Source organism: Myotis yumanensis, unplaced genomic scaffold (genome assembly GCF_028538775.1).
Source record: "Myotis yumanensis isolate MYYU_CA2020_CCGP unplaced genomic scaffold, mMyoYum1.0.hap1 SCAF_4, whole genome shotgun sequence".
NCBI lineage: Eukaryota > Metazoa > Chordata > Mammalia > Chiroptera > Vespertilionidae > Myotis > Myotis yumanensis.
Window position 1 is genome coordinate 105,343,498 of NW_027223755.1, and position 65,251 is coordinate 105,408,748.

At 50.5% G+C, this 65,251-nt stretch overlaps 4 protein-coding genes and 1 pseudogene across 5 annotated transcripts; 1 reads left to right on the forward strand and 4 right to left on the reverse strand.

Annotated features, from left to right (window-relative positions):
* Positions 1-11,713: 11,713 nt before the first annotated feature.
* LOC139009536 (T-complex protein 1 subunit zeta-like) lies at positions 11,714-13,815 on the reverse strand (annotated as a pseudogene).
* Positions 13,816-14,049: 234 nt separating this feature from the next.
* On the reverse strand, positions 14,050-25,578 carry CLN3 (CLN3 lysosomal/endosomal transmembrane protein, battenin). Of its 2 annotated transcripts, XM_070413474.1 has the most exons (16): positions 25,410-25,578; positions 25,117-25,244; positions 24,878-24,965; positions 23,187-23,283; positions 21,475-21,546; positions 21,036-21,115; positions 20,835-20,920; positions 20,044-20,116; positions 19,813-19,956; positions 18,937-19,058; positions 18,216-18,262; positions 18,058-18,126; positions 17,910-17,965; positions 17,698-17,791; positions 14,520-14,660; positions 14,050-14,412 (listed from the first exon to the last, which is right to left on the reverse strand). In XM_070413474.1, exons 2-16 carry the CDS (start codon positions 25,160-25,162, stop codon positions 14,293-14,295), a joined length of 1,335 nt encoding a protein of 444 aa, XP_070269575.1. In that variant the 5' UTR covers positions 25,163-25,244; positions 25,410-25,578; the 3' UTR covers positions 14,050-14,292. The 2 variants fall into 2 exon arrangements, with proteins under 2 accessions (XP_070269575.1, XP_070269576.1); XM_070413475.1 differs by lacking the exon at positions 25,410-25,578 and having other exon boundaries at positions 25,117-25,391.
* A 1,774-nt stretch (positions 25,579-27,352) lies between these two features.
* Positions 27,353-31,800, forward strand: APOBR (apolipoprotein B receptor). Its single transcript, XM_070413450.1, has 4 exons — positions 27,353-27,451; positions 27,784-30,450; positions 30,534-30,799; positions 30,897-31,800. Exons 1-4 carry the CDS (start codon positions 27,395-27,397, stop codon positions 30,964-30,966), a joined length of 3,060 nt encoding a protein of 1,019 aa, XP_070269551.1. The 5' UTR covers positions 27,353-27,394; the 3' UTR covers positions 30,967-31,800.
* IL27 (interleukin 27) lies at positions 31,649-36,412 on the reverse strand. The gene is made up of 5 exons (XM_070413477.1): positions 36,382-36,412; positions 34,342-34,505; positions 34,159-34,257; positions 33,175-33,333; positions 31,649-32,210 (listed from the first exon to the last, which is right to left on the reverse strand). Exons 1-5 carry the CDS (start codon positions 36,410-36,412, stop codon positions 31,956-31,958), a joined length of 708 nt encoding a protein of 235 aa, XP_070269578.1. The 3' UTR covers positions 31,649-31,955.
* Positions 36,413-55,185: 18,773 nt separating this feature from the next.
* On the reverse strand, positions 55,186-56,592 carry NUPR1 (nuclear protein 1, transcriptional regulator). The gene is made up of 3 exons (XM_070413478.1): positions 56,366-56,592; positions 55,793-55,940; positions 55,186-55,472 (listed from the first exon to the last, which is right to left on the reverse strand). Exons 1-2 carry the CDS (start codon positions 56,478-56,480, stop codon positions 55,804-55,806), a joined length of 252 nt encoding a protein of 83 aa, XP_070269579.1. The 5' UTR covers positions 56,481-56,592; the 3' UTR covers positions 55,186-55,472; positions 55,793-55,803.
* Positions 56,593-65,251: the final 8,659 nt, after the last annotated feature.

Consider the following 65,251-nt stretch of genomic DNA (forward strand, 5'->3'; position numbering starts at 1 on the left):
TCAGGTTGAAACGGCCCCCGTGAGGTAGGGACGACCCCGGTGAGGTTGAAACAGCCCCCGTGAGGTAGGGACGACCCCAGTCAGGTCGAAACGGCCCCGGCGTGGTAGGGACAACCCCGGTCAGGTCGAAACGGCCCCCGTGAGGTAGGGACGACCCCGGTGAGGTCGAAACGGCCCCGGCGTGGTAGGGACAACCCCGGTGAGGTTGAAACGGCCCCCGTGAGGTAGGGACGACCCCAGTCAGGTCGAAAAGGCCCCGGTGTGGTAGGGACAACTCCGGTCAGGTTGAAACAGCCCCGGTGTGGTAGGGACAACCCCGGTGAGGTTGAATCGGCCCCCGTGAGGTAGGGACGACCCCAGTCAGGTCGAAACGGCCCCGGCGTGGTAGGGACAACCCCGGTCAGGTTGAAACGGCCCCCGTGAGGTAGGGACGACCCCGGTGAGGTTGAAACAGCCCCCGTGAGGTAGGGACGACCCCAGTCAGGTCGAAACGGCCCCGGCGTGGTAGGGACAACCCCGGTCAGGTTGAAACAGCCCCGGTGTGGTAGAGACAACCCCAGTCAGGTTGAAACGGCCCTGGTGTGGTAGGGACGACCCCGGTGAGGTTGAAACGGCCCCCGAGAGGTAGGGACGACCCCGGTGAGGTTGAAATGGCCCTGGTGAGGCTCAGACGGCCCTGGTGAGGTTGAGACTACTCCAGTGAGGTTGGGACAAATAAAGGGGACCAGTATGGACTGATGAACAGGTGTAGATACAGAAGCAGAGCAACATTGAACAGAATGTTAAACTACAATGGGGAGCCTGGGGAGGGTTGGGGGGGGGGGGATTAAGAGACCAACTGAAGGACTTATATGCATGCATATAAGATTAACCAATGGACACAAGACACGGGGCGGGGGGGGGGGGCGGGGGGTAGGGGCCGGGGGAATGTCATGGGGGGGAAAAAGGAGACATATGTAATACTCTTTGTAATACTTTAAGAAATAAAAATTATTTAAAAAAAAAAAATATATAAAACAACTCTTCTAATAAAATTTTTTCCAATATTTAAAAACAAACAAAAAAAAAAACAAAAAAAAAAAAAAAAAAAAAAAAAAAAAAGAAAAACCCTAACTTAACTGTGGTGCCGTGTCACATATAGAAATTTTTTGATATTTTCTACCATAGTAAAACAAAGATTTATATTTATTTATAATTTAAATGCCATTTAACAAAGAAAAATCAACCAAAAAAATGAGTTTGCGTGTCACCTCTGACACGCGTGTCATAGGTTCGCCATCACTGACATAGACTATGACCAAGTGGGGTTTATTAGGAATGCAAAGCAGGTTTAAATATGAAAATGAATTAATGTAATACATCGTTTCAATAGAATAAAGAACAAAAACCACATGATCATCTCAATAACTGCAAAAAACAAAACAAAACACAAACCAAAACAAAAACAAACAAAAACCCCCAACAAAACTGACAGCATCCAAAACCCCTTCATGATAAAAACATGTAACAAACCTGGATTCAAAGGGAACTTCCTCAATAGGATAAAGGGCATCTACAAAAACCCCACAGCTAACATCATACTTAATGATGAAAGACTGAAAGCTTTTCGCCTAAGATGAGTAACAAGACATGAATGTCCACTCTTGCCACTTCTATTCAATGTTGTGTTGGAAGTTCTAGCCAGGGCAATTAGGCAATAAAGAGAAATAAAAGGCATCCAGATTAGAGAGGTTTTCAGAGGACATAATCTTGTATGTAGAAAATCCTAAGGATTCTATAAAAACCTATTTGAACTAATAACAAGTTCAGCAAAATCAGAGGGTAAAATATCAGCAGATAAAAATCAACTGTATTTTTAAAAAATATATTTTGTTGATTCCTTACAGAGAGGAAGGGAGAGGGATAGAGAGTCAGAAACATTAATGAGAGAGAAACATCGATCAGCTGCCTCCTGCACACCTCCCACTGGGGATGTGCCCGCAACCAAGGTACATGCCCTTGACCGGAATCGAACCTGGGACCTTTCAGTCCGCAGGCCGATGCTCTATCCACTGAGCCAAACTGGTTAGGGCTCAACTGTATTTTTATACACTTGTAATGAACAATCCAAAAATGAAATTTAAAAAACAATTGCCAGGCCAGAAGGGATTGGCATGAAATATTCAAAGTGATGTAAAGCAAGGATCTATAACCAAGATTACTCTATCCAGCAAAGCTATCATTTATAATCGGAGGACAGATAAAGAGCTTCCCAGACAAGCAAAAACTAAAGAAGTTCATCACCACCAAACCAGTATTACAAAAAATGTTAAAGAGTTTTCTTTAGGAAGAAGAAGAAAAAACTACAAATAGAAAAATGTCAATAACTACAATCTATCAACAATTACATTGAATACACTAAATACTCCTATTAAAAGACATAGGTTAGCTGAATGGATAAGAAAACAAGATCCTTACATATGCTGCCTACAAGATACTCACTTCCGATGGAAAGACACACAAACTGCCTGGCCAGTGTGGTTCAGTGGTTGAGCATCGATCTATGAACCAGGAGGTCAGGGTTTGATTCCTGGTCAGGGCATATGCCTGGGTTGCGGGCTCAGTCCCCAGTGTGGGGTGTGCAGGAGCAGCAGCCGATCAATGATTCTCTCTCATCATTGATGTTTCTATCTCTCTCCCTTTTTCTTCCTCTCTGAAATCAATAAAAATATATTAAAAAAAGAAAGACACACAAACGGAAAGTAAAGGGATGGAAAAAGATATTTCATGAAATTGGAAACAAACAAACAAAAAAGCTGGGGTAGCTATACTTATACCAGACAAAATAGACTTTAAAGAAACCAAGAAGGACCCAGCAACTCCACTTCTGGATATTTATCCGAAGAAACCCAAAACACTAATTTGAAAAGACATGTGCATCCTTATGTTCATTGCAACATTATTTACAACTAGAGGCCCGGTGCATGAATTCGTGCATTGGTGGGGTCCCTCGGCATGGCCTGCTGGGATCAGGCTGTGGCAGGCGGCCGAGGAGGAGCCCGAGCCCGAGCCTGGTGCCACACTGCTCCCACTCATCCTGGCCCCACTGTGCCTGCCTGCAGCCACTGCTGCTCGGTAGGCTCGCCAGACATGAGCCTGGTGTCTGGCTCCCCCTGTGGGAGTGCACTGACCACCAGAGGGCAGCTCCTGCGTTGAGCATCTGCCCCCTGGTGGTCAGTGTGCATCATAGGCTTTTATATATATAGATAGCTAATATATGGAAGCAAATCAAGTGTCCATCAATAGGTGAAGGGATAAAGAAGTAGAATATATATATACAATGGAATATTACTCAGCCATAAAAGGGAACTGCAACAACATGAGTAAAATAAGTCGGACAGAGAAAAACAAATACCATATGATTTCAATTTTATATGGAATCTAAAAACAAAATAACGGAACAAACAAAATAAACAAACTCATAGATGCAGAGAAAAAAAATATATATTTGTTGATTGATTTTGGAGAGGAAGGGAGAGGGAGAGAGAGATTGAAACAACAATGATAAGAGAGAATCATTGATTGCCTGTCTCTTGCATGCCCCCTCCTGGGGAGTGAGCCCATAACTCGAGCATGTACCCTGGACTGGAATCAAAGCTGGGACCATTCAGTCCACAGGCTGAGGCTCTATCCACTGAACCAAAACGGCTAGGGCTGCAGAGAGCATTTTGATGGTTGCCAGATGGGAGGAGGCTCGGGGGGCTAGGTGAAATGGGGGAATGGATTAAGAAGTACAAATTGGTAGTTACAAAATAGTCATGGGGATGTAAGGTATAGCATAGTTCAATAATATTGTAATAACTATATGGTGTCAGATGGGTACTAGATTTATCAGGTGATCAGTGATTAAGTTTTATAAATGTCTAATCACTATGTTGTACACCTGAAACTAATATAATATTGTATGTCAACTGTAACTGAAAAATAAAAAAAATTATTAAAAAAGAAAACAAGTCCATTTATAAAAGCACCAAAAAAGAATAAAATACTTAGAAATAAATTTAACAAATAAGGGTAAAATGTATATTCTGAAAACTACAAAGCATTGTTGAAAGAAAATAAAGGAGACCTAGCCCAGCCGGCGTGGCTCAGTGGTTGAGAGTCCACCCATGCACCAAGAGATCACTGGTTTGATTTGCAGTCAGGACACATGCCTGGGTTTGGGGCTCAATCCCTCAGAAGGGGACATGCAAGAGGCAGCCGATTGATGTTTCTCTCATCATCATTGGTTTTTCTTTTCTTTTTTTAATCCTCACCTGAGAATATTTTTTCCCATTGATTATCAGGCAGAATGGAAGGGAGAAGGGGGGGGGGGAGAGAGAGAGAGAGAGAGAGAGAGAGAGAGAGAAACATTGATGTGAGAGACACATTGATTAGTTGCCTCCCGCACATTTGCCTCCCGCACATGCCAGACTGAAGCCGGGGATTGAACCTGCAACTGAAGTATGTGCTCTTTTTTTTTTTTTTAAATATATTTTATTGATTTTTTACAGAGAGGAAGGGAGAAGGATAGAGAGTTAGAAACATCGATGAGAGAGAAACATCGATCAGCTGCCTCCTGCACACTCCCCAATGGGGATGCGCCTGCAACCAAGGTACATGCCCTTGACCGGAATCGAACCTGGGACCCTTGAGTCCGCAGGCCGACGCTCCACCCACTGAGCCAAACCAGTTAGGGTGAAGTATGTGCTCTTGATGGTGATTCGAACCCAAGCCCCTTCGGCCCATAGGCTGATGCTCTAACGACTGAGCAACCAGTCAGCTCATCATTGATGTTTCTATCTCTCTCTCCCTCCCCCTCTCTCTAAAAATCAATAAAAACATTTGAAAAAGTACACCTTAATTCAGAGTAGCCACATTTCATGTGTTTAATAGCCACATGTGTCTAGTGCAGCCCTGGGCAAACTACGGCCCACGGGCCGGATCTGGCCCGTTTGAAATGAATAAAACTAAAAAAAAAAAAAAAAAAGACCGTACCCTTTTATGTAATGATGTTTACTTTGAATTTATATTAGTTCACACAAACACTCCACCCATGCTTTTGTTCCGGCCCTCCGGTCCAGTTTAAGAACCCATTGTGGCCCTCGAGTCAATAAGTTTGCCCACCCCTGGGTGGCTACCATTGAACACACACACACAGCAAAGACCTAAATAAGTGGAAAGACATTCCATATTCATGAATCAGAGGAGTTAATATTGTTAAGATGGCAATACTCTGTAAACTAATCTACAGATTCAGTGCAATCCCTATCAAAATCACAGCTGACTTCTTTACGGCAATTGACAAGCTCATCTTAAAATTCATAAAACAATATTGAAAAAGGAGAACAAAGGATTCACTTCCCAATTTCAAGAACTCACTACAAAACTACAGTAATCAAGACAGTGTTTTACTGGCATAGAGTCAAACTGAGAGTCTAGAAATGAGCCCCTCCGTTTACCGTCAATTGATTTTTTCAACAAGGTACCAAAACAAAGTAGTAGGGGAAATCTTTTCAATAAATGGTGCTGGGACAACTTGATATCCACTTGGAAAAGAATGAAGTTGGACCCTGTGATGGGGGGCCCCAAGGCCACACCCAATTTCGATGATTTGCAGGAAGACTCACATAATTCAGCATAGTCATACTTGTGGCTATGATTTATTAGAGTGAAAGAAAGCAAAGCAAAATAAGCAAAGGGCAAAAGAAGGCTCATGGTGTGAACGAAGTCCATGGGAAACCAAATGTGAGCTTCCAAGGGGCCTCTCCCATTGAGGTCACATGGTATATGCTTAATTCCCCCAGCAAGGAGTTGGAACAACGTGTGTGAAATGTTGCCAACTAGGGAAGCTCATTAGAGATTCAGTGTCAGGATTCTTATTGGGGCTGGTCACATGAGCACTCTGCCTAGCAAGTACCAAAATTCCAGACCTTCAGAAGGAAAGCAGGTGTTCAGCATAAACCACATTGTTTGTATAAACAATTTAGGCACAGCAAGCCCCTCTTATCAGTTAAGGGTGGGAAACAGCCTGAAATCTGTTTCCAAACTCCAGCCAAAGGCCATTTTTGGTAAGCAGGCTTTTACAAGGTTAGCTGTTTGAGCCTGTTATGTTAACTCTTTCTGTACAGACCCCTACCTCACACCACATAAAAACAAAACAAAACAAAACAAAACTCAAAATGGACCAAAGGTCTAACTGTAGGAGCTAACACTATGCAACTCTTGGAAGAAAACATAGAGGTAATTCTTCATGACCTTGGACTTGGCAACTGTTTCTTAGATGACTTCAAAAGCACAAGCAACCAAAGAAAAAATACATAAATTGGACTTCGTCAAAATTAAAAATACTTGTGCATCAAATGACATCATCAAGAAAGTAAAGTAGGAGAAAATACTTGAAAATTACACATCTGATAAGAAACTTTATCTAAAGATATAAGAAACTCTTACAACTTGAAAGTAAAAAGGTAGCCCGGCTGGTGTGGCTCAGTAGTTGAGCATCAACCCATGAACCAAGAGGTCACCAGTTCAATTCCTGGTCAGGCACATGCCCAGGTTTTGGGCCTGATCCCTAGTGGGGGCGTGCAGGAGGCAGACAATCCGATGTTTCTATCTCTCTACCCCTCTCCCTCCCTTCCTCTCTAAAATAAAATAATTTTATTTATTTATTTATTTTTTAAATTATTTTTTTTTTATTGCTTAAAGTATTACAAAGGGTATTACATATGTCTCCTTTTTTCCCCCCGCCCTTGACAATCCCCTGGCCTCCCCTACCCCCCAGTGTCTTATGTCCATTGGTTATGCTTATATGCATGCATACAAGTCCTTCGGTTGATCTCTTACCCCCTCCTTCTGCCCCCCTCCCCTCCCCGGCCTTCCCGCTGCAGTTTGACAGTCTGTTTGAGGCAGCTCTGCCTCTGTATAAAATAAAATATTTTATTTTTTAAAAAAATATATTTTATTGATTTATTACAGAGAGGAAGGGAGAGGGATAGAGAGTTAGAAACATCGATGAGAGAGAAACATCGACCAGCTGCCTCCTGCACATCTCCTACTGGGGATGTGCCCGCAACCCAGGTACATGCCCTTGACCGGAATCGAACCTGGGACCTTTGAGTCCACAGGCCGACGCTCTATCCACTGAGCCAAACCGGTCAGGGCTAAAATAAAATATTTTAAAAAAGAAAATAAAAAGGCAAAGAATCCAATTTAAACAGGGGCAAAGGATTTGAATAGACATGTTTTCTCCGAAGAAGATGTAGGAATGGCCAACAAGCACATGAAAAGATGTTCAAAATCATTAGTCCTCAGGGAACTGCGAATCAAAACCACAATGAGACACTACTGCATACCCAGTAGAGGGCTATAATCATAATCTACACTAATAAAAGAGAAACATGGTAATTAGCGTACAACCGCTACCCTTTTCATTGGCTAATCAGTGAGTATATGCAAATTAACTAACAACCAAGATGGCGGCTAATTTGCATATGTCGGCTCCAAGCCACAGACTGAGGTTTTAGGCCTGGGCCGGGGAGGAGCCAGCCAGCGATCTTCTGCAGTGGCGACGGCGGCGGGGAGCTGGGGGTGCCCTGGCCCAGGCCTAAAGCCTCGAGCAGAGGCTTTAGGCTTGGGCCGGGGAGGAGCCAGCCAGTGATCTTTGATGGTGGTGGCAGCCCGAACTGGGGCGCAGCCAGCCAGCGATCCTTGATGGCCACAGTGGCTTGGAGCTGAGGGTGCCTTGGCCCAGGGCTAATGACTCGCCAGAGGCGTTAGGCCTGGGCAGGGGCCAAACCAGCAATTGGTGTGAACTACAGAGGAAACACCTTTTCTGACTGCTGATTGGTTAAGCTCCCTGTATGCCACTGGTAATATTCTTACTGACTTGGGTAATAAGCATCCAAAAAGTGATCTAGGGTTTTTTTTACCACACTCCTGGAGAAAAAAAGGAAGGTCTGCTGCTGGAGGGTTAAGAAATGTCATATCCTGTCCTAGCCAGTTTGGCTCAGTGGATAATGCCTCGGCCTGCCCAACGCAGATTCTGGGTTCAATTCTGACCAAGGGCATGTACCTAGGTTGCAGGTTCCTCCCTGGCTCCGGCCCAGGTCAGGGCTCATGCAGGAGGCAACCAATCAAAGTGTTCCTCTCACTTTGATGTTTCTCTCTGTCTTTCCCTTTCTCTTCCACATTCTCTAAAAATCAATGGAAACATATCCCCAGGTGAGGATAAAGAAAGAAAGAAATGTCATATCCTATGAAAGACACTTCTTGAAAATGCCTAAAGAAAGTTGTCATTTTTTCATGGTAAAGGGATTGGAGTCCGTGTTGATGAAAACACCTTGGTGGCTGCGGTGACTGGCAGTGGCTGCAACAGTGCGGTGATGGGGCTGGTGCCTTCCCCTGATCAGCCCGGTCGACTCCCACAAAGGGAGGCCAGACTGTGGCTTAGGCCCACTCCCCAAGGGGAGCAGGGAGCAGGTAGTAGGACATCCCCTAGGGCTCCCAGTATGTGATAGGGGGCAAGCTGGGCTGAGAGAACCCCCTCCCCAGTGCACAAATTTTTGTGCACCGGGCCCCTAGTTAAAACAAAAAGGGAAATAGCAAGTACTGCTGAGGATGTGGAGTATTAGAGCCCTCATATGTGCTGGTGGAATGCAGAATGGCATAGCCACGTTGGAAAACAGTCTAGAGTTTCCTCAAAGTATCAAACAGAATTACCAAGTGCCAGCAAATCTACCCCTAGGTATTACCCAAGAAAAATGAAAACATAGGTCCACACAAAAACTTGACAAATGTTTATAGCAGCTTGTTCATTACAGCCAATAAATGGAAACAACCCAAGTGCCTGCCAACTGCTGAATGGATAAACAAAATGTTGTATATCCACTCAGTGCAATAAAATTCAACCATAAGAATGAATAAGGTGATTTCCAACATGGATGAATCTTGAAAATATTATGCTAAGTGAAAGATGCCAGTCACAAAAGACCACACATTATGATTCCATTTATAGGAAATGCCCAGAATAGGAAAATCTATAGACAGAAAGTAGACTGGTGGTTTCTTAGGGCTGTGGGGGGATGGTAAGGAAGGGGTGGTAGGTAAAGGTTATAGGATTTTTTTTTAGGGGATAAAGGTGTTCTAATTTTGACTGGTGATGGTCATACATATCTTGAATTATACTGAAAACCAGTTGTATTGTAGGTGAAGTATCTATAATAATAAAAGCATAGTATGCTAATTAGACCAGACAGCCAATAGACCTTCTGGACGATCTTCTGAGTGATTATTTTTAAAATAATCAAGTTTAAGTATGTTTTTACTCACTTAGCAAAGATTTCAAAATGATTGTCCCCAAGTGCAAAGAGGGTGTGTGACAAGCAACTGGTGCATATAAATTGGTATAGCAAACAAAAAACCTTTCAAAAACATTGTAGAAAACCTAAAACAACATCAACAACCTAAAAAAAATGCTCATCCCTACAAATTTCAGTTTTGAGAATCTATCCTAAACACTCATATGTAGAAAGCACAAAGGTTTATTTTTTATTATTTTAAAAAATTTATCTTTATTGTTGAAAGTATTACAGATGTCCCCTTCCCCCCCCCCATTGACCCTCTCCACCTTGCTCCTGCCCCCTCCCCAGGCCTTCACCATACTATTGTCTGTGACAAAGGTTTATTTATTTTTAAAAATATATTTTTATTGATTTCAGAGAGAAAGGGAGAGGGAGAGAGAGATAGACACATCAATGATAAGAGAGAATCATTGATCAGCTACCTCCTGCACACCTCACAGTGGGCATGTGCCCTGACTGGGAATCCAACCTTGACCTTCTGGTTCATAGGTTGACACTCAACCACTCAGCCACATTGGCCAGGCTCATCATTGATGTTTCTATCTCTCTCTCCCTCTCCCTTCCTCTCTCTAAAAATCAGTAATTTTTTAAAAAAATCAATAAAAACATATATTTTTAAAAATTTAGCAAATAAGGATAAAATGTATACTCTGAAAACTACAAAGCATTATTGAAAGAAAACAAAGGAGACCTAGCCTGGCCGGTGTGGCTCAGTTGGTTGAGCATCGTCCTGTGCACCAAGAGGTCACTAGTTGGATTCCTGGTCAGGGCACATGTCTGGGTTTAAGGCTCAATCCCCTGCAGGGGGTGTGCAGGAAGCAGCCGATTGATCTCTCTCCCCCCACTTTTCCTCTCTGTCTCTCAAATTAATAAAAAAATATATATTTAAAAAGTTAGTCACTTTATAAAAAATATTAAGTATAAGTACTCGTATACATAGATATAGCAAATATGGTAGAGATAGTAACAGTGAAATATGGGAAACATTGCTAAGCCCACATCAGTTACTTAAAATATAACAATCTGTGCATTTTACTGTATATAAATTGTACCTAAAAAAGGACTGTACCACCTGACCAGTGAGCCTCAGTAGTTGAGCATTGACCTATGAACCAGGAGGTTATGGTTCAATTCCTGGTCAGGGCACATGCTTGGGCTGCAGGCTTGATTCCCGGTGGGGAGTGTGCAGGAGGCAGCCGATCAATTATTTTCTCTCATCATTGATGTTTCTCTCTCCCTCTCCCTTCCTCTCTGAAATAAATAAAAACATATTTTTAAGAAAGGACTGTATAAAAATATTGGATTCTAGTTAATAATGTGCACACAGAAGCATGCAGAGAGAAGTGTATTCAAGTCGGCCTCCTACTTTTTTTCAAGTTAAACACATTTATTGCGAATTCACTGTAGGCAACTTCCAAGTCCTCAAAATACAAAGCTTGTGTTACCTTTGAGGATTACCTTTGAGGTAATGTTACCTTTGAGGACTGCAGAGGTATACCAACTGTATAAAAACGACTTGGTGGAAACACGTAGGAGAGGATAATTTGAGCGAGAAAAAGATGACCCTGGAGGTCTGGGAGTGGATGTTTCAGTATAAACAGGGTTCAGAGGTGTGAACATGTGGTCTACCTGAAGATTTCTTCTCATCTGTCCCTTAGTTTCCATGCCTTCAGCCATTTTCTACCTCTGCCTTCTCTGTATTTATTTTTGCCATTTTTATACTTGCAGCTCTTTCAACTCCCTCGCCTCCAGTTCATCCATCTTTCTACTCACTGCCACGTAACTCTCGTGGGGAGCACTTTCGCAAAGCTACTTCAAAAGCATGAAAAGCCCAATGGAAAGATCCAATAGTTTCACACACAGCAATTCATACTAAGGAAACGGAGATGCTTTCAAAGCCTAAATTGCTTAAGTGTTATTTATAGCAGCACAAATACGTAAACTGAAATGCTTAATAGGGAACTATTGGATAAATTAAAATCATCTTTAGGAGACATTAAACCATTAAACTTTTTTTTCCAAGGAATATTTAATAAGGCAGACACCATGCTTCTCTAACACGTATTTTTACGTCACAGAAGCGAAAGCAAAGCATCCTGTTTTGGGTGAAAATGGTCTGCTGTATGTGTATACCCTGAAAGCAATTTAAAATGAACTGTAATTATAATTTCAGACTTTGGAATTTGAATGGAGGCCAGTGTTTTCTCTTTCTTCATATGGGAAAAGGAAATTGCTTTGCAAATCATTTGAAGCCGTGGGCAAAAATTTCTCAGCTCTATTTTAGGCTCACTCGGTCGCCTTCACAATTCAGATGATGCAAGGAAAGCTTCAACTCAACCTTTTAGAGAAAATGCTCCAGCTCGCATGATCTCATCGACGTGGAGAATGTTGGTGGCAATCACAGGGCAGGCGTGACGAAGCTGCGTCCTTTACACAGTGGTTATCCCAGCGCCTACTCTGCTGCTACCGCTGGCTCGCCTGTGTTCAAGTCCACACCCACAAGTGGACCTGATTCCCGACGTTCTGCTTGAACTCTAACTCGTGTTTCCTGAAGATCAAAACCAGAATTCTTTAAAAAAAAAAAATTTTATTGATTTTTTACAGAGAGGAAGGGAGAGATAGAGAGTTAGAAACATCGATCAGCTGCACATCTCCCACTGGGGATGTGCCCGCAACCCAGGTACATGCCCTTGACCGGAATCAAACCTGGGACCTTTCAGTCGGCAGGCCGACGCTCTATCCACTGAGCCAAACCGGTTTCGGCGAAAACCAGAATTCTGAGCAAGAACCTTGGGAATAATGAGCAAATGAGCAGCAGCAAATGCTTGAACTCCAAGCTGGGCCCTGCCCTTTACCCCGGGCTCATGTTTGATCAGGGCTTTTGCCATTGCCACTTCCACTGCACCAGCACCTGGAGCGACACAGCCATCAATAGCATTTCAACGGCCCTCAAGACATCTCTTATCGCATCTTTGATCTGAGTGACTGTGTGCTTACTTGGTCACATTTCTCAGTAAAGGTGAACTTCTCTTCTCCCAAGGGATACTCATAGACAGGTCCTACCTGTCCCCATCGAGTTAGGCCACCAAAAGAATTTAGAGCTGCCCCACCACAAGCAAGAATCAGCCTTTCCATATTGCTCCTCTTAGCTCTGTGCAGCTGCTATGCCCTCTTTTACGAGCGCATCTAAAGAAAATAGGTCAATTCCCATTTGATTAATAACAGCAAATCCTTTATCTGAGTTACCACAGGGTTTCCTTTTCAGTTCTACTATTTTTTAACTCTATCTTCAATGAGTCTTCCTTCAGTTTTTACTGGTTTCTCTCTTCTGCACTCTTGTAAAAAAAAGCCAGAATTCCCTCCCCCCCACCCCATATTCTAATGACACATTGCATTTGAGGATGTATGCATCTTCCACTCTCTTTTTCATGTCAGGATGTCATGCCCCACTATCCAAAACAAGACGTGTGATGAAGCTTTTACCAGTTTCAAATTTATGTTTCTGCTCCATGATCTCAACCATTAAGAGGTCAATAGGTTCCTCTTTTTTTTTAATGGTCAAAATGGAGTCAACTACAGCCCCTGCTAAGACATCAGCACGTTCAGCATGAACTTTAGTACATGAGTGTTTCTCTGTCCATCTCTTTGCTTACTTACTTTTTTTTGGTCACAGAGGTAGACAAAATGAGCTGTGAAAGAAGTGAGCCAGCTGTGTGGATGCAGGAATCAAGTTACAGAGGCAAAAGGGCCTTTGGAGCTTAGGAGAAAGAAAGCAAAGGTCCGCGCCTTGAGGGAAGGAAAGAGGGTGTGTGTGTGTGTGTGTGTGTGTGTGTGTGTGTGTGTGTGAGAGAGAGAGAGAGAGAGAGAGAGAGAGAGAGAGAGAATGAGAAAAAGAACGAGAATCTCTTTGCTTACTTTCTTGTTCTAAAAACGGAAGTACCTCTTCCTTTGCAGCTTCAAATCCTTGTTACGATTCTGGGATGAGACCTTCAGACACGTAGCGATCCATGTGTGTTAGCAGTTCTCCAGCGATTAGGACACTGGAAGTTGTACCATCATCTGGGCTGTCTCTACTCTGGCTACCAAGGAGGCTGTTGGGCACTGAATTTGCATTTCAGGAAGCAGCACTTGCCATCTTTAATAAGCTTGATGTCTCCAGCACCAGAAACAAGCATCTTCATGGTGCCTTTAGGCCCCAACTTGGTCCTCAGAATCTCCTACAACCCCCAGGCTGTGTTGATGTTAACCGCCAACACTGTCTGGGCTTGGGCCACCTCAGTCTTGGGTGTAGGGTCTTCACAGCTGACCAAGCAGAAGAGTAAGAGACCCGGCGGGAAGAAGGCCCAAAGCCAGCTCCCAGCCTCCTACTTTGAAGTGCATTACAAGAATAAGACAGACTGATGGAGAGCTGATGCAGCTACAGCAAAGTGGTCATAGCAGAAGCCAGGCAGTACCTATGTGAGTACTCACTGCACAGATTCTTTCAACTTACATGCTGGAGAAAAATGTGTATAGACTGCCTCATAGTGAGTGAGCGAATTAATAAGCCTGAAGGACTAGGCAGAAATCTGCTGATATGTTGTCTTTACACTCTCCTGTATATACTCCAAAGTGGGCTGGCATTACTTTTATAATAAACTTTTTTTCAAGAAGGAAAATGGCACCAGAATCAATCGATAAATATAGGCATTTATTCCAAGGGCATAATGCCCAGAAGAAAGTCCCAGAGATCAGCGTGGAGTGGGAGAAAGCTGCTGCCCCTTGACCAAGGCAGACGGAACCTGGTGCTTCTCTACAGCCCAGCTGTGCAGGGAAGTCCAGGGGCAGAGCTCATGGCTGGGCCCTGGGCTGTGGGCCCGGGGTCTGGCCTGCCCATCTGCCAGTGCGTCCTGTGTCCCAAAGAAGCCCAGTGTCAGGAGAGGCGGCAGAGGAAGTCGTGCAGGGGCAGGGCCAGGAGCCCTGACAGGGAGATCCCCAAGGTGTCGGACACACAGGCGGTTGCCATGGCAAATTCCCGGTGCTCGTCACTGGTCTGGGAGAGGGGAGACGGGGAGCAGGGGTGAGGCTTCTGTTCTCCACACCCCTGCCCTGGCTTTCCCCAGAAAGGCCACCCACAGCCCTCGCCGGACCGGTGCTGACCTCCAGGGCGATGTTGTGGAAGGTGTTCACGTAGGCAGCACCCCCCAGGAGCCCCTCATACAGAACGATCAGGAAGACGAGGTAGATGCTCGGCAGGAAGCTCAGCCATACGTCCACCAGCAGGAAGACCAGGTTGAAGCACTGTGGGTGCAGGTGGAGGGCAGGGCTGAGCCTGGACTCGTGGCAGGAGAAGGGGAGGCTGCCATCCCTCCAGTGGCCCCAGTTCTTGGAGACACTGATGAGGGAGAGGGCTGGCAGGCTGGGATTGAATCCCTACATCCAGCTGGCCTACCAGACCCTGGGATCTGGGTCACGCCTTCTCTCTACCCTATCCCACACCCCAGACCTCATGGGTCCCCTCTCTGGCCCCTTTGCTCATGTCACTCCTACTCCCTGGAATGCCATTCCACCTCCCCTCACGTGGGATCTCTCACGTGGGATCCCTTTGCCACTGTCCAAAGCTCAGCGTGGACCAGGGTCACTTACTCCTGTGACCTCATTCCTCCTCCCAAGGGCTCCCTGAATAGTTTCCCCCATTGAGGCTACATTTAGGCCAGTGGTTCTCAACGGGCTTGGTTTTGCTGCCCACAGGATGTTTGGCAATGTCTGGAGATCTTGGTTGTCACAACTGGGAATGGAGGCTGCTATTGGCATCTAACGGGTGGAGGCCAGAGGGGCCGGACAGCCCACCACAAAGAATGATGTGGCCCAAGAGAAACCAAGATGGTGGCATAGGTAAACACCGGAAATTGCTGCCTCCCACAACAACTTCAAAAATACAACTAAAAGACAAAACGGACATCATCCAGAACTACAGGAAGGCTGGCTGAGTGGAAATTCTACAACTAGAAGGAAAGAGAAAAGCACACTGAGACTCAGAGGAGGTGCGGAAGTGCAGAGGTACGGAGGCTCACGGGGCAAGGGCTGGCTACTGAGGATGCGGTTGTCTTTTTGAATTAGGAGGGAGTCACAAGCCACCGACTGCTCTGAACTCCAGTTCTGGGAAGTCTCTGGGGACCCAGACTCATACGGGGAGAAACTGGACTGTCTGGCAGCGGGCAGAACTCAGAACTCGAGGGCGGCTTTCTCTCAAAGGTGCTTGCAGCAATTACCGGGACACTGAGACCCGGGGGGGCCCCTTAGGGCAGGGCTGAGGATCAGCCATAGCTGTTTGCTCTGCCCTGTTGATTCCCTGAGACCCCACCCCACCCAGGCTGTGGCAGAGGCTTTTGCATATGAATGCCCTGGCCCTTTGCAATCTGAAAATTACCTAACAAACTGCAGCTAGGCCAGACAGACCCAGAACTTCCAAGAGAAGGCCCAAGGCCCCACAGCAGCTTGCATTGCTTCAAGAATGATGTGGCCCAGCGCTGAGGTGGAGACACACCAGCTTAGCTGTTCCCACCTCATTTAGGAAGCCTCTCTGACCCCACCCAAGGTTGTAGGTCCCTCCTCAGTGCCCCAGCCCCTCAAGGGATCCCAGTGTCCCATCCGGAGTTCAGGGTTGTCACCAGGGCGGTTCACGGCTTGATGCACATGAGGGTCACCCACAGGCCTCACCCTCAGAGGTCCTAATTCATTCCGTCTGAGCGAGGCTCAGGAATTTGCATTTAAAAGGACACACTCTGGTGATACTAACGTGACCTGTGAAACACTGCAAACACTGTCATCTGCAGCGTCAGGCTATACGCTTTCTGTAATGGAATTAAATGATTATACGCCCCTATTTCTACAAAGCAGCCTTGGTTGAAATTATAACTAAAGTCACAAACTACACATCAGCAGCATCTGATGAAGAACCCTGAGTTAAGATTTATTAACACAACAATTTGGGCCTTTGGTTCTACAGAGCCCTGGGCTGGCGGTACTGCTTCAATAAATAAAGGAGAAAGTTAGAGGATATTGGCATGCTGTTGCCATAACGTTAAAGTGCAATCTATACTTATTCTAGATCTTGTTATGGATTTAAGTACATTAAAAAGGGCAAAGGACATTCCTATAGTAATTGAAAGTTTATTTTAATAGTTACCTACGGGGCTATAGAAACAATACATGCTGATTATGTAAAAGCACTTTTCTTAGCCCAGCTGGAGCGGCTCAGTTGGTTGGAGTGACGTTCTGTGCACCAAAAGGTTACAGGGGCAGGTTCGACCCCAGTCAGAGCACATACAGAAAACAACCAATCAGTGTTTCTCTCTCACACTGATGTTTGTTTCTCTCTCCCTTCCTCTCTCTAAGCATGTCCTTGGGTGAGGATTTTTAAAAAAGTACTTTCGTTAGACTGTTGTAGGGAAAGGTGTTTGTTTTCTTAAAGATGTAGAGTACTTTTGTCATGGGTAGTTGAATTTGCTCACCAGCCTTGAGACATACAATCTGTTGAGTACAATGTCACTGATCCTATATAATAAAAAGCTAATATGCAAATTGACCAAATGGCAGAACGACTGGTCGCTATTATGCGCACTGACCACCAGGGGGCAGGCGCTCAATGCAGGAGCTGCCCCCTGATGGTCAGTGCGCTCCCACAGGGGGAGCGCTGCTCAGCCAGAAGCCAGGTTCATGCTGGCGTGCGCAGAGATGGTGGCAGGAGCCTCTCCTGCCTCCATGGAAGCGCTAAGGATGTCTAACTGCCGGCTTAGGCCTGCTCCCTGCCTAAGCTGTCAGCGGACATCCCCCAAGGGCTCCTGGACTGCGAGAGGGCGCAGGCTGGGCTGAGGGACCCCCTGAGTGCATGAATTTTGTGCACCAGGCCTCTAGTTCTATTATAATTAACCATGCAGAGTAAAAGAACTGTGCATTTTCTTATTGTTAGAAATGTTATTTGAAGGCCTGTGTCTCTGCATGAGGCTTGTGCAAATAATCATGATGTAAGTGATTCTAACTGATTTGAGACACAGTATAAAGTCCTGTTCTTTCATTCCTCTTCTCATCTCTATTTCTTACAACTACCCTGAGAAGTAGATGGTGGCCATGCCTGATTTCTAGATCAGGAAACCAGAAATTGGTTTGGAGACCTGCCCTATGTCACACAGCTACTGAGTACAGGAGCTGGGATTTACATCAGCTTTGCCTGGCTCCCAGGACACACTGGACACGCAGCCCTGCTGGCCTTCTGTTCTTGTGCTTGGGGAAGCTGGGAGTGAAGGTGGGAATGGAGTGGGGGCCAGGGGCCTTGTACCTGCAGCAGGGCCAGGGCCCATGTGAACTGGATGCGAAAGCAGCGAAGAGAGGAGCGGGAGGCAAAGACGCCGGCCTGGTACAGCATCTGGTACCTGAGATAGGGGCAGGGAGGAGGAGGAAGCCCTCCGGTGCCTACTCACATGGCAGCCCCTCCTACCCCAGGCCCACCCGGCAGACTGCCCGTCCTGCCACCCTCCTCACTGCTCTCACCAGCGGTACTGCTGAGCGTGACTCAGGGACGTGTTCCGGAAGAAGAGGAGCTCAAACTGCAGCAAAGACCAGACAGGGAGATGAATAGGGACACGTGGGTCCCCGCCTCGATCTCTATTCCCACACCCCACCTGGTGCCCTCACTCACAAGCCCCTGATTGATGAAGTACTCAGCAAAGTAGACCAGGACCAACGGGAGGATGTAACATTGCAGGCCCTGGAAGAGCCAGAAGACATAACGTACGTGGTTGGCTGGGAGACGGGCACTGGCCGCAGCGGGGGACGGGCCCCAGCCACCGTCCATACCTTGAACACAGTCCACTTCTCCTGAAGGGAGAGGCTTGGGCTGGAGTCTGCAGAGGGGCAGGGAGAGAAGAGCAGGTGAGGTTGGCATACGGGGTCCGCCAAGGGGTGCTGCTGGGAAAGAATCAACCCGCCAACGCGGAATTGTACACTTAAAATGGTTAAACTGGTCAACTTCATGTTATATGCATTTCACCATGGTTAAAAAAAAAGACAAGACCTCTTCCCAGCTCTTGTACAGTTGATGGCTGTCCATCTCCACCCCAGCCACACTGGCCCCTTCTTTCTGTTTCTTGAACATCCAGGCTCGTTCCCACAGCACTTACCGCTTCCTCTGCCTGAAACCTGCTCTCCCGGATGTCCACGGGGCTGAGGCCTTGTCTATCAAATTTTAGCCCAATGACACCTCCTCAAAGAGTCCTTCACTGACCACCTTCTCTAAGCAGAACTCTCCATTTCCCCCCGTCGTCATTTTCTAGCACATCACTGCCTTCTGTCCTTCCAGCACTTACCAATATGTTTCTGATTCAGTTGTTTACGAGTCGGCCTCATATCCTCATCTTACTCACCACGCACCCCCATGACTGGAGGGACTGGCACACAGTAAGTACCCAATGAGTATTTCCTGACTAGCTGACTGTGGTCGGCTCTCACGCATCCCCTTCCCCTTCCCACGGTGCACTGTGGGGAAGAAGGCTAAATGAGGACCTCCTGTGTCTCTGACCTGGCTTCCACTCGGGGGCCTCGGGGGCCTCGCTGCTCATCAGGGGTTGCCGAGCTGCCCTCTCTGCCTCTTCTTCCCCTCCAGGGTCCTGGGGCCCAGGCGATGTGAGCAAAAAGAAATAGCTAGGAGTAGGTGGAAGGAGAGAAGGGCCAAGAGCCTCTGTCAGGGGGGAGAGGCACCCCACCCCCACCCTGTGCCAGAGCCCCAACTGTAGAAAAACGCTTTCTTCCCTGGAGCTGAAACTTGTCTCCTTGTTGCTTCGACCGGGGCCTTCGCCTGACTCCTGGCTCACACTACGCCAGCCAGCTGTTTGCTTGACATATTACTCTAATGGCTGCTCTAGCTACCGCTTATTGTGTGTTCATTCTGTGGTAGGCCAGAACCTCCCAAACTTCACTCATGTTTTGTCTTCATGCTGTGTGCCATATCCACGTTCCTCCTGTGTATAATATGTTTTACTTAATGCTTCCCTTCAATTGATTCCCTTTTTCTACATGGCCTTGTCCTAAGCAATAATCTGTGAAATCACAGGTTTGATTGGTTAAATTTTTTTTCCAAATACACATCAAATTAATCAAGTCCACCCTCAAGTCACCTTGGGAACCACACTGTACTGGATGCTTCTCACACATCGCCTTGCAGAGAAGCAAGGAGAACGGCCACCGTTTGAGATTTGGGAACACCGAGGGTCAGAGAGGTAAAGCAGCTTGTCCCATCCCACACGGCTAACATGTGGCGGCTCCAGGCTCAAATCCAGGCCTGTCAGAGTCTAGAACCTGCATCCCTCATAACAAGGCTGAAGGGATCTGAGGATTCGGACCCTGATCTAGTTTTGTCTCCTCAAACCCCTCTTCCTCCCAGCCCCGCACAGCTTACCTGGCCAGCAGCAAGGCGGGGATGCCCAGCATGGACAGCAGGGTGTGCTGGGGGGAGAGGCCCACCTGGGTGAGGCCCAGGTAGGACAATGCCCCCAGCAGCCCTGCTCCTCCAGTACCTGAGGACCACCAGGAGATCACAGTCCTGAGAAGGAGGACACTGGAGCACTAAGAAGGACCAACGCCAGCGGTGGGAACTCCTCTCCCCACTCCCTGCTCCCTGCCTGCTTACCTGGGGTAGAAGGCGGTGAGTGAGAGGAAGGTGACCTCCCCCAGGCCTGATGAGATGCTAGCCAAGACCACACCTGGGGGGAGGACAAGCACGACAGTGGCCATACTTAGCCTTTCCCCATACCCCAATCCCTGGCGGTGTCTGGCCATGGCCTCCTCTGCATCAGCTCAGAGGGGCTAAAAACAGATCCCTGGATGGGCGGGGCTCCGGATCTGAAGTAGAACCAAACCCTCCTCTGAATGCCCTCTCACAGGGAATGAATGGCACTAACACCCACTGTCATCAAACCAGGAGCAAAAACTCATCCTGGATGCCTCCTCCACCCGCGATGGAGTCTTGGTTCTTCTGCCCAGCTCCATCTCCATCTAATCCAGCGGTTCTCAACCTGTGGGTCGCGACCCCTTTGGTGGTCAAACGACCCTTTCACAGGGGTCGACTAAGACCATCCTGCATATCAGATATTTACATTACGATTCCTAATAGTAGCAACATTACAGTTATGAAGTAGCAACGAAAATAATTTTATGGTTGGGTCACAACATGAGAAACTGTATTTAAAGGGCCAGAAGGTTGAGAACCACTGATCTAATCCAGCCATTTCCTCTCATGTCCCCCCGTCACCTAACCCTCCAAATTAACCTCATCTCCCATCTTCTCCTTGAGCAATCCTAGCAGCTTCTGAGGGTTACAAAAATGATCTCTTCCCTTTGCGGAGTTGGGGTGACTACTCCCACAAATGCTCTGCTGCATTTCCTCTGGGCCCCCCACCTGATACAAAATCTCATGCTCACCACACAGGCTGATCACCACCGAGTGGGAAAATGCAACCAGGATGAAGCTTCCAGCTGCACAAACCCCACTGAAGAGAACCCGGGGGCTGAGGGGAGGGGAGGGAAGGGCAAGGTCAGCTTCGCTCTCACCTCCTTTGCCCTCCCAGCCTCCTCACAGATCCCAGCCGCCCCTCCTCCTGCCCCCTGCCCCCTGCCCCCCACCTGTAGGGCAGCAGATGAAGGCCAAGGGGAGCCAGCAATTTGATGACGAGCGTGGGGAGGATGTCTGCCAGGAGCACCGCCTGGGACAGGAGGACAGAGTGAGACCCCAGACCTTTCCTGGAACAAACCTCTGAACCAAGTGGCCAAGGAGACCTGTGACAGGCTCTGAATTCAGATCTGGGTTTAAGTCCCAGCTCTGCTGCTCCTTAGCTGTGTGTCAAGGCATTCACATTCTCTGACTCCAGTTTCCTCGTCTGGAAAAGGGGATGGTTACAGTGCCTAGCTCACAGTACTGCTATGTGGATGCAATGAGCCAATATTAGCTACACACAGAAAGGGCCCAGGGAATGGCAGTCTTAATGATTATAATTAGGACAGTCCCAGCTGGATGCTGAGGGGGTGGGGTTGGGGGTCAGGGGAGGACCAGATGGGTACTCACAGCTGTGGAGACAGAGTTGCAGTCAAAGCGAGATGAGTTATTGTGGGGGGTGGGGACTGGGTCTCGGTCTACCTGATGGGAAAGAAGGAAGTGTTTCACCCAGGGAGGCAAGAGGGTAAACCAGTGGTCGGCAAACTCATTAGTCAACAGAGCCAAATATCAACAGTACAACGACTGAAATTTCTTTTGAGAGCCACATTTTTTAAACTTAAACTATATAGGTAGGTACATTGTTATTAACTTAATTAGGGTACTCCTAAGCTGGCCTTTGCTTAAAACGTCCTCAATCTGATTGAGGTACGTTCGCTGAGGTCGACCCCTTCCAACTCTTCCATCCACACTCGTCTTGTATACTTGTTTCGTCTATCTCCTTTCCGAAAACCGACTTCTATGCATGGGCCATGAAGTTTCAATCGCACTGTACGTGCACGCCTGCACATGGTATTTTGTGGAAGAGCCACACTCAAGGGGCCAAAGGGCCGCATGTGGCTCGAGAGCCATGGTTTGCCGATCACTGGGGTAGACAAACAGAGCCTGGCTCTAGTCTCAGCTCTGCTCTGACTTGAAGGATGGTCTTGCGTCAGCACTGGCCTCCTGGACCTCAGTTTCTCTGTGTGCACAATGGGAAGGAGGAGGTTTCCATAGAATGGCCACTGGCCAAAGATGGCCCTGGAAATAGACTTTATTTGGGTAACACATTCAGGAACTTTTTTTTTTTTTTTTTAATATATTTTATTGATTTTTCACAGAGAGGAAGGGAGAGAGCTAGAGAGCTAGAAGCATCGATGAGAGAGAAACATCGACCAGCTGCCTCCTGCACATCTCCTACTGGGGATGTGCCTGCAACCCAGGTACATGCCCTTGGCCGGAATCGAACCTGGGACCTTTCAGTCCACAAGCCGACGCTCTATCCACTGAGCCAAACCGGTTTTGGCACATTCAGGAACTTTTATTAAAAAATGTGGGTTTCGCCCTAACTGGTTTGGCTGAGTGGATAGAGCATCGGCCTGCGGACTGAAGGGTCTCGGGTTCGATTCCGGTCAAGGGCATGTATCTTGGTTGCGGGCACATCCCCAGTAGGAGGTGTGCAGGAGGCAGCTGATCGATGTTTCTCTCTCACCGATGTTTCTAACTCTCTCTCCCTCTCCCTTCCTCTTTGTAAAAAATGAATAAAATATATTTTTTAAAAAATGTGGGTTTCCAGAAAATCTGATCTTGAACTAAATTCCTTGTTGGACCTGCAAGGTGGCACCTGCTCCCCTTGGGCATGTGACCTCGAGATCCTCACAGACAAGAGGTTCTTAACCAGAGGTGATTAGCTCCCACAGGAACATCTGGCAATATTCCTGATTGTCACAACTGGAGGGCAGAGGGTGCTATTGGCATCTGGCAAACAGGCCAGGGATGCTGCTAAAGACCCAACAATGCACAGGACAGGCCCACGACAAAGAATTATCCAGCCCAAATGTTAACAGTGTGAGGGTTAAGTATCTACCATAGACCCTGGTCCTACCCCGCCAACACCTGAGTGTGTACACCTGGCACCAACTGACTCTTAAAGACCCATCCTGCTCTGAGATCAGGGAGACTGGGAACCTTAGCCCCTTGTCCCACCCCTTGGTTACCCTTCTATGAGTGTTTCAAGGGCGCTTCTGCCCCAGGTGAGTCCCTCGTCTCTTCCCACAGTGGTGAAGGTGGAGAGGGTCACTTACATGGCTTTGGTTTCCAGGTGCCCTCTTGTGGCTGAGGATGTCATGAGCAGCACTGAGCATCACCACGTAAGAAAAGTTGTTGCAAAGGCCCAAGAGCCTGGAGTGAGCAGGACAGATTACCCCCGTTTTACTGAGATATAATGGACATATTAGAACAGATCTTAACCTCCTTTCAGGCCTACAATCTAACCTCAATCCTAGCACCAATCCTCCCCTTTCCTTCAATCAAGCCCCCACTTTTTTCTCTATCACCAGACCTCATCTCCATTCAGTGTTAGGGTTGGAAATATGGGCTTTGGGATCACAGACTTGGGTTCACATCTAATCTCCCAGACTTCTCCCAGGAAGAGGAGAGAGTCATCCTTGATGACTGTTCCTCTGAGCTACCCCCCAGTTCCTGGGGCATTTCTCATCCACTGAGCCTCTGTCTCGGATGCGCTGTGGGTCAGTAGGAAGCTCCTGGGGCTTGAAACCAAGGACTATGTTCAGGCCCCAAGTCTGCTGCTTCCTTTTGAGCGGTCTCGGTCTACTCATGTGTCAAGCGGCGATACAAATTTCTCTTCCACCTGGAGCAGTTCCGGAAGGGTCAAAGCAAGATAATACCAAAGTCCTTTATGATCCATGAAGGATTTCTGGTCAGGGCTTGTTTACGTTCATCCCCCAGAGCAGCACTCAGTGATGGGAATGGAACTGGGCCCGGCGCCAGAGAGTTCATGCGTCCTTTTCACAAGCCCATGAAGGGGGACTATTGCTCTTCCCATTTCACTGCTGAGAAACAGACTCAGAGAGGCTATGTGACTAGAGTTATATGGGAAGTCACTTCCAACCCAATCTGCCACCCAAGTCCTCGATGTTTAGGTGGTGCTAGGAGGATTTTTCAGCACTTAAATTAATTTTAGGAGGTAGACGGATACTCCTATAAAAAGTGCCCAGCCCTTGTGGCTCAGTGGTTGAGCGTTGACCCATGAAACAAGAGGTCACAGGTTTGATTCCTGGTCAGGGCTCATGCCCGGGTTTCGGGTTTCGGGCTCAATTCCCAGTAGGGGGCATGCAGGAGGCAGCCGATCAATGATGTTTCTCTCTCTCTCTCCCCTTTTCCCTTCCTCTCTCTCAAAAAATCAATAAAAAATATATTTAAAAAGTAGCGATGCACTTATTTAAGTGTGCATTAGGAAAATGTTGGCTTTCCATAGAGTAGTGATTTAAAGTTTTCTTTAAAAAAATACATATATTGCCCTGGCCGGGTGCTCAGTGGTTAGATGTCGGCCCACAGAGGGAAGGGTGGGTGAGTGCGGGGAGGCAACCAATCCATGTGTCTCTCTCACCCCGATGCTTTCCTCTCTCTCTCTCCTTTCTCCCTCCCTTCCACTCTAGGAATCAATGGGAAAAATATCCCCAGATAAGGATAAAAAGAAAAACCCCAAAACGAATATTTATGAATTTAGAGGCTTAATTGGTTGGAATAAAAACAAGTAATCCCACAGGTGGTATGAGGATCTGGCCAAAATGTTAAGGTGGTAAGTAAATTATTTAAATTTGGGAAATTTACACATTGCCTCAGGCCAAACCAAGTGGTTCAGTAAATATCTGTGGAATTCAGCTCCCTTTCCCACTCTCTACTTCCCTCTTTCCTCGGGTGGCCCCCCTCTTCCAGACCCTTTTCACTCTGTTGAGCTCTGCGGGCCACTCACCAGAAGCCCATCGCGTTCTTCCAATGGGCGCCCTGTGGGTCCGGCGGCGGGGGCCGAGGTTCCCGAGGTTCCTGGGCCGTCACCTCTCCTGCGAGGGCGAGAGAAGGCATGACCCCCACCCTCTCAGGGGTATGGTGACCCCACGGTGTCCTCCCGGGTGGTGCCTGCTCCGCTCCGGAGCTGTCAGGGGGGACCCGGGCCAGAGGCAGTCGCTCCAGCGCGGGGGCCGCAGTACTCACCCTCGGAGTCTGAAAGGCGTCGCCGCGAGCCCGCGCTGCCTCCCATGGCATCAAGTTCAGGGTCCCCAGGGGTCCAAAGTCAGCGCACGTTCGGAGTCGGCTCCGATGGGACGGGGAGGGTCAGTGCCCTGTGAAAAGGGTCAACGCCCCACTGCTGGTCCCAGCTGCGCTTCTCTGCTGCGCCCCCCGAAATCCACTACGCGAAGCCGGGGATCCATCTCGCGGCCTCCCACGCCGCACCCGTCGGACTCCGCCCCCGCCCCTCTAAAGCAGGGGGTCCTTGCAGCCTGTACCTTTAAGAGCAGCTGAACATTCCGCACCGCGGAGCAGCAGGTCGGCGGGTCACGTGACGGCGCCAGCGGGTTCCCCCATCACGTGCTCGGAGGTCCTCCCCACTTCCGGGTTTCCTCTCTATCTTCGCTGTAGGCCTCGCCAGCTGCGGGGTGTGGGGCCGAGAGAGGCCAGGAGAACCTGGAACCGCTGGTTTAAAACTGCAGTGGGCGGGATCAACACGAAGAGCCCTGACGTTAGATGAACGGCGCCCGCGGCCGCGACGGGTCTTGTGCCAACACTCATCATGGCTGCGCGCGGCTTCAGCGCCCGCGGCCCTCACCTGCCAGAAACAAATATGGCCGCCCGGCCACTCATTTCAGCCACGACCGTTTCTGGCCGGGAACAAAGGCGGACAGCTGCAGGCCGTTCTTACCCCTTTCTGTTGTCCTGACATTGCTTTAGAAACGGAATGTAACGGTAACACCCGCCTAAGAGGACGTCATGCAGTATTTATGGGCAGTTTCCAAGGCGTTAAGAGGCCCCTTTACCAAATCATTCTAGAACCAAAGAATATCACAGAAGTCCAACCCCCGCTTTTACAGGCGAGGAAGCAACACAAAAGGAAAGTTACTGATGATCATACAAAGTTAGATGTGAAGGCGACCTTAGGAAAGCAGCTGGCTGAGCAGGCTGCTGGGGATTCCTGCCTGCTCCCAGGCAGCCGAGACCAGCCGATTCTAAGGCCCAAGGTTCTGATTCTGTGATCTCATCCCCTTTATCTAAGTAGGAATTTAGGAAGTAGGGCTCCAGAAGCGGATTAGAGGAAGAGGTAGAGATCAATGCCACTTCACATAGTCCCAAATAAGGAGGGATTCTCTCACCTTCCTCTAGGTCAGCGGTTCTCAACCTTCGGGTCGCGACCCCCTTTGGGGGTCGAACGACCCTTTCACTGGGGTCGCCTAAGACCATCGGAAAACACATATATAATTACATATTGTTTTTGTGATTAAGCACTGTGCCTTAAGTATGTTCAATTTGTAACAATGAAATTGGGGGTCACCACAACACGAGGAACTGTATTAAAGGGTCGCGGCATTAGGAAGGTTGAGAACCGCTGCTCTGGGTGGTAAAGCGGCATTCTGTGATTTCTCCATTACCTCCTTCCCCCGCTGATATCTCCTACGGGCTTCCAATCCCTGTGCCCCCCTGTGTCCGCTCTTTCTCACAAGCAGGCCGCCAGGCTGCTGTTAGAAATGTGCTCCTTTCCCTTTGGTCTTCCCAGGTCACTCAGCCAATGAAAAGTGGGGTTCTACACCCATGCAGGGCTCTAGAAACTCATCAGTGTGTCATACATGGCCTCTGCCCTCAAGGAACTCACAGGAGGGTGGGAGGCAGACACAAATAACCACAATTCAAAACCTAGCTAAGTTTTGTTTCACAAGAATGACTCGGCAGATTAGGAACAGCATTGAAGCCGCCAATCCAGCCCCTTCTTCCCCTTGGGGAAGCATTAATGACCCTGAAATGAGAAGCCGTAGCTCTTACCAGCCCCCTACCTACTCCCACTCCTTGTCCCCAGGCGAAACAGGAACCACAAACCCCAGCTTCCTCTCAAAGTGGCTGTGGCTTGTGGGGAGGTGGAAATGGCTGAGGTGTGAATACAAGACCTGAGTCACTTGAGCTGCAGTTGCCACATGCACCCTCCCCCATCCCCAATTCTGAGGTCTCCTGCTCCCATCTTTTCCCTTTCTGGCTTCCGCCTTTGCCCTTTAGCTCAAAATATGCACCTGAGTTCCTTGTGGGGTGCACACCCATTTCCCAGCCTGGGCTGGAAGCTGCTGTGGGCATTGCGGAAGGTGGGTAGGGCCTGGGGTAAGGATACGTCAGGGGGAAACAGGGGAAGAGGAAGTGCTTGGGTCCTGGGTAAGACTGGCTTGTCTTGGTGGGTGGGGACGGTCATTGTCAGCTTTCTGGACACACAGACACAGACACAGACACAGACAGGATGGATTTCCTCCGGCTGCATCTCCCAGGGCTGCACCAGGCCTTGCGGGGGACACTGGTGAGAGGGGCAAAGAGATGCCAGGGACTTTCACCCTGCTCCCTGGGACCTCACCTTCCCTCCTCCCTTTGAGTCTCTCAGACTTGAGATTCCTTCCCTAGGATAAGGCAGCCTCTAAACCAATCTTTTCTGGATTTCAATCCTCCCCCCTCCACAAACCTATCCACATACCCCAATCTAGGCCCTTTCCTATTCCTTCTGCAGATCCTGTTGTCCTCCTCCCAGAACCCAGAACCCCTCCTCCTATTCTGAGTTCCTCTGGCCCAGGGCCCGCAGGAGAGAGCTGGGCCTTCCCTTAATGCCTTTGTCTCCCCCTCTCCCCATTCTTCTAGGATTCCTTAAGTACCTTTGTCTCCTACCTTTTGGGAGATGAGGTCCCCACGGTAGAGAGGGGAGAGGCGTGTGCAGCTCAGGAACTGGGGGAGGTGGCTACAGGAAGGCCAGGAAGAAGTGTAGAGGAGGAAGCCCAGGAGGCCCTGGAGGTTGTGGGAGGCAGCCAAAGCAAGGGGCATGGAGGACTGAGAGGGCCTGGAGAGGCTAGAAGACACCAGGAGGGAAGCTCAGTTACAGAACAGACCTGGAGTTGGGGAGAAGGCAGCTCCCATGGATCTCAAGGAGATAGGCAGGACACTGGGGCGCGGGAGGCAGTCAAGGCCTCCAGGTGCCAGGAGCCAAGTGCCCTCTTGGAGGCCAGAAAGAAGTCTGACGCAGGGTCTGAGGCTGGCCGAGATGGGAGCAGCCCAGCCCAGGAGAGTCAGGAGTGCAATGAGCAGGAAGTGAACAGAGAAGAGACACCGAGAACCTGGGAACAGGAGGAGGAGGAGGAGAAGGAGGAGGAGGAAGAGGTCAGGGCAAGAGAGCCAGGGGGGGGCAGAGGGGTGGAGTCAGAGTGGACCTGGCGCAGGGAGCCTGAGGGAAAGGCTGGTGCCCATGGCCAAAGGGCAGCCGGGGATGGCAGGGAGTCAGAACAGGCGGTCGAGGCAGTTGCAGAGGAGACCCAGGGAGCTGGGGCCAAAGAGGCCGGGAGGGAAGGAGAGGTGGTGGCCGTGGAGAGGGATGGCCAAAGCACAAAGGCACCGGGGACTCAGGACCCAGGGGCAGCATCTGAGGATGGGGCAACCTTGGGCAGAGAGGAGGTCAGGACAACCTCAGGTGGGGAGGAGGCCTGGACAACCTCAGGCACAGAGGCGGCTGACTCCCCAGGAGTCAGGGAGACAGAAAATGGGGCAGTGCCAGGAGATAGGAGCCTAGAGGGTGCTGGGAGAGTCTGGGCCCTAGGAGAGGCCTCCAGGGGAGCCCAGGAGGAGGAGGTGGGTGGAAATAGAGAGGCCGAGGTGAGCCTGTGCCTGAAACAGACTCAGGCCCTGGGAACTGAAGGAATGGGAGAAGTGGCTGAGGTCCAGACAGCAGGGAAGGAGGCCGCAGAAGGCCAGGGGTTAGAGTGGGAGGCAGGGGAGGACTTTGAGGGTCGGGCAGATCAGGATGGGAAAGAGGCCAAGGCAAGGCAAGACGCAGAGATCAGGGCCGCTCAAGCCAGTCCGGAGGAAGTGGTGCAGGCACAGGGGGCCAAGGAGGAGAAAGAGAGTTGCTGGGCCATAGAGGCTGAGCTCTCCCAGGACCAAGTGGCAAACAAGGCTGAAGGCGATGCTGACTTTGCGGCAACTCCAAAAGCCACACCGGAAAAGGAGTTCGGGGAGAAGAGGAGTGAGGAGGGGGCTCAGATGGGTCGAGAAGAATTTGGGGTAGAGGGTGGTGGCCCAGAGCACAAGGTCACTGAAGTGTGGGACGTTGAGCAGATAGGCGGCCTCCAGACCCCAGTGGAACAACCCGGGGAAGGACAGCAGGTGGAGGAAGAGCTCTGGCGCATTCCAGCCCAGAGCAAAGGGGAGGCAGAAAGGAGCCTGGAGGGCAGTCCCCGGCACACGGGGTATGTAAGGCCTGAGGCCGAAGTCTGGGAAACCCGGAGGAAAAGGGATGCGGAGAGAGGGAGTACCCAGGAGGAAAAAGTAGGTATGGAAGAGGAGGAGCGGGAGGCTGTGGGAGGCCAAGAGCCTGCACTGCCACAGGTCCTGGAGGGAGGCGGAGAGTGGAAGGAAGCAAGGCATCGAGCAGAGAGCCAGGAGCTGGGTGGAAGGCACGGGGCAGAGTTAGGGACAGGCTGGTCCCTGGGTGAGTCAGATGCCAGAGAAACCGAGGGTGAGGAGGTGGGGGCCGCAGTGCCCTGGGAGGCAGAGAGAACACCCAGGGGAGGCGGGAGGCTGGAGGAGGCAGCACTGAGCTCCCAGGACAGTGAGGACACACGGGCCAGTTCCTCGGCTGCCGGGATCGTGGAGCATAAGGCAGCTTCAGATGAGAGGGCTGCTGGGACTGGGGAAGGGCCTGAAAGAGAGACGGGGGAAGCGTGGGATGGGGCATTTGGAAGAGCTTGGGACTCAGAAGGGAGAGAGGAAGCTGGCAGAGGTGCAGAGGTGATGGAGGCTGCAGAGGGAGAGAGCAGAGGCGGGCAGGCATTTGGCCTGGAGGGCTCCGCAGAAGAGGAGGTTCCTGGCAGAGGTGGCCAAGTGGAGGCTTTTGAGACTGGGGAGGGTGAGCCAGGGGTGGAGGCTGGGGAATCGGCAGTGGCAGACGGAAGCTGTGGGATGGGTGGCTTTACCTCGGGCTCCCAGGTGGTGAGGGCAGAGGGGACCATGGTCGTAGTGGAGGCCGAGGGGTTCCCAGAAGGGCAGATGCTGTTAGAAAAAGAGGCTCGGGCACAGGAGGCAGGGCAGCCGGGGCGAGGCAGCGAGGGGCAGCGTGGGGACCACGGCCCTGAGGCAGAGGCACGCATGCCCTGTGAAATGGAGGACGTGGAGGTGAGCGGACACCAGAGGGCCGAGGCAAGGGAGCTTGAGGCAGAAGACCTGGAGGACGCCCAGGGCCAGGAGGACCAGCCAGCAACGCAGGAGCCTGGGCCACGTGAGGAGGCTGCCCGAGGGGATGCTCAGGGCAGCTGGAGTGAGGTAAGGGCTCCGGGAAGGGTCCAGGGCCAAACAGACCAGAACCCTGAAGCTAGCCCGTACCAATCAGTGCTCCCTCCCTGCAGGCCCTCCTCCCTGTGTCTCGCCTGGACGTCTCTGTCCCGCGGAGCCGTGTGCTCCTCTCCCGCAGCTCCTCACAGCGTCGCTCCAGGCCCTCTTTCCGGCGCATCCCCGCCCCTGAGCAGCAGCAGGAGCCTGCCAGCCCCCCACCAGAGGAAGAGCTGCCAGCCCCTGAGCAGACACTTCTCCACCCAGAGGAACCCCCAGAGCCAAGCCTCCCTAGGCCTGAAGGGACCCCAGTGCCAGCTAGGAGAAAGCCCCTGGGACACGGGTAAGCGCTGGGTGAAGTGGCTGGGCTGGGCTGGGCTGGGCTGGGCAGGAGGCTCTGGACACTGGAGACCAGCTCCTGGCCTGTCTTCCATCTCCAGGTTCGGCTTTGCACACCCCGGCATGATGCAGGAACTGCAGGCCAGGCTGGGCCGGCCAAAGCCCCAGTGACGGCACCGAGACCCGGGAGCCAGGCCCTGAGTGAGAGGCAGAGGGCTCGGCTGAACCCTGCTCAGCCTGCCTCCTTCGGCCCCTTGGGTGCACCCTATCCACCCACTGGGCCTCAGTTTCTTACTGTTTCATCCACGGAGCAGACACAACCAGCCGTCTCTGAGAATCATGAACTCAAGGAATCTGACTCTCCAATGCAGCGGTTGGACCGCCTGCCCCACGGGGACCACTGCTCACAGCCTGTCCTGACTACCTCCCCAACCGGTCTGGGCAGCTGTCTGGAGGCCTGAGAGGGGACAGGGACAGTCTCCCACAGCCTCCCCTCTCTGCTTGCCCCCACTCCCCAAGGCCTCCCCCCCCAAGCCATGGAGAGCTGTGGGAGGAAGGCAAACCTCTGGGGTGAAGGCAGCCGGAGGAAAGGAGCGAGGAGGGCCTGTGGAGCTCCATTTACAATCAAAGGTTTGATGCAAGTGGACCAGCCACCTTAAGGTTCCAAAATGGGAGCTCAGCCTCAGAACTCTGCTAGTGACTGTGGCCACCACCAACTGAGCAAGCCAGAGTGGAGACAGGTGGGCCAGGAACCCCAACGTGTAGGGAGCAGAGAGGGACCCAGGGTGGCCAGAGGCTGCAGAGCCCATTCTGCGCCCCCTTTGGGTATCAGACACCCCTTCTCTGAAAAGAAGCCGAGGCAGAGAGAGGGTGAGAGTGCTTTATTAGGCACCCAGAATGGCGGCCTAGCGGAGGACAGCCAGCAGGCCCCGAAACAATAAATATCCCATCATTTCCCTGAACAATAAATAAATATCCATGAAATAAATACCCAGCCAGGACTGGAGGGGCCTTAAGTTATTGGGGAGGGTCTGGGGAGGGTCTGGGGAGGGAGGGCAGTGGAGTCCTGCCTTGTCTAAGGCAGGGAGCTGGTGGCTGTCCTGTTGGCACAGACTCGTGAAATCCTAACCGGCGAGGGAAGGGGCTGAGAAACCACTCCATCAGGGCTGGGAGCCGGCCAGTGTTGGGCACCCCAAGGCCTGGCCTGGGTTCTTAGCCTGGGAGAGCAGCAGCAAGTCCCGCACGGCCCGCGACAAGACCAGCTCCAAGGAGTGCAGCAACTGGTAGGCATAGAGGAGCTGGGGCCAGGACATCTGGGCTGACGTCTGTGAGGGGCCGTCCAGGGCCCCTGGGGGCAGCCCCTTCCCCTCCTCGTTCTCCTCCCCTTCAGGGAGGTTGAATCCTGCAGCCAGCACCTGTGAGGAGAGGCTCACGGTCAGAAAATGGTCCAGCTGAGATGCTGAGCGAATCCTTGTTCCTTTACATGTCTAGTGGTGCCACATGACGTCAGAAACCATAAAGCCGTGATTTCCCTACTTCATCTCTTCCATTACGTCATCACCTCATGTACCCTGCCTTTTTTTTTTTTTTTTTGTTTCAAGAAAATGGAAGTCACAGAGCAAGCTGGTGCTCATGGAGGGAGCTGGCTCACTCATCCAGGATTGCTCTAGGCCAGTGATGGCGAACCAATGACACGCGTGTCAGAGGTGACACGCCAACTCATTTTTTTGGTTGATTTTTCTTTGCTAAATGGCATTTAAATATATAAAATAAATATAAAAAATATAAGTCTTTGTTTTACTGTGGTTGCAAATATCAAAAAATTTCTATATGTGACACGGCACCAGAGTTAAGTTAGGGTTTTTTAAAATGCTGACACGCCGAGCTCAAAAGGTTCGCCATCACTGCCCTAGGCACTGGGGTTCTGGAAATTCCTCTCTTAAGGGCCATCTTAGGATCAGAAATGGGCGGAAAGGTGATACAGCTTGTCTTTCTGCTGCTTGCATTTTCGATTCTCCTTTTAATAAAGGTAACATTTTTATTTCCCTGTGACATGTTCAGCAGGACCTGATGATGTCAGAGGATGACAGGGAAAAGGGAACCGACTATTACTGGTCCTGCTGGTGCTGGATGCTGTGCTGGGTGCTTCAGAGCTGTTCTCTCATTTAAGACCAAGACCCCAAGAGATTCAGGTAGAGCCAGGACCTGCTGCACACACACACACACACACACACACACACCACACGTACACACTCGGAGGATCTGGAGGATCTCCCTTCAGACTTACCCCACCTGTGGGCATAGGGGTATTTTAAAAAGGGAGCCAATGACTCCCAGTTTTGGTCTCTGGGGGTCAAGGAGGGTGGCTGGGTACTCTACCTGGAAGCGAAGATGCCGCTGCAAATCTCGGAGATCCAGCCTCATGGCCCGCAGCTGTATCTTCTCTGAGCTGGTCCAGCTCCCCTGGGTCCCCAGCCCTCCCAATAGGGCTTGAAAGGGGTGCAGTGTCATGGAGAGGAAGAACAGTCGCTCTGATCCCTGTGGAAGCAGAGGGAAGGGGTCAGAAAAGGTCCCCAGGGCAAGGATGACCCACTTCAAACCCAACCTCATGTCTCCCTGGGCCCCATTCCCATCCCAAACTCCACCCGAATACCTGTTCTCATCCTCAACTTCATCTCCTCCAGTTCTCCCCTTCACTCATCACCAATCTAGTGTCCGCTGTCTTTGACCTCTATCCTATCTCCTTTCTCAGCCTCACTTTCAATTGCATGTACGACCTCATATCTAACACCAACCCCATCTCCATTGTCTTATCACTCTCTACCCACAAACCCATTTTATTCCTTTCTTCACCATCCCATCCTATCTCCATCTCCTCACTTGTTTTCAGTCTGTCTCCAACCTCTTTCCTATCCTTGCTCCCATTCCTGTTCCCAATTAGATTCCTTAACCATATGTCCAGGCTCATTCTCTCTATCCCATCTCCAACTCCATCCCAACCCCATTCCATTCCCATCCTCACCAGTAATCCACACCCCCTCTCATCCCCAACCTTCTTCCTATTTCCAGCCTCTCCCCATTCTCATCCCTCCTCCATACTAATTTCTATCCCTAATCCCATTCCATTCCCACCCCACCTCTTTCCATGCCCAGCTTCACTTTTACCTTCTTTTTAACTCCATTTCTTTATTCAGCTTCATCTTTATATTCGATGACATACTTAACCTCATCCAGACTCTATCCTTCAATTTATCCCCAAGTCTATCTTCAGTTCAACCCCTGATTTCATCTCTATTCACCCAGCCCAGCTTTATTGCCAGCTCACTTGCAGCCCTCCCCACCCCCACAACCTTCCCCACTCACAGAGAGGCTGCACCAGGCCTGGAAACTCAGGGAAACATTGGGGAGTTGCTGTCCCAGGGGCAGGAGGTCCAGGTTCACTCCTGGCAGGTGAGCTTCAGCCTGTAGGGCAAGGTCTGTTAGTGGCGGCCAGATGGGAGTGAGGGTCTGCCCATCCCCAGAGCCAGTTGCATTAGGGAAACTCACAAAGCGGTGGGCCTGGGCCTGAACCTCGGACAGTAGCTTCCTGGCAAGATGCAGGCTGACCTTGAACTCCTCCTCTAGGCTCAGGGGGAGTCTCCCTGGGGGCCTTGGAAATCCCCAGACACCAGCTCGAGCCAGGAGCAAGGAAAGCAGCAAAAGGCCAAGCCCTGGAGAGATGAGGAGAGGGTGGGCAAAATGAGGGGAGAGCTTGAGGAGAACTTGCGAGAAGGGAAAACTCAAGAGAAGGTGCCTTTTCTGAGCCTGTGCTATGGGCCTGTGTATCATCCCACTGACCCCTCAAAAACCACTAACGGATGGAAGCTGCTAAAGACACCATATGGCACATCTGTGTGACTGAAAGGCAAGTGCCCTTTCCCCCAGGCAGACACAGCCTTGCACAGCCCCCACTAACTCCCTTGGCTAAGTGTCTTTTCCAGTGAACTAACGGCACAACTCTGTGTGGCGGCCTGGGTGCTATTTTTCTTCCCATTTTGCAGATGAGGAAAGTGAGGCGCAGTGAGGTTGACTTGCCAAGGTACAGAGGGTGAGGAGATCAGAACTGGACTCCGGATCTGTCCAAATGCAGACCCTGTGAGCTTCCCCCGGGGATCTGAGAGCAGGCACCACCTCCCCTGGAGCAGGCACACTCTGTTCTGCCAAGGATTCCTCGGGCTTGGCCTCGGGCCCCAGAGTGGCTGGCAATGCTGGAGGCTCTACCCCAGGGAGTCAGAGGGCAGACTGATCCAGCCGCTACCAAGGCGAGTGGGTCACTCTGCAGTGAGGGAGGAACCGGGGTGCCGGGAGGGGGAGGAGGCCTGGAACGGGAGGTAGAGCCTGTTTCTCATTTGGATTCTTCCCTCAAGCAAGTCACCTCTTATTTCTGTGCCTCAGGCTCCCGTCTGTAAAATGGGGGAGTCGGACTAGCTGATTTCTGAAAGTGCTTCCTGTCCTGTGTTTCCTGAGCAAAAGGAAGAGGCGCAATGGGGCGGGAGCTCTGGGAAGAGAGCAGCGTTCAGCGGTTTCTCCCTCAGGGAGAGGAAACCTAGCAATCACTGGGTTACACAATTCTCCTCGAAACACAAACCAAAACAGTCCCTAAGTCTGTTCCTGCTCGCCCCCTCTTCCTGCCTCTTCCCTGCCTCTTCTTGATCCCTCGCCCTCGGCTCTGCTCCTCGAAATGTCCTCTCCATAAAGACCACGGGGAGTTTCTGGGTAGGTCCCCCTGCCCCATGGACTTCCAGAGAGGACTTCCAGTGCCTGGCTCTCAAATTTCCAGGCTCCCTGACGTGGGGGCCACTCTGGGCTCCTGGAGGCTTTGGGCAGAGTGGGGCTCTTCCCAGGTCTGTGTTGAGGGAGAGGGTGCCCAGACTGGTGGATATGGCCCACCCAGAATTGAGCTGTGCCATTTCCTACTGACCGTCCACTTCCTGCTTGAGCTCTGGAGCCCCCAGACCCTTTCCTTGGCAGACAGTCCTGGGTCCTTGGTCCTGGCCATTGAAGGTTCTGTCCCATCCTTTAGTCCTTGGTCCCTACTCTGACCCTGCTATCTGCTCTGGTCCCAGCCTCCGAGTCCTTCAGTCTCCAACTGCAGAATGGACCTCCCCGCAGGCTTCGAACTACAGACCCCTGTAGTTAGGCTGCTGACGCCTTGGCCACAGCCCCTGACATGAGCCAACTATTCCTGCTGTTCTTCCTCTAACCAGCCCCAGTGCTCAGCCAAGCTCATTCACTCCAACCCAACTCTTCATTTACCTGCCAGGTCTGGGTTCTGGTCAACCTGCCTGTCCAACTCTCTCCATCCATGCCAACCAAACTGTCTCATCCTCTATCCAGTCGGGGCTGAACCATCACCTGACTATCCAGCCCTTCTTCCCCCTCCATGCCGGCCTCCTTCCCATCCTTCCGTCAGCTGTATCCTTAGTCTGCCAAATAGTAGCCCCTCAGCCCTTCACCCCCACCCACACCAGTCAAGCTCTCCCATCCTCTGCCCAGTCTCAGCCAAGCCTCCCACCCCTCTGCCCCAAGCCCTGGCCTCAAACTCACGCCAGCCAAGGTCGCCTGCCTTCTGGCCCATGGCAGGGCCCAGCCTCTTTGGCCAGCCATCTCCCGGGCCGGGGGAGTCTTATACTGGGGGCTGTGCCCAGTTTCACTTTCCGTGCTGCTTGTACTTTCAGCTTTGCTTTAACTCAGTCTTCCCTCCTCACCACCCCTTGCTAAATGGGGAAATGTAATTTCCCTTCCCAGAGGGGGTGTGGTGGGGGATGGTGGGAAGCTGGGGTTCTGTCAATCCAAGCTGCTGACCCTGCTGAGCTCCAGGTCCAGTCTTCCCCTCACTTCCCCACTCTCAGGTGAGCCACCTGCTCTATTTGCTGGTAGGTCCCAGAGACTTGAATGCCCTCCTGTTTCTCTGCTCTGTCATTATTGTTCTCGTGCCATCACCAGCCTACTGTCCTTCAAAAGATGAATGGCCAGGTAAGATGACTGTCCATCAGAGGGGACTTAGGGTCTTACTCTCTTCTGGTTTACCAGATGGCAGAGGAAGGGAATACAAGGGAAGTTGGGGCTCATGGAGTGAATGAGCTTGGCTGAGCACTGGGGCTGGCTAGAGGAAGAACAGCAGGAATAGTTGGCTCATGTCAGGGGCTGTGGCCAAGGCGTCAGCAGCCCCTTTGTGTGGGGCAGAGGGGTCTCAGTCTAGGCAGAGTCAGGGCTCAGTCTACAGCCTAGGTCAGGGCTGGATGAGAAGTTTAATTCAGGGCCAAGCGCTCAGTCTTTCGCCAGAGTCAGATCTTGAATTAGAACTCACTCTATAATTGGGATCAGAACATGGTCTAGGGTTGGACTCAGAGCTTTGTCTGGGGCTAGCATCCTGGCTCTGTGTTTGGGGTCAGAGCTATTAATGGCCTGGGGGCTCTATGTGGGATGAACTAGGGTTGGGCTCAGTCCAGAGAGGGTACAGAGCTCGGTCTGTGGTCCAGGTTCTGACAGCTTGTGACTCAGGTCAGGGCTGGGATAAGAGCTCAGTTGATGAGCAGGTTAGGGCCCAGCCTGTGGCCAGGTTGGATTGTGTGAGGTCAGGACCAGGCCCCAGCCAGGTTCCAGAATAGTTTCTGCTCTGTAGACAGCTGTCAAGGCTGGGTTGCATCAACCACAGATCTTCCTTCCAGCACAGCCCTGCCCTAAGCCCCACCCTGGATTTCCCATCTTCAGGGAGAAAATGGGGGTTTCTTGGTCTTCCCCAAGGCCCACTGCTGCCACTTTCTTTTTGGGACCTGCGGGGTTTCCCTATTGGGTCCCTGCTGTGAGACAGAAACCAAGGGGGCTTCCCCTTCCTATGCCCTGCCTCCTCAGCCCTGCCTTGGCACTGCCCATCAGGGTAGCCTGAGACCAACTGTCAGGGAAGTACCAGCACCAGCCAGGGATCAATCCCTAAGGACTGTGGAGGAGAAGGAGAAGGAAGAGCAACTGGCACCTGCCTAGCCCAGACTGGTTTCCCTTGCTGTGCCCCCCAGTGGTGGCAGCTCATTCCTCATTCCCCCCCCCCCCCACCCCCCCGCCCCATGCCATGCACCTGGTGCTCCCTGCTGGAGGAGGGGGTCCTACACATCCTTAGGCTCATGGTGAGGACCGACAGAGGCTCTGGCTGGCTTTCCTCACATCCCCAAGTCTTGCCATCATCCTAGAGACATGCCCACACACTCACTCCCTGACCATAGCCATGCCTGACCTCTAAAATCCTGAACCCCATCTCCTGCTCTCTGGCCCTCCCAACCTTCTCTTAGGGTTCCCGAGACCTCTGCCCCTTGCTGCTTCTCTGCCCTCCTCAGTCAGGCTGCAGCCGGCTCCTCCAGCCACACCTCTCACTCCCACTCTACTCCTGCTCCAGCCCCTGGAGCTTCACGCTTGAACACAATGAGCCACCTCATACTTCTTTGCCTTTGCACAAGCTGATCTCTGCCTAGAATGCCCTCCCTGCCTTATAGGTCTTGTCACAGGCTGTCGCCTGAATGGCTTATTCTTTCCTGCCATAAAGCGTGTCTGCAATGGGTATTGAACATTGGCTTATCTCACTCACTCTCTCCTCACTCATGCCACTCCAGCCATACTGGCCTCCTCGTTGCTCCTAGAACATGCCAGGCATGCTCCTGCCTCAGGGCCTGTGCACTGCTGTTCCTTCTGCCTGAACACCCTTCTTCCAGATATCTGCAAAGCGTACCCTTGCCTTACAATCTCTGCTCAAATGTCAAGTTCTCACATAGGGTCTTTACGGACCACCCTACTAAAAACTGCAACCCTGCCCCCAGCCCCCTCTATTCCTCTCCTGCATTTTCCCCCCCTGCATAGCATTTTAGGTATATAATATTTTTAGATATTTAACATTTTCTCAATCATTTTTCGTTTGTCTTCATGTACTAGGATGTGGGTTCCAGAAAGGTGGGGATTTTTGCCTGTTTTGTGCCCTGATGTGTCCCCAGTAGCTGACAATAGTAGGTTCATGTTTACTCACCCAATAAATCTGCCTTCCCCACGAGGGCCTCATCGAGGTTCTGCTCAGGCTGGTGATCTGTCAGCCGCCGGGGGAGCAGCAGGTCTGGGGCCAGCCTGAGCCCTGAGGTCTCACCGCCAGCCTCCTCCCACTCTGGCCAAGGCTTGGGCACCTGGACTTGGCCCTGGCTGATGATCTCAGCAGAACCTTGACAAAAAGCCAGAGGGCTAGTGAGGGCCGCGCCAGCCTCTGTCCACATCCTTGGAGGATGGGCCTGGGCCCACCTCTGCCTACCTGGGCCTCAGTTTCCACAATAAGATCTTGGTTGGTGGGCTGAGACATGGGCTGGGGCCAGTGGGAAATGTAAGGGATGTGGTGAGGGGTGAGAACTGCGGGAAAGGAAGCCAAGAATCCCATGTGGACTGCAGTGTGCAGCTAACCCCCTGGGCCTCAGGTGAGTCACAGGCCCACCCTGGACCTCAGTTTCCTCCTTGAAAAGTAATAGCAATTTTCAAATGATGCCACTATTATTATGGAGAGAATGAAAACCTAGAGGGTTTTTAAAAAGAGAAAGAACCATACACCCATTTCCTGATTATGTTCCAAGCCCTGACCCAGCTCTGGCCTGTGGAGCACTCCACGGGGTTGCCTGGGAATCCTGAGCTCAGGAACCAGAAGCTTCAGCTGTGACATCAGGATGGAATCAGGAAGGGAAATATCTTATTCAGTGACAGAAGGAAGACTGGAACTCAAGTGGGGAATCCCTGGGCCCTGTGATGTCATCATCGTTGAGGCTTGAAACAAATCCCTAAGTGAAACCAAGATGGGCTTTAGTGCAGGCGGGAAGGCTGAGGGGAGGTGAGGTTGGAGCTGGGGCCACACCTCTGAGTCTCCCGAACATAGGATATGAGACCCTGAGGCTAGGCACTGCACTGCCCACCCCCTCCCAGGAGAGCGGGGGTGGGGGTGGTGGCGGTGGTGGAGGTGGACGAGGCCTGGAGTCCCATGATCACTGGATCTCTCTCCCATTGTTCACATGCACCCACCCCACCCCACCCCACACCCAGGGTCTGGCAGGATTTATTTGTACCCCTCCCACCCACCTTTGACCCTGGGAGGGGGAGCCTGGCGAGGGGAAAGGGTCCCACCTCTCTTTTCCCCATGAGGCCATGGCGGGTACCTGGGAGGGCTGAGAGAAAGGGGGTGGGAGGACTTCCCGTGGACAAGATGGTCATCACTGGGTGTTCTCTGTAAACTCCACAGGAGCACAGGGTGGGAAGGCTGAGCTGCGCAGGCTGCGAGGAGAAGGTGGGAGGCCAGGGTGCTGAGCACGAGGAAGGAAGAGCCGAAAGCCCAGCAGGAGGGCTACAGAGGAGAAACACCAGCCCGGGGAAGAAAAGTCCCGGGTTGAGTCCCAGCTCTGCTCTGCCCTTTTCCATGTACACCCTCTTGAGCAAGATGCTCCAAACACGCGATGCCTCAGTTTCCCCATCTGCAGAATGGGGCCCACCTCCCAGCCCATGAGTGAAGGCAAACTTGGGAGGCTGCAGGGTGTCATGGATCAGACAGCCCCGCTCTCGTTTCACAGCTCCAACACTTCCCAGTGCGACTAGGCACAAACCTCCCTGTGCTTGGCTCATCTACCAGGTGGGTACACCACTCCTACCAGCGGACAGGACTGCTGTGACAATGATGCACATAGACAATTGGCACTGCCACCGAGTAGCTGTGTGATCGTAGGCAAGTTATTTAACCTCTCTGTGCCTCAGTTTCATCATCTCTAGCATGAGGAACATAATATAACACTGTTTAGAGCAGTGGTTCTCAACCTTCTGGCCCTTTAAATACAGTTCCTCATGTTGTGACCCAACCATAAAATTATTTTCGTTGCTACTTCATAACTGTAATGTTGCTACTGTTAGGAATCATAATGTAAATATCTGATATGCAGAATGGTTTTAGGCGACCCCTGTGAAAGGGTCGTTCGACCGCCAAAGGGGTCGCGACCCACAGGTTGAGAACCGCTGGTTTGGAAGCCTCAATGAGCTATTGTTTGTAAAGTGCTTAGGACAGGGCCAGGCATGTGATGAGACTGTAGGTTTTAGCTATTATTAGTAACATAAGGTCTGACCTACAAGGAAGCTCTCAAAAATAAATACACGGGGGCCACAGGCAGAAGGGACCTGCAGCAGAAATCTCAGGGAGCCAGCCCATCGGGCGCTGGGCCCTGTGTGGACAGCCACTGCTCTGAGGACCTCAGGGAACACCCGCTTCCTGGCCAGGTGATGCTCTGCCAGGCCTCCCTATGAGAGGACTTGGAATGGAGACAGACCCTGGGCTGAGCCTCAGGGCAAGCCATGTCAGTGTGTGAGAGCGGCAGACACGCCCTGGGCAGACAGACGCCAGGCCCTTCAGCAGCCCTCAGCTCCAAGGCGGACAACTGGGCTCCACTCCCAAACTGGGGCCCTCACCTGGCAGCCTCCGTGGAGTGTCAGCCCCCCTGGACGCCAGATCCCTTGCTTGTCCTGCCCACTGCATGCGGAACCCCAGGAACGGAGCACATGCCCTGCTGATATTTTTATGTGCTATCTTGTTCATACAAAAGAAGTATACCAGTTAATAATGCGGATTTTTTTTCAATAGATGGAGTTACACATATGTTGATATATATGCGATTTGATATGTATACTATTTTGTTGTGTTGACAGCAAGCTTTAAAACTTCATATGTCAAATTTGCTGAAGGTGTTAACATCATAGATATTTTTACGCTTAAAAATGTCGAATTTCATGCCAAAAAGAGAGCATTTGAGGGAAGTTTTAATTCATTACTTTATTTTGAAGAAAAAGTTATCGTATACTTTAGGAAGCTTATGGTGAACATGCTCCATCTCAAAATACTTGTAAACGTGGGTTTAAACACTTTAAAAGTGATGATTTCGATGTGAAAGACAAGGAACGTCCATGTCAACCGAAAAAGTTTGAAGACCAACAATTACAAGCATTATTGGATGGAGATGCATGTCAAACTCAAGAACAACTTGCGGAAGATTAAACGTTGCTCAGCAAACAATTTCCGATCGTTTACAAGCAATGGGTAAGATTTTAAAGGAAGGAAAATGGGTGCCATATCAACTGAACGAAAGACAAATGGAAAACCGAAAAGTCATCAGTAAAATGTTGCTTCAACGGCATGAAAGAAAGTATTTTTTGCATCGAATTGTGACTGGCGATGAAAAGTGAATTTATTTTGAGAATCCCAAATGCACAAAGTCATGGATTGATCCAGGTCAACCATCAACATCGACTGCAAGGCCAAATCGCTTCCGAAAGAAGATAATGCTCTGCATTTGGTGGGATCAGGAAGGTGTGGTGTATTATGAGCTTCTAAAACCAGGTGAAACCATTAATACTGATCGCTACCGACAACAAATAATCCATTTGAACCACACTTTGATCATGAAAAGACCAGAATGGGCCAGAGGACACGGCAAAGTAATTTTGCTTCATGATAACGCACCATCACACACTTCAAAACCAGTTAAAGACACGTTAAAAGAAAGTATTAACCCAACCTGGAAAGTATTAACCTAACCCAACCGCTGTATTCATTAGACCTTACTCCTTCAGATTACCACTTGTTCCGATCGATGGCACACGCACTTTCTGAGCAGCACTTCAAAACATACAAAGAAGTGGAAAATTGGGTCTCTGAATGGTTTGCCTCAAAACAAGAAAAGTTTTATTGGGACGGTATCCACAAATTACCTGAAAGATGGGGAAAATGTGTAGCTAGCGATGGACATTACTTTGAATAAAGCACTTTTGATGTTTCTCTTGGAATGATCATGTTTTCTTTGATTACAAAATCCTCATTATTAACCGGTACACCACATATATGTTTCTGCCGACCTACTTTTCTTCCTCCTGTCTCAGCTGTGGTCCTGGGTCCCAACAGGCTATCTGCATGACCGAGTCACTGATTCCCACGGCTCCTCGTTCCACTCCGAGTAAAAGCGAAACCCTTTCAGTGGTTTACAAGGTCCTCATGACCCTTCCCATCGACCCCTTTTGTCCTCTCCCTGGCCTCCTAGCTGCCCTACAAACACCGCAGGCTCACTCCTGCCCGGCGAGGGCCTTTCTTTGCACCTGCTGCTTCCTCTGCCTAGCAGCGGTCGCCAACCGGTGGTCCGTGAGGTCTGAAAGGTTGGCGACCACTAGCCCAGAGCACTCTTCCCTCCGCTCTTTAAATACCTGGCTTTGTCCCTCCTTCAGATGTCATTCTCTCATAAGTGCCTTCTGCCCTCTGTGGCTCTGAGGACTGTCTGAACCATTCCCACCTACATTAAGACCCTGTGTGCAGCCCTAAGATCTAGATGTTAGTCTCTTAGCCTTTCAACTTTTGTACGCCTTCTGCGCCCTTCCCAAAGCCATAGGGTCTGCTCCAGACCTCAGGAAAGTGGAAGGGACATGTTCACTCCTCTCATGCTTCTGCAGGAAGTGCCCACCTGGGTCGGAGGGGAAGACAGATTAGGGCGCTGTAGTCTTGGCCCCCAGCGCGGTCATCTCTCTGCGAAGACTGGACGAATATGTGAAACCAGAGAGAGTAAGACAAAGCAGGCAGTTTGTAAGTTACTGGGACACCTGGCGAGCCTCTCTTTGGCCTTCATTTCTTCACCTGGAGAATGGGTATGGCAGTACCTTCCTCACAGGGAAAGAAAGAGCACTTGAACGAGTGCTCTGGTGATCTGGAAGCTGGAAGTGCTAATAATATTGAGAGCTCGTGGAGCAAAGATGGTCAACTGGTCAGAGGGTGAGAGGATGATGAGAGAAGAGCATTCCACCTGTCCACCATTCTTTTTACACACACACACACGATTGATTTCAGAGAGGAAGGGAGAGGGAGAGAGAGATAGAAACATCAATGATGAGAATCATTGATTGGCTACCTCTCGCACGCCCCCTACAGGGGATTGAGCCTGAAACCCAGGCACGTGCCCTTGACTGGAATTGAACCCGGGACCCTTCAGTCCGCAGGCTAACGCTCTATCCACTGAGCTAAACCGGCTAGGGCTTTACATATATTTTCAAAAGCACCTGGATTTTCCTTTGGGGAATTATCCATCTCCTCTCCAGAGGCTGACACCCCCATGTGGGCACATGACCCAGGCCCGGCCAGCCCCTGGCTGCAGCGAGCAGTTCAAGGACGGAGACGTGACACTGAGAGTCAGTCCTGGGCCTGCTGGCAGGAAGGGCTTTCTCTCTGCAGGGACTGCTAGGCCGGTAGAATGTGAGCCTGAGCCTGCCTGAGACGGGAGCCTGTGCAGGGAAAGCAGGGCTGAGAGTGACTGAGGGAGACGAGAACCTTGATGATTATTTATTTTAAGCTCCTGGATCCAGCTTTTCCGGTGGCAATTTATTCTGGAACGTTCAGTTTCACAAGCCAGTCTTCTTTCCTGCTTAAGGCACTTTGCATTGTGTTTCTGGCACTGGTAGCAGATGCCCCTCCCCTGCTTTGATCTACCTTCACAGTTGATTTCCAACATAAAAAATCTCAGACTAGATTTTAAAAATCATGATAAAGTCCGATGGTATCATTTAGTAGAAAGAAGCCAGGGACAAGCAGAATCCATAGAAGAGGAACAGTGTGAAAACAGTGGATGCTCTGTCCATATTTACTGAGCACCATTTGCTGATAAACAATGGGATACTAACAACAATGTCCCAGGCACTGTTCTAGGCACCAGAGCTACAGCAGTGAACGAAGCCAATAGAAACTTCTGCCTTCGTGGAACTTATACTGGATGGAATAAAATTAAAATTATAACTAAAAAATTTACCCAAATGCTTATACGTGCCAGGCACTTTTCAAGAATGGCTCATTTAACCCTATGTTGTGGATATTATTGCTGTGTTCATTTTATACAAAAGAGGACCCTGAGGCCCAAAGAGGTTAGGCTTTGTGCTCAATGTTAAGGTAGTAAGTGGCAGCTCTGGGATTTGAAGCCAGGATATCTGGTTTTCTTACCCACTATACTGTACTGCCTAGGACAGCAGTTAGCATTTGCTGAGCCTTCTCTGTATGCCAGTCACTGTCCTAACAGCTTTAAATGCATAAACTCACGTAATCCTTAAAACAATCCATTTTACAGGTGAGGAAGCTGGGCAGCGCCGCCCCCAGCTCTCTGAGCTCCAGCCGCAGGAGAAGTGGGGTAAGTAAAGAGGTGTCTATGCCATGGCTCCTACAAAGCAGACTGCCCGCAAATCCACGGGTGGTAAAGCACCAAGGAAGCAAATGGCTACCAAAGCCGCTTGAAAGAGTGCGCCCTCTACTGGAGGGGTGAAGAAACCTCACCATTACAGGCCTGGTACCATGGCATTTCATGAAATTAGACATTATCAGAAGTCCGCTGAACTTCTGATTTGAAAACTTCCCTTCCAGCGTCTGGTGTGAGAGGTTGCTCAGGACTTAAAACAGATCTGCGTTTCCAGAGTGCAGCGATTGGAGCTTTGCAGGGTCACGTGAGGCCTGTCTGGGTGGCCTTTGTGAAGACACCAACCTGTTATTCATGCCAAACGGTAACAATTGCACCCCAATGGGGACTGAACCCGCACCCTGGGCATGTGCCCTGACCGGGAATGGAATTGGCGACCTTTTGGTGCATGGGATGACGCTCAACCAACTGAGCCACGCAGGTCAAGGCACACTTACTGGATTTTTAAAAAAACAGGTAAATTTCTTATTGATGGCAACTAAATGGTGTTTTAGCATTTTAATCATACAGTGGACTCCATCCATTCACTATACTTTCTGAGTTGTCCTATGTGTAAGTAGATATTTAAAAAATATATATATTTTATTGATTTCAAAGAGGAAAGGAGAGGGAGAGAGAGATAGAAACATCAATGACGAGAGAGAATCATTGATTGGCTGCCTCCTGCACAGCCCCCACTTGGATTGAGACCCAAAACCCACGCGTGTGACCTGACCGGGAATTGAACCGTGACCTAATGGTTCATAGGTCAATGCTCAACCACACCAGTCAGGCAGTACATATTTTTAATGTTGTGTGTTTTCTGGGCTGTTTCTGTAAGTTTGCTATTAAGATATATTAAACTATAACAAACCCCAACAATAGCAGAACTGAAATTTGAACTAAAACAGTATGACTTGAGAATCCACACTCTCTTTCTTCCCAATTTTATTGAGGTGTAATTGACAAATAAAATTATGTTATTTAAAGTATACAATGTGATATATGCATACATTACAAAAGCTTTCCCCCATCGAGTTAGATAGCACATCCATCACCTCTCAACTTATTTATTTTTTGTGTGAGAACATTTAATTCTATTGTCTTAGCAAATTTTGATTATATAATACAATGTAATCAACTATAGTTCCAAGAGTCCACACTCTTTTTTTAAAAAAAAAAATGTTTGTATTGATTTCAGAGAGGAAGGGAGAGGGAGAGAGAGATTGAAACATCAATGATGAGAATCACTGATTGGCTGCCTCCTTCACACGCCCTACTGGGGATCAAGCCCACCGTCTGGGCATGTGCTCTGACTGGGAATCAAACTGTGACCTCCTTGTTCATCGTGGTTCAACCACTGAGCCGCACCAGCCAGGTAAGAGTCCATACTTTTTTTTTTAATCCTCACCCGAGGATATTTTTCCATTGATTTTTAGAGAGAGTGGAAGAGAGAGGGAAAGACAGAGAGAAATATTGATGTGAGAGAAACACATCAATTGGTTGCCTCATGCATGCGCCCCAACCAGGTCCCAGACAGGGAAGAGCCTGCAACCGAGGTACGTGACCTTGATTGGAATCAAACCTGGAACCCTTCAGTCTGAGGCCGACACTCCATCCACTGAGCCAAACTTGTTAGGGCAAGAGTCCATACTCTTAACTACTAGTCATACCACCTCTAATGAATGAGCAAAGGAATGAAAGGGCCAGAAAACAGAAACATTCACCCATAAATGAAGGGGCAGTGCCCTGACTGCTATGGCTCAGTTGGTGATGAGATGTGGTTCATCGAGAGGTCACTGGTTAGATTCCCAGGCTCAATCCCCAGTAGCGATAATGCAGGCGGCAACCAATAGATGTGCCCAAGCCCTGTATTGATAAAGCCATGGTCCCTCCTGTATTCATTGAGAGTGCGATGGGCCCTAACTTGCCCTGCCTGCCACTCAAGGTCCAATATCTTGCCAGGATGGTATAGTGAGCAGCACAAATCAGAAGAATGCAGGGAACAGCCCTGGCTGGGTAGCTCAGTTGGTTAAAGAGTCCTCTCCATATGCCAAGGTTTCAGATTTGATCTCCAGGCAGGGCACATATTCTCTCTCTCTCTCTCTCTCTCTCTCTCTCTCTCCCTCCAATCAATCAATCAACAAAAAATTTAAAAAAAGAAGAATGCAGGAAACAGAAACACAGTGAGAGGGCAGAGGAGAGAAGAGCAAGTCAGGATCTCATGGCCATCCCCTCAAATTCCAGAATCGCTTGCCTGCCCAGGAGTAGGAATATGCAGCCCAAGCTTTCTCAGTAAATGCCAGGAAGCAAGGAAGGAGGAAGGCAGGGACCCTGGTGTAAGAGCAGGAGCTGGGGCAGAGGTCAGCTGCCCCTCCTCTTCCATGGCCCCCATCCTGGCTCATACTCACCTGGGTAGGTGACAGGTCTTGTGGGTAGACTGGCCCACTCAGCAGGACCCTCTCACAGAGCTGGCTGGTCAAGACCTCAGTGCCCTCACCGCTGTCTCCGCTGGCCTGAGAAACAGATGCCACTGCGGACCTGGCCCTGGAGGAGGAGGGCAGAGCAGGTCCAGCCAACTCGGTTAGAAGCAGAAAACACACGGACTCCCCTTCACTTCCTTTCACTCCCAGGGAAGCAGACGCCCTCAGAGTGCGGAGGGGCGCGGAGGGTGGGGACAGGGCGGCTCCTGTGAGAGTCTCTGTCTGGACCTGGCTCAGGGCTCCAGCTCAGCGGCCGCGGAGCTGCTGCAGGCCTCCTAGCGAGTCACGTTCCTTTCAAGCCTCAGCTCCCCGGTCTGTAAAACGGGATGGCGACGCCCGTTGCTGGATGTGCTGGCTGGGAGGCGAGACCTGTTGGAGGACCAGGGAAGAGAAACTGTAACGTGGGAAGGCAACTTGATGCAAATAGGGCCATTTTTCAGAACGAGTGGGACTCTGACAGGAAAAGATGAGAAGAGACACGTCCCCAGCAACAGGATGGTGTGAAGCGAGACCGTTTCTGACACATTCACTCATGGATACTTACTGTGTGCCTGCTGAGTGCCAGGGACCAGCCCTGAGGAAGCGGCAGCGAAAGGCGCTTAGATAAGGGCAGGTGGTTGAGATCCTGTGTCAGATGGGCAGTGGGAGCCCTGCTAGGAAGGTGGTGACAGAGTGGCTCCGACAGGGCGGCCGCAGAGCCCCAGGGGGTGCGTCTCCTCCAGGAACAGGGCAGCAGCTGACGGGGGACAGCGGGCTGGGCCGGGGGAGGGGGAAAGGTGGAGGGGAGCACTTAGGCCTCCTTGCCCAGCCCCAAGCCCACCCCAAGCCTGCTCTCTGCCTGTGGCCAATCTGCCCTCTCCTTGCCTTGGGTTTCCCAGCTGCCAGTGGTCGCCTCCCCTCACCCCAGACAATAAATTAATAAGTAAAATATGCAGTTTGTCAGACAGTACTATGTGCTCTTAAGAAAATAAACAGGCCTTATCAGCCGTGGGCAAACTACGGCCCACGGGCCGGATCCGGCCAGTTTGAAATGAATAAAACTAAAAAAAAAAAAGACCGTACCCTTTTATGTAATGATGTTTACTTTGAATTTATATTAGTTCACACAAACACTCCATCCATGCTTTTGTTCCGGCCCTCCGGTACAGTTTAAGAACCCATTGTGGCCCTCAAGTCAAAAAGTTTGCTCACCCCTGCCCTAGCTGGTTTAGCTCAGTGGGTAGAGCATCGGCCTGTGGACTCAATCCCCAGTAGGGGGCGTGCAGGAAGTAGCCGATCAATGATTCACTCTCATCATTGATGTTTCTATCTCTCTCCCTTCCTCTCTGAAATCAATAAAAATATATTAAAAAAAATAGGACTATTATCATGAGTCACTCCCTACCGTCCTTCTGGCCTTTGCTTAAAGGCCACCGTCTCGGGCAGGCTTCCTTTGACATTCTTATTTCCTTTGTGCACCTGTACTGTTTGCCGCCCTAGGATGTGAGCTCATGAGGCAGGAAGTAGATTACCTCTGTACCCACAGCTTTTAGAATACTCCCTGGCTCAAATATCTGCTGAATGAATAAATGATCATCTCCTCCAAAGTTAAAAACAAAACCAAACCAAAATTTCCCACCCGGTTCTCCAGAAAAGGGAGACAGGCGAGGCGCACAGAGCGGAGTGAGCATTCTGGGAAGTGATAAAACCCAACTTTCGTTTTATAACTTACGTGTTTCGCAAAAGCTGGCAGGAGGGGATGTTGGGTCATTCCGGGGGCCTGAACCCGAGGTTGGGGGTCATCTTCTGGTTCCACAACATGAACTGCTTTTGTAATCAGAAAAGCAAGGAAAACCTTGTTTTACGGAGAAAAGGAAGTGCTTGCTTCGGGTGGACAGATGCCCCCGGAGAGGCCTCCGTTGTCAAGACTGGCTGCTTGCAAAGGGATTTGGGACTGGAGTCCCTGCTTCTTTGCCTGCTCCCCCCAGGCACTCCCTGAAGTGCACAGAGCTCTCTAGAAGGTGTGAGCATGGCTGTCAGCACACCTGGTCGACTCCTGGCTCACCCTGTGGCAGTGATGAGCACATGGCCCAGGTCTTTTCTCTCCCGCAGGGCTTGGGAAATGTTCAGTGCGATAATAATTAGGTCAGGCAACCGGCCCGAGGTCACACAGTAAGAGCTGGGACTTGCACCCAGAGTCTGAGTCCAAACTCTGTGCTGTTAGTCGCTATCCTGCTATCTCCTCAAGTTCTTTTTCTGGCTCTGGTACTCCGCTAAGTGCTTGGAAAACACAATTTCCTTGTGTTCTCAAAACCATGCTGGGAGGTGGATGCGCTTTGCACCTCCTGTTTACAGCTGTGCAAATCGAGACGCAGGGGAAACGCTAACCTGTCCCGGGTCACAGCCAAGTTTGCAGACAGGATCTGGACATGGGTCTGGGGGACACTGAGACCGTTTCGGCTGCTCTTGCTGTGTAACACATCACCCCCAAACGCAGTGCCGGAAACAGCAATTTTGTTATGCTCCCAGGTTCTGTGCTCAGACATTACCTTGTCCCTGCTCCACAGCAGCTCAGGCCTCATCCCGGAAGACGCAGTTGCTGGGGGTGACTTGACACTTGGGACTGGAACCCCTGCAGGCACTGTCCCTCACGTGTCTGGACCCTGAGGATGGCTTTCAGCTGGGACCCCACTGAGCTGAAGGCCAGCCCGCCAACATGCGTCTCCACCTTGTCTCTCCACGTGTGCAATCTTGGACTTCTGCACAGCAGGGTGTCGGAGGCCCAGGAACCCCAGGGGGCCACTCCCAGAGGGCACCACCTGTGCCATACTTCATCAGCCAAGGCAGCCGTGAAGGATCTTGCGCGTTCAAAAGGAAGGCACACGGTCCCAGGCCCCTCAAGGCCACACCATGTGGAGAGCACGTGGGGTGGGAACCCCTCCTGGGACTGTCGTTGGTAAACATAATCTGAGACAGAAGCCTGGTGTCAGTGGTCCTCAACTTCACTGCACACTACAATCATGTTTCTTTTCTTTTTTAAAAAAAGTATTTTTATTGATTTCAGAGAGGAAGGGAGAGGTAGAAACATCAATGATGAGAGAGAATCATTGATCGGCTGCCTCCTGCACGCCCCACACTGGGGATCAAGCCTGCAACCTGGGCATGTGCCCTGACCAGGAATCGAACCATGACCCTCTGGTTCATGGATTGAAGATCAACCACTGAGCCACGCCGGCCAGGCTAGAGTCACCTTTCAAAGTCTCAATGCCTAAGCTGTACCCCAGACCAACGAAATCAGCGACGCCGGGAGCAGGAGCCAGGCACCAGGATTTTCTTTAACTTCCGGGTGCGAACAACGAGGCTTTCTCCCAGGTTTGCAAAGCACCTGGCAGGGTGGCTGGCTCATGGACAACCAGCGCTTCTCCAAGTGTGAAAACCTGTGGCTCTTCGTCCGCAAGGTCATGGGAGGTCGTGCGCAGGTGGACTTGAAAGTCATAAAATGATAGTTAGGCGTTTCTCTTTACTTATCTTCTAACTGTGACAAGTGATTCTGGGTTTCCATCTTTGGTGGTTGTGCAGTTTCCTTTTTAAATACATTTGAGTACAAAAGGGAGGAGGTGGAGGTCATGTTTAGAATTCTAAGTAAATAGTGGCATAGGGCGAATGCACATGGGGCAGCAATCACAAAAGTGCTGCGTGAACGGCGAGGCTGGGAAAGCCTGCGGCAGAGCGTCAGGGGTGGCCACTGTGGCTGTTACCACGTCCAGCATCATCTTTTTTTTTTTAAAATATATTTTATTGATTTTTTACAGAGAGGAAGGGAGAGGGATAGAGAGTTAGAAACATCGATGAGAGAGAAACATCGATCAGCTGCCTCCTGCACACCCCCTACTGGGGATGTGCCCGCGACCCAGGTACATGCCCTTGACCGAATCGAACCTGGGACCGTTGAGTCCACAGGCCGACGCTCTATCCGCTGAGCCAAACCGGCTAGGGCCCCAGCATCATCTTGAAGGACTGCTAGCTGCACATCGACTTTGGGTGATTCTGAAATTTTAAAACCCCACGTCTGAGAGTTGGCCTTGGAGAAAGGAGTGGGCAGGCGGGGGCCAGGGTGCTTGTGAAGCAAATACAGAGCCGGAGTAAGTGTCCTGGTTCTGCCAGGAGCTGGGAATCCTTTGAATGAATCTCGGCAGCCTGAGGGGAAGTTTCCGTAAGCCCTGAGGGGGAAGAGAGGTCAGTCATCTGTCTCTTTCTCAGGAGGAACCCAAGAAATTGGGGAAACAGATATCACATGCAACCGGAGGTGAAAAAGAAAGAGTGTAGGAGAAGAGGGGGTGAAACAGGAGGGAGGTTCTGGAGGGGTAGAATCAAGAGTGGGTTCTTGTTGCCCGGCCGGCCGGCGAGGCTCAGTGGTTGAGCATCGACTTATGAACTAGGCAGTCAGGGCATAGTTCCCGCTCAGGACATAGGCCCGGGTTGCAGGCTCCATCCTCAGTGTAGGGCGGGCAAGAGGCAGCCAATCAATGATTCTCTTTCATCATTGACGTTTCTATTTCTCTGTCCCTCTCCCTTCCTCTCTGAAATCAATAACAATATATTAAAAAAAAAAAAAGAGGGCGACTCTAACCCCAAGGTCCTTCCTGACCAAGCATTCTCTAATTCCAAGAACTGCCTGGTTCCTGGAACACCCGCTTAAAGGCCTCCAGGCATAGGCTGTGCCAGGGAAGGGCGCGGCCAGGGAAGGCCAATCAGAGGCCAGGAGCGAGGGGTGGCACGTGGGACCACCTGGCCAGTATCCAGGGTGTGGCCTCAGCCAGCGAGGGACACCGCACTTCCCAGCTTTTTTCCTTTGACACAGACAGAGGAGAGGGTAGTCTCACCATCCAGTAGGTTAGAAAACGGAGGCTCAGAGGACTTACTGACCAGAAATTAACTAGCTTCCAGGATTCCTCATTGTCAGTATTCACGTTTCTTCTCAGGCATGTAGCATAAAGGGAAAAGCCCGGAGGTAGAAAATCAGATAGACCTGAGTTCAAAATCCCAGCTTCTGCAGGTTTTGCCTGTGTGACTTTGGGCAAGTTACTTGACTTCTCTGAACCTCAGTTTTCTAGTCTGTAAAGTGGGATCAATAGTGGTACACCTATAGGGTTACTGTAAGGATTCAGTGGCACAATGCCTATAAAGCACCTATCACAGAGGGACAGCCCAGTGCATGGGAGCTGTTGGCTATGATTTTTGAAGCTGACATAGCAGACCTGTGCTGAGCTGAGCGCTCACTGCCCCATGCTGCCCCTGCCATTTGCCTCCTGAGTTCAAGAGCTGACAGTGGCCCTAAGGTCTGGTTCCAATCATACCAGGCTCCTATTTGTCCCTCCGTGCAGAGCATGCCTTCAGCCAGGCCGCTGTACAGCAGGCATCCAATAAACATTAATTGAACGAATAAGTGACATGTGGGAAGAGGAGTTGGAGGGGAAATCTCAAGGAGCTGTATGGCAAATGACGGTGAGCTCTGGGCACAGGCTTCCTGGGTGAGATCCAGAGAAGGGGACGGGCTGCGGGGGAGGCAAGGGGACAGGCGGTGAGGGCAAGTCAGGGACGACTTTGAAGGCGGGGAGGCATCTGAGCTGAGCCTCGTGGGATGGGCGGGATTAAAGGCAGCTCGGACAGAAAGGACCAGGAAGACCGAAGCTTGCTCAGGGGTAGGTGGGAGTCAGGTTTCAGTAGCTCGGAGAAGGAACCAGGCAGCTCCAGGCAGCAAGTTCCCTGTCCCAGTGATGGCCAAGCCAGCAGGTGACTCCAGCAGGAGCAGCTGGGGTTGGGCTGGGTGCCATTTATTTATTTATTTATTTATTTATTATCTATTTATTATAAATATATTTTTATTGATTTCAGAGTGGAAGGGAGGAGAGAGAGGTAGAAACATCAATAATGAGAGAGAATCATTGATCGGCTGCTTCTGCACACCCCCTACTGGGGACTGAGCCCGCAACCCGGGCATGTGCCCTTGACCGGAATCAAACCTGGGATCCTTCAGTCCGCAGGCCGATGCTCTATCCACTGAGTTAAACCGGCTAGGGCTGTTTATTTTTCAGATTTTTATTTTATTTTATTTTATTGATTTCAGAGACAGAAAGAGGGAGAGGGAGTTAGAAACATCAGTGATGAGAGGGAATCATTGATTGCCCCGCCTCACACTGGGGATCGAGCCAGCAACCAGAGCATGTGTCCTGACCAGGAATCGAACCATGACCTCTTGGTTCCTGGGTCGACACACAACCACTGAGCCACACTGGCCGGGTTAGATGCCTTTTCATGTCCTCAGTCAGAGATCCTGTGTGACACAGACGGGAACAGTCCAGGCTGTTCCCAGGCTGGACTTGGGGGAGACCACTGGATAGAGATTCCAAAGGTGCAAGCTGGCCTCAGTCGGCTGTGCATGTGCCTCTGGTACCGCTCCAGCAGGCGCTCACTCCTCTGTCCATATTCTCGGGTCCCTAAGAACCATTGGTGCCCAAGTTCTGCAGCCGAGGGCTGGCAGGAGGGGTCAGGAGAGGAGAAAAGGCTCCACTCAGGGCCCGACCGAGTGGTTTCCTCCCCCCACTTATGTTGTCTGTGGAAAATGCTTCTTGCTAGTTTTATCCAGTATTCACTCTCCCCTGCTTTCCTTAATAACAAAACCCGCCCTTCCCCGGTTTGGCTAACACGTGGCTATGCAGCTAAATACTAGGTTTTCCGAAACTTTCTTGTAGCTGGGTGTGGCCATGTAACTAAATTCTGAGCAGATGTGCTGTGTTGTTCTACTTTTAGGTTATGGCCTTAGAAACGAGTTGCTGTGGCCTGCGCTGGCCTTCCCTGTTCTCTCCCCACAGGCTGGCCCTGGAGCAGCCAGCGTGGGCCTCAAAGTGGAAACCATGTTCTGAGGTGGCAGGACCAAGGGCTGAAGGAGCTGGAATCCCTGACATGTGGCGTTGGCATTTTGGTCCTGGGAGCTGGTCTGTGCCAGTGAGATGCCTTCCTACCCATCTGGTTTGAGTCTTCAAGACAGCGGCCCGAACGCGTATCTCAATCAGTATATCCCCTCAGCTCCCTTCACTCCTCTAATTCGCCCCACGTTCCGAGACGGGTAACACCAGGTAAGAACCTTCCTCCCCCCGCTGACCTCCCAGAACCCTGTCCTGGCAGCCCCCGAGCAAAGGGACCCCCTCACTTGAGGACCTTAAGGATCCTGGGAGCCCTGTGGCACTTGGGGCAAGTCCCTCAATGGTTTAGGTCTCGGTTTGTTCCATTTTGGCACCAGTAAAGAAATTCACTCCAAAAGGTGGTTTTATAGGAATACAACATAATCAACAAGGTTGTTATTCTGCTGGGGAGGGGACTGTGTCATGGGCAGATTAAAAAGAAGCCGGGGATTGTCCTTGCACCCAGAAGAGACCACAGGACCGTCTGTACCAAAGCACATGCCCACCCAGACCAAGCCAGAACACACACACACTCCCCGCTGCAGGCCCCTGCAAAGTCAGAAACAACACCCCTCCCTCCCCGCCCAGTAGCCGAATACAGACCCGAACCAAAGCTCTTGGTCCACGCAGCCGCAGGCACAGGGAGCCGGGCACCGCAGAGCCACACAGAGAGGACAAGGCTCATAGCTGCTGCTGCACTTTATTGCCAAGCCACCCGGGGAGCTCCTGTTTCCTCGGCATCTTTCTCTTTGGGGCGCCTTTGTGGCTTTGCCCCTCCACGCCCGCCCTGCCTCTTGCCCCCTATCTTGCCCTTGTTCTGCAGGTGCTCCCTTGGGGGCCCCTCAGAGCCTGAGGCAGGTGGGGGAGCCCTGGGAGTCGGGTGGGCGAGTAGGCCTGGATCCTGCCTCCGGGCGCTGGCTCCTCCGTGGTCCGGCCAACGTCGCCGTGGGGGGTGCGTGCTCCGGCCTCCTCTGGGGAAGGAAAGCAGTTGGTGCGAGGGACAGAGGCCTGGGTCATTCTGCCACCACTTGCTCTGTGACTCCAGAGAAAGACCCTCTCCTCTCTGGGCCTCAGTTTCCCTCTCTGCAAACCACATTTCCCTCCAGTTGGAAAGGGTCTATGTGTCCACCTTTGCACCGGTTACTGGGAAACTCAGAGTCAAATGTATGTCTCATTTACTTCTGTGTTGAGACACCAGGTCTTTAATCCCTCCTCCCCACCCAACCAGCACCTCCCGTCCTGGTCCTTCGAAGCAGAGGGTCTCCCCAGCCCTGGGCCCCTGGCACCTCACCTCCCGAGGTCTCAGGGCCGCGCCCCTCGCTTGTTCCGCTCCGTGTTCTGGAGCTTGGTCACCAGCTTCCTCTCGTGCCCACCAGGGCTGGGGCGGTTGGTGTGGGCAGCAGCTTCTCTCTTGGTGCGACCTTTCCGGCCTCCCACTCCTGGGAACGCAGGCGAGAGCAGAGTGAGCGGCTGGAGGCAGCTGGCCTCCCAGGGAGGCGGGTGGGGAGGCGGCGGTGGAAAGAGCTGGGGTTGGAGTCGGGAGGCTGGGGTTGTCACCACACAGCTTTGGGGCAGTGGTTCTCAACCTTCCTAATGCCGCGACCCTTTAATACAGTTCCTCATGTTGTGGTGACCCCCAATTTCATTGTTACAAATTGAACATAATTAAAGCATAGTGATTAATCACAAAACAATATGTAATTATATATGTGTTTTCCGATGGTCTTAGGCGACCCCTGTGAAAGGGTCGTTCGACCCCCAAAGGGGTCATGACCCACAGGTTGAGAACCGCTGCTTTGGGGTATAGTCTCTATTCCCCGTGGGAGGAAGGGGGTCAGAGTGGAGGGGCAGGGCCAGGCCTTACCCAGCTGGGAATACGCCAGGCTGTAGAGGTCGGACTCGTCCAGGCTGGGGTCTTCGTCCTGTGGGCCGGGGGGCTGCTGCGATGAGCTGGCAGCTCTGGGGAAGGTGGCCATCATGGCTGGCTTACTAGTACCCTCGCTGTCTCTCTCGCCTTCCACAACTTAGTTTGTGTCTGGTTTCCTGGCACCTCCCAGCTCACTGGATCCGACTTATAAGGCCACGTCTCCTCCTCAGCGGCCGTGGCCCAGCCCCGCAGGCCCTGTCTGATGCAATCTGGCCCTTTCCCAGAACCGCGGTAAACACCCGGCATGAGGGGGGAAAAGTCAGTCTCGTGAGTCCCAGCCCCTTGCCCCCCCTCGCTGGGCCTCGCCCCGCCGCCCCGGTGTTTTCCACAGAGGAGATTCCCTGCCCCTCAGTGAGGAGGGGCCTGGCAAGGTCTGGCCATAAATAGTCCTTGGGAACATGGCCAGCAGGGACCTGAGGGCGGCCCACTCCTTCCTGTCCATCTGCTGCCCTTGGCCACGTGCCCCTTCTGGGATCGGGGTCATGGTCACACGGCTGACCCTCACTCCCACCCCAGTTGTGGCTCAGATTCAGGACTGTGTGGCAGCATATGGGGTAAGGAATACGGGGAGAGGATATCAACAAACTAGCGCTAGGTCAGTGGTTCTCACCCCTATCACTCCTTTTTTTCCAAGAAACACTTTGGAAAGCCCCCTGAATACCCTGAACTGGGGCCCCTCGGTCATTCCCCTCACCTGAGAGGGAGGCGAGCCGAGTGGTTACGGGTGCAGATTCTGGAGCTGGATCTCAAGCCCCTGGTCCACTATTCCTGTGTGACCCCAGACAAGCCACTTTACCTCTCTGTGCCTTGGTTTTCCCTCTGTAAAACGAGGACGGTGATAATTGAAGCTGCATAGAGCTGGTGAGAGGAGCATGTGGGAGGGCACTCGTGTGTGTGAGAGTTAGTCACGCCCCTCACAGCTCAGTAGAGCGAGCCCTACTGTCATAGAGAGGAACCAGAAGAGATTAATTCATCATAAAATAATATGCACTGCAAAATATGGATACGCCAAAGCAGAAGACGTTATGGAGCAAGCAGATGTTTGTAGCGATTTAATGTGAATTAAAAGAGGGGGTTCAGATATGAAATGTGTGAGAGTGGAATTTTCCACTCCTGCCTGAAGGATCTGGGTGGGTCGAGTTGCACCAGCTCCCAGCTCCCCTGTTTTTTGTTTTTTTGTTTTGTTTTGTGTGTGTGTGTGTGTGTGTGTGTGTATGTGTGTTTAACTCTGTGGTTTCCAAGGACAGGACTTCTCTGCCAGGCCAGGTGCTGGTTCTCCGCTCACGCTCCCCCTCCCCCGGAGCTGTGAGCCTATTGAAGCGTCATCCCCTTCTCAGGTTACCTGAAGTCCATCCTCCCCCAGCCCAGCAATAACCCCGCTGTCCTCTGTTTAACAGGAAGCAGTGCTTCTGCTTGCATTTCTCCGGGGCCTGAGCCAGAATTAAGTTTAGCTTTTGTTTCCCAGATCTGGGTGATTTGTGAGTTCTTGAACACCCAGGAAATGAAAGTGAAGACTGGACGACACATGAATCAAATCAGAGTTGGGCTGATAGCAGATCAGGTGTTAAGAGGAAAATAACCTTAATTTAAACAAAGATCACACCAAGACAAATTCAAGGTGGAGACAACGCGGAGACAGGTGTTCTTGCGAAGTGGTGGGCGGTACCGCTCAGTGCCGTTCCGTCATCATGGCATCAGGTGGGGTAGGAGGAGGCGCAGGTCGTCACGGTTAATAAGATTTTTAGCTTCATGAGTTTCTAGCAGGACCATCCAACGTTGTGCAGGATGTGGGGCAATTCTGTGGGCCACTGCTCTGTGCTGCCCCCTTGTGATGACCAAGAGCCCCCCACAAATTCCAGAGCTGCCCCCCCTACCCCGAGGGTGGTCTTCCACTTATTCACCTCTGCCCCCAGGACCCCGGCCCCTGGTGAGATGCCGGGCTCACTTCTGAGCCGGCGGCCCTGTGAAGTGAAGACAGCCACAGCCCAGTGTGAGCCGCTGCCACAGGGCCTTGTCCAGAGCCCGCACGCGGTGCACTGCCCTCTGCTCTGCCCCCTGCCCTGCCCCGGCCCAGTTCTTCCAGGAAGGAAAAGGGAGACTCGGAGTGACTTGCTCAAGGTCAGGCGGCTGGTGAGGGGTGAAGGCCCCTCCCACGGCCCACCTGACCTTCTTCTGGGGCTCCTTCTCAATCAGCACAGCTGGCCAAACACTGGCAGGTGTGTGTGGAGGCACCTGCCCGGATCCCTCCTTCCCTCGCCCCCCTTCCTCCCCGTCCCTAACACTTGGTGCCTGCCTTGGACCAGGCTGAGTGCTGAGCAAGCTCTGTGCCCTGAGGTGGGAGGGTCTTTGGCAGCTTCGTGTGCATCGCTGTCCAGAATACCACACATGCCCCGGTTATCCTCCACCCATCCCCCGATATTACCTTACTTTCTCCGTAGGATTAGTTACCACTAATGGAAATATCTTTTTAAAAAATGTTTATTGATTTTATTTATTTATTTTTAAAAAAATATTTTTTATTGATTTCAGAGAAGGGAGAGGGAGAGAGAGAGAGAGAGAGAGAGAGAGAAACATCAATGAAGAGAGAGAATCATGTTTACTGATTTTAGAGAGATAACATCGATGTGAGAGAGAAACATTGACCAATTGCCTCTGGGTATGTGCCCCGACCGGCGATTGAACCCGCAACCTTTCAGTGTACAGGATGGTGCTCCAACCAACTGAGCCACACTGTCCAGGGCTAGAAATATCTTTTTTGTTCATTTGCTTCTTCAGGATTTGTCCCCACTAGGATGCGATGGTTGGTCTGCTTTGGTTAAAGGAGCAGGCGTGGCAGGCAGCCTGCCTGAGTCCAGGCTTGGTTCCTCCACTTGTTAGCAGTGCAGCCTTAGACAACTTATTTAGCCTCTCCGGGCCTCCATTTCCTCCTGAAATGGGATGAATAATAGTATCTACCTAGTGGGGTTGCTGTGAAGATTAAAATACTAATTCTCATAAAGGCTTGGCACAGCCCTAGAAGATAGTAAGTACTTAATATATGTTAGCTATTATTATTATTATTATTCACGAGGGAAGGAGTCTTATCTATCTTAACATTGTTGTATCACCAATGCCTGGCACACAGTCAGCGCTTAATAAGTGACTAGTCAAGTACCTGAAGCTATGCTATGGTCGGCACTGCTTTTTCAGCTTCCAGATGCTCTGCTCTGAGGGAATGGAGACGCTCAATCCTAGGCCTCCCCCTCCCTGCCCCCCGGACTGTGAAGTCACTGTGGCGTCCTCCACAGAACCAGGGAAGAAGGTCTAGGAGAGGGAAGACCAGACCCTGGGGGAGGGCTGGGTAGAGGGAGGGTGGCCAGGAGAGAAGGGACTTTGGGAACCCACCACCTGTTGTACCAACCTTGAGTAAACAGTGGGTGCTCCTACCATGTCGTGAGTTGGGCAGCACCTGCAGGAAGAGAGCCAGGCGAGACACTGGTGAGTAGGTCAGATGCTGAACTCACGGGCAGCACAGTGGTTACCAGCATGGGCACTGGTGCTGGGGGGTCTGTGTTTAAGTCCCAGCTTATTCTCTGTGTCTGTTTCAGGCCAAATGAGCCCCAATTCTCATGCGCTCTCAAGCCAAAAGTAACACAGAAATGGCCACCTAGCATTATAGAGAAAAGGTCCAGGGCTAATTTGTGGCATTTTTGTCAGATTGAGTTGCCTAGTCCTGCCAATGTAATGACTTGTCCTCCTAGCCACACCTTCAGGTTACGTAAACCCCCAGTCGCCCAGGGAAGGAGACCAGCCACTGTTGCAAATAGGCTGTGTGGTATTTGTAAAGTCCCTTAACCTAGACCAGCTTTTTAGTAGATTAATTCAGACAGAAAAGTGATTTGAAAAGTTAAAAGTGCCTTAGCAACATTTCAGAAGTGCTACTACAATGTAGCTGGTAATCAATACTTGCCAGACCCCGTGCTAGCTCCTGCATTTCACAATAACCGCATGGAGTTTGTATGCTCACCCCACTTTGCAGAAGGGAAAGCTGCGACACAGAGGACCAAGTGACTTGCCCAGGTCACACAACCAGCCGGTAGGGGAACCAGCATTTGCAGCCGGTGCTCTTAACTGCTATGTAGCACCTCCTTTGTTCTATGCTTTGCTCTGTACAGAATTTATTTTATGTACAGGATTTATTAGAAAGAATGACTTAGGGCTTATGAAGCAGGAGGTCATGGTTCAATGTCCCGTAAGGGCACAAGTCCAGGTTTTGGACTCGATCCCCAGTAGGGGGCATGCAGGAGGCAACTAATCAATGATTCTCTCTCATCATTGATGTTTCCATCTCTCTCCCCCTCTCCCTTCCTCTCTGAAATCAATAAAAATATATTTTAAAAAATGACTTAAGAAAAACTGTCTAGAAAGTTATTTAATCATGCAATTATTTCCTCCAAGTATTCTTTTTTTTAAAAATCCTCACTTGAGATATGTTTCTATTGAATTTTCTAGAGAGAGAGAGGAAGGGAAACAGAGAGAGGGGGAAACATTGATTGGCTACTTCCCATACGTGCCCCACCCAGGGATAGAACCTGCAACCTAGGTATGTGCCCCGACTGGGAATCGAACCTGAAGCCTTTTTTGGTGTATGGGATGATGCTCCAGCCAAACGAGCCTCTAGGCCAGAGCTCCTCCAATACTCTTGATGAAATCATCACATTTCCCTATTGCCTTGCCTTACAAGAAGTTCAATATGCAATTTACTGTACTTCTCCTTACTCTTATTAGTCTCCCTACCCCACAACTCCAATCTATATTTTCCTAATAGGTTTTATAATTTTTTAAAAAAATATTTTTATTGCTTTCAGAGAGGAAAGGAGAGGGAGAAAGAGATAGAAACATCAATGATGAGAGAGAATCATTGATTGGCTGCCTCCTTCACGCCCCACACTGGGGATCAAGCCCGCAACCTGGGTATATGCTCTTGGCCAGAATTGAACCTGGGACCCTTCAGTCCATAGCCGAGGCTGTATCCACTGAGCCAAACCGGCTAGGGCATAATTTTTTTTATTGTCTCCTTTAGGCTTTATAATTTTTAAGTCGGTTTTCCTGTTGTTGTTTCTATTTGTGACACTTAACAGAAGCCACATCAAATTGTGTTTGAAAGGAGACAGAGTAAGAATTTGTTTAAATCAGAGAATGAAAGAATCATTTGAAGAGAATCTCCTGAGAGAACCCATGCCTGACCTTTGACCCTGAGGATGTCATTTATGCCTCATTTTGCTCTTGGGGCATCTACTGACAGCCAAACAGAAGTCTGGGTGGACCCTTGACTCCTAAGAGATCTGGAGGCCCCAGGAGGTCAATGGCCCAGCTCCTCATCATGAATAGTGTCCAACATCGGCTGTGCCTTGCAAGCGAAATGAGCCCATTTCTACGGCTTTGTTGCCCCAGGTCAGGCCGTTTGCAGGTTTTATTTAGCGGCTGCCCTATCAAGTCCCACAGGAAAAACTCGTGTTTATTCTTCAAACTCTTCATAGACAATAGTCCCAAACTGGCAATAACCCTAATGTCCACCAACAATAGGATGGAAAAATAAATTATGATTGATACACAGAATGGAATATTATACAGCAGGCGGAAAGAACAAACTTCTCATCCATGCAACAAGAAGGAGAGCACTCACACAGAATATGTGGAGTAAAAGAAGCCAGACACAAAATATTACATGTCGTGTGATTCCACTTATATGAAGATCAAAAAGAGGCAAAATTAATCTGTGGAGATGGAGGGCAGCAGAACGATTGTTAACTTACAGAGTGTGGACTACGGCAAGAGGTGCGTGAGCACTTGCTGCAGTTATGTCTTGATAAAGTGGAGGCTGCATGGGTGTCTGTCATAGACTGACTGCGGTGTCTTTCCCAATTCATATGTTGAAGCCCTAACCCCCATGTATGTGGGGTATTTGGAGGTGGGCCCTACGATGGGATTAGTGCCCTTATAAGAAGAGAAAGAGACTTCAGAGCTCACTCTGTCCACCATATGAGGACACAGCAAGGAGGCAGCCGTCTGCAAATCAGAAAGAGACACATCCTGGTCACGCTCCTCGCCTCCAGACCTGTGAGAACTGCTGTTTAATCCATGGTATTTTGTTACAGCAGCCCAAATACAGGTCTAACATAGGTAAATTATTCGCAAGCTGTAGACTGAATAGTACTCTATGCACTTTACTTTTAATCTGTGCTATACTTCAAATTAAAAAAGGAGGCCTGGCTGGTGTGGCTCAGTGGTTGAGCATCGACCCAGGAACTGGGAGGTCATAGTTCAATTCCTGGTCAGGACACAAGCCCAGGTTTCGGGCTTGATCCCCAGTAGGGGACATGTAGGAGACAGCTGATCTATATTTCTCTCTCACTCTGGATAAATATGTATGCTCCTGATGACCAGGGTTTCAGAAATGAGCTCAAGGTGTTCAACATCCAAGCTGTGTCTGACAAAGTCCATATCGGGCCCGAGGTTTGCAGGCCTGTCCACAGGCTGAGAAGAGAGAGGAAACACATGGACATCTACAACAGTGCATGTCGGGGTGATCCGAGCATGAGTGTGTATGCATGTGAAAGTAGGGGCAGGTATGCGGGCTCAGGTGAGTGTGTTTGCACACTTCGTAGGAGTGTGTGTAAGCAGAAGCCAGCAGAGGAAAGAGTTGTTCTATTCCCATATTCTGTTTCAAGAAGGGCAGGGTATTCAGAAGGTGTGACTTCAGCTGACATGACTAAACAGATGATCGGGTTTCATTCTCATTTTATCCCCAGAATGTAGTACAGTTTTTGACATGTGGTAACCACCCAGGAAATTTTACTCACGGAAGACATCTAAGTGGTTATTCTAACAAGTAGCCTTGCTAAGTTCAAGTTCAGCTGAGCAGACTTTTGGTTCTCTTTTCTTGAAGCATCGCAATGGCCTAAGCTTGTTTCCTTTCTCTTTTTGGGCCAGAATAAAAGGTATTAGGCCCGTCTTAAAGCAACAATACTTTAGGCTAGACACGAAGAACGTCCTCATGGCAGGAAATCGCCGTAATACGTGTCCCTTCCTGACGATGATTTATACTTTCAGTGCTGCAAGGAAACTAGGTCATAGCCTGTTAGGAACAAATTTGGGGAGTGGGGTGGGAATTAATATCTTAGTTACATTTAAGTGATTTATCTTCCATAGTTTCAACACTGTATTTTACTATAGCTCTTCTACTGAATTATTTCTATTAATAACAGGAACCTGGTAAGCAGCATGATGGGGCTGATGGAAACAGGTGTGCTCCTGGGAGGGAGAGCGGGCACGGGACCTTCACTTTGAAAGGTTTTAAAGGCTGGGAGTTGCTGGTGGGGGGGGGGGGGGGGAGGAGGAGGGGACACGTTGGTTAAAGGCTGGGAGTTGCAGGGGAGGGTGTCTTAGGGAGATTCTTAATAGAATATTCATTGGCTTTCTGCTGATGTGCCAAAATGAGATTTATTCCCTTAACTTCATCTGTCCTTGGGTGTGGTTGGCAAATGGCACTAATCGTTCTGTTTTTAAATAAATTTTTATTCATTTCAGAGAGGAAGTGAGAAGGAGATAGAAACATCAATGATGAGAGAGAATCATTGACCAGCTGCCTCCTGAACTCCCCCTCCCCCCCACTGGGATTGAGTCTGAAATCCGGGCATGTGCCCTTGATCAGAATCGAACCAGGACCCTTCAGTCCACAGACCGCCACTCTGAGCCAAACCAGCCAGGACACAAATGGCACTAATTGGATTTCTGCTCCCTATCTCCCCGAGTTGGGGTGACTTAAGCTGTCTACCCTCCGGCTGGGGAGAAGTGTTAATTAAGCATCCTTGGTCACAGAAGACGAGATCTGCGAGAGGGCTGTGAACTGCTTGGTGGTTTAACTATCTGCCCGGGTTCCAAATCAGCGATGGCGCCACCCTCTCTTCCCTCCGGAGGCTACGGCTCTTCTCCATCCTTTTCTTTTTTTCTTTTTTTAAATTGTTTTATTGCTTAAAGTATTACAAAGAGTATTACATATGTCTCCTTTTTTTTTCCTGCCTTGACAATCCCCTGGCCTCCCTTACCCCCCAGTGTCTTATGTCCATTGCTTATGCTTATATGCATGCATACAGGTCCTTCAGTTGATCTCTTACCCCCTCCCCCTCCTGCCCCCCAACCCTCCCCGGTCTTCCCGCTGTAGTTTGACAGTCTGTTTGAGGCAGCTCTGCCTCTGTATCTATTTTTGTTCATCAGTTTATAATGGTCTTTATTATCCATGAATGAGTGAGATCATGTGATATTTTTCCTTCATTGACTGGCTTATTTCACTTAGCATAATGCTCTCCAGTTCCATCCATGCTGTTGCAAATGGTAAGAGTTCCTTCTTTTTTACAGCAGCATAGTATTCCATCGTGTAGATGTACCACTGTTTTCTAATCCATTCATCTACTGATGGGCACTTAGGCTGTTTCCAGATCTTGGCTATGGTGAATTGTGCTGCTATGAACATAGGGGTGCATATATCCTTTCTGATTGGTGTTTCCTTTTCTTTTCTTAAGAGGATTGTTTTTCGAGTTCTCTTTTCAGTTCCTTCCTTCACCTGCTCCGTGCGTGCTAGATTCCAGCCTAGTAACGGGGCTCGCTGGGAGCCCTGGTCTGGTCTCGGTTCTGTGCAGGAGAGCAGTTGGGGGGGGAGGGGAGGGCGGTGGAGAAAGGCATCGTTGCTTTCCCCTGACGCGTCACCTTTGCCTTTACCTCTCCTGAGCTCCAAGGGCCCGGCTTTTGCTTCTGTAACTTGTTTCCGAGCCCATGCAGCCCAGC

Excerpts from the sequence above, each read along its gene's own strand:
- CLN3 (XM_070413474.1), bottom strand. The coding sequence starts at position 25,162 with ATGGGAGGCAGCGCGGGCTCGCGGCGACGCCTTTCAGACTCCGAGG. Across the intron at positions 23,284-24,877 it reads AAGAACGCGATGGGCTTCTG|GCTCTTGGGCCTTTGCAACA; the intron begins GTGAGTGGCCCG and ends TGCTCACTCCAG. Across the intron at positions 20,921-21,035 it reads CTTCATCTGCTGCCCTACAG|CCCCCGGGTTCTCTTCAGTG; the intron begins GTGGGGGGCAGG and ends CCCTCCCCTCAG.
- IL27 (XM_070413477.1), bottom strand. The coding sequence starts at position 36,412 with ATGGGCCAGAAGGCAGGCGACCTTGGCTGGC. Across the intron at positions 34,258-34,341 it reads AGGCCCAGGCCCACCGCTTT|GCTGAAGCTCACCTGCCAGG; the intron begins GTGAGTTTCCCT and ends CTTGCCCTACAG. Across the intron at positions 33,334-34,158 it reads AGGCCTGGTGCAGCCTCTCT|GGATCAGAGCGACTGTTCTT; the intron begins GTGAGTGGGGAA and ends CTGCTTCCACAG.
- NUPR1 (XM_070413478.1), bottom strand. The coding sequence starts at position 56,480 with ATGATGGCCACCTTCCCCAGAGCTGCCAGCTCATCGCAGCAGCCCCCC. Across the intron at positions 55,941-56,365 it reads CCTGGCGTATTCCCAGCTGG|GAGTGGGAGGCCGGAAAGGT; the intron begins GTAAGGCCTGGC and ends CTGCGTTCCCAG.
- APOBR (XM_070413450.1), top strand. The coding sequence starts at position 27,395 with ATGGATTTCCTCCGGCTGCATCTCCCAGGGCTGCACCAGGCCTTGCGG. Across the intron at positions 27,452-27,783 it reads AGGCCTTGCGGGGGACACTG|GATTCCTTAAGTACCTTTGT; the intron begins GTGAGAGGGGCA and ends CCATTCTTCTAG. Across the intron at positions 30,451-30,533 it reads CTCAGGGCAGCTGGAGTGAG|GCCCTCCTCCCTGTGTCTCG; the intron begins GTAAGGGCTCCG and ends CCCTCCCTGCAG.